The sequence below is a fragment of the Phaseolus vulgaris genome, chromosome 10, assembly GCF_051622355.1.
Source record: "Phaseolus vulgaris cultivar YP4 chromosome 10, ASM5162235v1, whole genome shotgun sequence".
NCBI classification, from domain to species: domain Eukaryota; kingdom Viridiplantae; phylum Streptophyta; class Magnoliopsida; order Fabales; family Fabaceae; genus Phaseolus; species Phaseolus vulgaris.
In genome coordinates, this window is record NC_143507.1 from 4,271,008 (window position 1) to 4,335,763 (window position 64,756).

A 64,756-nucleotide genomic window follows, 5' to 3' on the forward strand; every position below is an offset into this window, starting at 1 on the left:
GAAGACCAAAAGGTTAAGCTAGCCTCCTTAGAATTCATTGATTATGCCATGAAATGGTGGCATCGTGTTGTAATGGACACTATCTATAACAAGAGCCCTCACATGAACTCTTGGGACACTTTAAAGGAACGCATGCGCCTTAGGTTTGTGCCACCACGCTTTAGGAAAGACCTATTGTTGAAGCTCCAATGGTTTCAACAAGGCACGCTAAGTGTGGATGTTTATTTTAAGGAGTTAGAAATGCTTTTACTTAAAGTTAATTTGAAAGAAAGTGAGGAAGCTTTGATAGCTAGGTTTGTAAGTGGCCTAAGAAGGGATATTCAAGATGTTGTTGCACTTCAAGAGTATTCATCTTTAGGATCTTTGGTTCATCTTGCAATGAAGGTTGAAGCCCAAATTGCTAAGAGAAATGTTTTTAAAAACTCTCCCAATGATGGTTACTACAACAACTCTTGGAAAAATAAAAAGTCTTTTTCAAACCTTCCTTCTAAGGATTCTCCTTTCACACCTAAAGAGTCTAAGCCTTCTACTTCTACTCATATATCACCCATCAAATCGTCTAGTAAAAAATGTTTTAAATGTTTGGGATATGGTCACATAGCTTCTAATTGCCCTTCTAAAAGGAATATGTTTGTGCATAATGGGGTAGTAGTTAGTGAGCATGATTCCAATTCATCTAGGCATTCTTCACCTTCTAAGCCATCAAGTGAGATTGAGAGTGAAAGTCCTTGTGAAGGTGACTTATTGATGATAAGGCATATGTTGGGAACAATTCCAAAATCTTTGGATGATACTCAAAGAGAAAATATTTTTCACACCCGCTGCCTTATCAACAACAAGTTATGTTCCTTGATTATTGATGGGGGTAGTTGCACTAATGTGGCTAGTACAAGAGTTGTGGAGAAGTTAGCCTTACCCACTATCTCTCATACCAAGCCTTATAAAATGCAATGGTTAAGTACCAAAGGTGAAATAATGGTTAACAAACAAGTCTTCATTAACTTTGCAATAGGAAAGTATAAAGATGAAGTTTTATGTGATGTCGTACCCATGGAAGCAACTCATCTTCTTTTAGGAAGGCCTTGGCAATTTGATAGACATGTTTTACATGATGGCCTATCCAATACAATGTCTTTTTCCTTCCAAGGGCGCAAGGTTATCTTAAAACCTCTCTCTCCCAAAGAGGTTCATGAGGACCAAATCAAAATGAAAACTAAAAGAGAAAATGAGAAAGAAAAAGAAGTAAGTATTAAACCGAGTCACACCACTTTATCCACAAAATCTATCATGTTGACTTGTGCTATGCCTCACATGGAACCTCCAAGGTCTTCTTCTTCTTTATCTTTTTCATTACCCAAGGTTCCTATTTCAACACCAACTTGGTTAGGCGTGGTAAGTCTCAAACTGAGAGTGAACAAAACTGGTTTTCCGAAAACAAAACGTCCTGGCTTTTCTTCCCCGTATGTTCTTTTTATGATTTGTTTATGGACGTGCCTTCTCACCTGGGTGCAAACAACATATGAAAGTACTTGTGTGAATTTTTTCAGCACAATACGGACCCGGAATAAAATTGCAGAAAATGGGGAGAAAATTCACATGTTTTGGTAGAGGATAGCCTTGCTTTGCACAAAATTTATGAACAATTGTCCCGAAATAGTTTTTTCCTGAAAATCCACGTAAGAATCTCCACTGAATTTGGGACAAAACGCGACAGATTTTAGGTCAAACGGATGAGTATTTCACACGAAAAAAATCAAACGGTTTCGCACACAAACGAACCTTCCTTTCAGCCCTGGCAGTGATGAATAAAAAATTTATTGCCAATCTTGTGGGACGAATCTGGGGCTCAAATCTCAGCCAAAATTCAACAGACACTGTGACGAACGTCTTGTAAAAATTTCAGACTAAAATACCCAAGGAGTAAGGCGCGGTTAGTCCCAGACCGAGAGTGAACAAAACTGGTTGTCCGAAAAAATCGTCCTGGCTTTTCTTCCCCTTATTTTCTTTTTCTGATTTGTTTATGGGCGTGCCTCCTCACCTGAATGCAAACAACATATGAAAGTACTTGTGTGAATTTTTCCAGCGCAATACGGACCCAGAATAAAATTGCAGAAAGTAGGGCGAAATTTCACAAGTTTTGGCAGAGGATAGCCTTGGTTTGCACAACATTTCTGAAAAATTGCCCGAAATAGTTTTTTTCCTAAAATGCACGTAAGAATCTCCACTGAATTTGGGACAAAACGCAAAAAATTTCAGGTCAAAGGGATGAGTATTCACCCACGAAAAAAATTCAATTGTTTCCTAAACAAACGAACCTTCCTTTCAACCCTGGCAGTGATGAATAAAAAATTTATTTCCAATCTTGTGGGACGAATCTGGGCCTCAAATCTCAGCCAAAATTCAACAAACACAGTGACGAACGTCTTGTAAAAATTTAAGACAAAAATACCCAAAGAGTGAGGCGCGGTAAGTCCGAGACCGAGAGTGAACAAAACTGGTTTTCCGAAAAAAAATGTCCGAGCTTTTCTTACTCGTATCTTCCTCTTGGGATTTGTTTATGGACGTGCCTCCTCACCTGGGTGCAAACAACATATGAAAGTACTTGTGTGAATTTTTTCAGCACAATACGGACCCGGAATAAAATTGCAGAAAGTAGGGCGAAAATTCACAAGTTTTGATAGATGATATCCTTAGTTTGCACAACATTTCTGAAAAATTGTCCCGAAATAGTTTTTTTCCTGAAAATCCAAATAAGAATCTCCACTGAATTTGGGACAAAACGCGACAAATTTCAGGTCAAACGGATGAGTATTCACCCACGAAAAAAATCAAACAGTTTCGCACAAAAACGAACCTTCTTGTCAACCCTGGCAGTGATGAATAAAAAATTTATTGTCAATCTTGTGGGACGAATCTGGGGCTCAAATCTAAGCCAAAACTCCACAGACACAGTGACGAACGTCTGGTAAAATTTTCAGACCAAAATACTCAAGGAGTAAGGCGTGGTAAGTCCCAGACTGAGAGTGAACAAAACTGGTTTTCCGAAAACAAAACGTCCTGGCTTTTCTTCCCCGTATATTCTTTTTGTGATTTGCTTATGGACGTGCGTCCTCACCTAGGTGCAAACAACAAATGAAAGTACTTGTGTGAATTTTTTCAGCGCAATACGAACCCGAAATAAAATTGCAGAAAGTGGGGAGAAATTTCACATGTTTTGGTAAAGAACAGCCTTGCTTTGCACAAAATTTATGATCAATTTTCCCGAAATAGTTTTTTCCTGAAAATCCACGTAATAATCTCCATTGAATTTGGGACAAAACGCGACAGATTTTAGGTCAAACAGATGAGTATTTCCCACGAAACAAATCAAAAAGTTTCGCATAGAAAGGAACAGACACAGTGACGAACGTTTGGTAAAAATTTCAGACCAAAATACCCAACGAGACGGACGTGCCTCCTCTCCTGGGAGCAAACAACATATGAAAGTACTTGTGTGAATTTTTCCAGCGCAATACGGACCCGAAATAAAATTACAGAAAGTAAGGCAAAATTTCACAAGTTTTGGTAGAAGATAGCCTTGATTTGCACAACATTACTGAAAAATTGTCCTGAAAATAGTTTTTTCCTGAAAATCCACGTCAGAATGTCCACTGAATTTGGGAAAAAACGCGACAAATTTCAGGTCAAACGGATGAGTATTCACCCACGAAAAAAAATTAAACAAATTCGCACACAAACGAACCTTCCTTTCAGCCCTGGCAGTGATGAATAAAAAATTTATTGTCAATCTTGTAAGACGAATCCGGGGCTCAAATCTCAGCCAAAACTCAACAGACACAGTGACGAACATCTGGTAAAAATTTCAGACCAAAATACCCCAGGAGTAAGGCGCGGTAAGTCCCAGACCGAGATTGAACAAAACTGGTTTTCTGAAAACAAAACGTCCTTGCTTTTCCTCCCCGTATCTTCTTTGTGTGATTTGTTTATGGACGTCCTCCTCACCTGGGTGCAAAGAACATATGAAAGTACTTGTGTGAATTTTTCAGCGCAATACGGACCCGGAATAAAATTGCATAAAGTAGGGCGAAATTTCACAAGTTTTGGTAGAGGATGGTCTTGGTTTGCACAACATTTCTGAAAAATTGTCACGAAATAGATTTTTTCTTAAAATCCACGTAAGAATCTCCACTGAATTTGGGACAAAATGCGACAAATTTCAGGTCAAACAGATGAGTATTCACCCATGAGAAATATCAAAGAGATTCGCACACAAACGAACCTTCCTTTCAGCCCTGGCAGTGATGAATAAAAAATTTATTGCCAATCTTGTGGGACGAATCTGGGGCTCAAATCTCAGCCAAAACTCAACAGACACAGTGACGAACGTCTGGTGAAAATTTAAGACCAAAATACCCAATGAGTAAGACGCGGTAAGTCCCAGACCAAGAGTGAACAAAACTGGTTTTCCGAAAACTAAACGCCTTTGTTTTTCTTCCCGTATCTTCTCTTTGTTATTTTTTTATGGACGTGCCTCCTCACCTGGGTGCAAACAACATATGAAAGTACTTGTTTGAATTTTTTCAGCGCAATACGGACCCGGAATAATATTGCAGAAAGTAGGGCGAAATTTCTCAAGTTTTCGTACAAGATAGCCTTCGTTTGCACAAAATTTCTGAAAAATTGTCCTGAAATAGTTTTTTCCTTAAAATCCACGTAAGAATCTCCACTGAATTTGGAACAAAACGCAACAAATTTCAGGTCAAACGGATAAATATTCACCCACGAAAAAAATCAAACAGTTTCGCACACAAACGAACCTTCCTTTCAACCCTGGCAATGATGAATAAAAAATTTATTGCCAATCTTGTGGGATGAATCTAGGACTCAAATTTCAGCCAAAACTCAACAGACACAGTGACGAACGGCTGGTAAAAACTTCAGACCAAAATACGCAAGGAGTAAGGCGCGGTAAGTCCCAAACCGAGAGTGAGCAAAACTGGTTTTCCGAAAACAAAACGTCCTGAATTTTCATCCCCGTATCTTCTTTTTGTGATTTGTTTATGGACGTGCCTCCTCACCTGGGTGCAAACAACATATGAAAGTACTTGTGTGATTTTTTTTCAGCGTAATACGGACCCGAAATAAAATTACAGAAAGTAGGGCGAAATTTCACAAGTTTTGGTAGAGGATAGCCTTGGTTTGCACAAAATTTCTGGAAAATTGTCCAGAAATAGTTTTTCCTAAAAATCCACGTAAGAATCTACACTGAATTTGGGACAAAACGCGACAAATTTCAGGTCAAACGGATGAGTATTCACCCACGCAAAAAATCAAACAGTTTCTCGCACAAACGAACCTTCCTTTCAGCCCTGGCAGTGATGAATAAAAAATTTATTGCCAATCTTGTGAGACGAATCTAGGGCTCAAATCTCAGCCAAAACTCAGCAGACACAGTGACGAACAGTTGGTAAAATTTCAGACCAAAATACCGAAGGAGTAAGGTGTAGTAAGTTCCAGAACGAAAGTGAACTAAACTGGTTTTCCAAAAACAAAGCATCCTTGCTTTTATCCCCCGTATCTTCTTTTTGTGATTTGTTCATGGGCGTGCTTTCTTACCTGCGTTCAAACCAAATATGAAAGTAATTGTGTGAAATTTCAGATACTAGGGTGAAATTTCACAAGTTTTGGTAGAGGATAGCCTTGGTTTGCACAAAATATTTGAAAACTTATCCCGAAGTAGTTTCTTTTCCTGAAATTACACGTAAGAATCTCCACTTAATTTGGGATAAAACCCGACAAATTTCAGGTCAAACGGATAAGTATTCACTCACGAAAAAAATAAAACAGTTTCATACACAAACGAACCTTCCCCTCTGCCCTGGCAGGGATGAATAAAAAATTTATTGACAATCTCGTGGGACGAATCTGGGGCTCAAATCTCAGCCAAAACTCAGTAGACACAGTGACGAACGTTTGGTAAAAAATTCAGACCAAAACACCTAACGAGTAAGGCGTAGTAAGTCCCACACCGAGAGTGAACAAAACTGGTTTTCCGAAAACATAACGTCCTGGCTTTTCTCCCCCGTATCTTCTTTTTGTGATTTGTTTATGGACGTGCCTCCTTACCTTAATGCAAACAACATATGAAAGTACTTGTATGAATTTTTTTCAGCGCAATACGGACCTAGAATAAAATTTCAGATACTAGGCCGAAATTTCACAAGTTTTGGTAGAGGATAGCCTTGGTTTGCGCCAAAATTTTTGAAAAATTCGCCCAAAATATTTTTTTTCCTGAAATTCCACGTAAGTATCACCACTGAATTCGGGACAAAACGCAACAAATTTCAGGTCAAACAAATGAGTATACATCCACAAAAAATATCAAACAGTATCACACACAAACAGACCTTACTTTCAGTCGTGGCAGTAATCAATAAAAAGTTTATTGTTGGTCTTGTGAGAAGAATCTGGGGTTCAAATCTCAGAAAAAACACAATAGACATAGTGACAAACGTCTAGAAAAAATTTCAGCCAAAACACCCAAGGAGTTAGGCGTCGTAAGTCCCAAACAGAGAGTGAACAAAACTGGTTTTCCGAAAACAAAACGTCCTGGCTTTTCTTCGCCGTATCTTCTTTTTTTGATTCGTTTATGGACGTGCCTCTTTACCTAGGTGCAAATAACATATGAAAGTACTTGAGTAAATTTTCCGACGCAATACGAACGCAGACTTAAAATTTCATAAAAGTAAGGCAAAATTTCACAAGTTTTGATAGTGCTTGGTTTGCGCAAAAATTTCTGAAAAATTCTCCCGAAATAGTTTTTTCCTGAAATTCCACGTAAGAATCTCCACTAAATTCCGAACAAAACGCATCAAATTTCAGGTCAAACAGATGAGTATTCACCCACGAAAAAAATCAAACAGTTTCACCCAGAAACGAACTTTCCTTTCAGCCCTTGCAATGATCAATAAAAAGTTTATTGCCAGTCTTGTGGGACCAATATGGGGCTCAAATCTCAGCGAAAACTCAATAGACATAGTGACGAACGTCTGGTAAAAATGTCATACCAAAACACCCAAGGAGTAAGGCGTAGTAAGTCCCAGACCAAGAGTGAACAAAACTGGTTTTCCGAAAACAAAACGTCCTGACTTTTCTTCCTTGTATCTTCTTTTTGTGATTCGTTTATGGACGTGACTCCTTACCTTGGTGCAAACAACATATGAAAGTACTTGTGTGAATTTTTTTCAGCCCAATACAAACGCAAAATAAATATTGAATAAAGTAAAGCGAAATTTCACAAGTTTTGGTACAGGAAAGCCTTGGTGTCCGCGAAAATTTCTGAAAAATTCCCCCAAAATAGTTTTTTCCTTAAATTCCACGTAAGAATCTCCACTAATTTCGGGACAAAAAGCGACAAATTTCTGGTCAAACGGATGAGTATTCACCCACGAAAAAAATCAAAAAGTTTCATGCACAAACGAACCTTCCTTTTAGCCCTGCCAGTGATCAATAAAAAGTTTGTATCCAGTCTTGTGGGACGAATCTCGGGCTCAAATCTCAGCCAAAACTCAATAGACACAGTGACGAACGTCTGGTAAAAATTTCAGACCAAAACACCTAAGGAGTTAGGCGTAGTAAATCTCAGGCCGAGAGTGAACAAAACTAGTTTTCCGAAAACAAAATGTCTTGGCTTTTCTTCCCCGTATCTTCTTTTTGTGATTCTTTTATGGACGCGCCTATTTACCTGGGTGCAAACAACATATGAAAGTACTTGTGTGAATTTTTTCAGCGCAATACGAACGCAGAATAAAAATTGCAGAAAGTGGGGTGAAATTTCACAAATTTTGGTAGATGCCTTGGTTTGTGTGAAAATTTTAGAAAAATTCTCCCAAAATAGTTTTTTCCTGAAATTCCACACAAAAATCTCCACTGAATTTGGGACAAAATGCAACAAATTTCAGGTCCAACGGATGAGTCTTCACCCACGAAAAAAATCAAACAGTTTCAAACACAAACGAACCTTCCTTTCAGCCCTGGCAGTGATCAATAAAAAGTTTGTTTCCAGTCTGGTGGGACGAATTTGGGGCTCAAATCTCAGCCAAAACTCAAAAGACACAGTGACAAACTTCTAGTAAGAATTTTAGACCAAAACACCCAAGGAGTAAGACGTAGTAAGTCCTAGACCAGTGTGAACAAAACTGGTTTTCCGAAAACAAAACGTCCTGGCTTTTCTTCCTCGTATCTTCTTTTTGTGATTCTTTTATGGACGTGCCTCCTTACCTAGGTGCAAACAACATATGAAAGTACTTATGTGAATTTTTTCAGTGCAATACGAACGCAGAATAAAAATTGCAAAAAGTTGGGTGAAATTTCACAAATTTTGGTAGATGCCTTGGTTTGCGTGAAAATTTCTGAAAAATTCTCCGAAAATAGTTTCACACAAATTTCATGTCCAACGGATAAGTATTCACCCACGAAAAAAATCAAACAATTTCACCTTGAAACGAACCTTCCTTTCAGCCGTGGTAGTGATCAATAAAAAGTTTATTGCAAGTCTTGTGGCACGAATCGGGGGCTCAAATCTCAGCCAAAACTCAATAGACACAGTAACGAGCGTCTGGTAAAAATTTCAGACGAAAACACCGAAGGAGTAAGGCGTCGTAAGTCCCAGACCAAGAGTGCACAAAACTGGTTTTCCGAAAACAAAACGTCCTAGCTTTTCTTCCTCGTATCTTCTTTTTGTGATTCGTTTATGGACGTGCCTCCTTACCTTGGTGCAAACAACATCTGAAAGTACTTGTGTGAAATTTTTTCAGCACAATACGGACACTGAATAAAAATTGCTGAAAGTGGGTCGAAATTTCACATGTTTTGATAGAGGATAGCCTTGGTTTGCGCAAAAATTTCTGAAAAATTCTCTCAAAATAGTGTTTTCATGAGATTTCATGTAAGAATCTCGACAGAATTCGGGACAAAACAAGACAAATTTCAGGTCCAACAGATGAGTATTCCTCCACGAATAAAATCAAATAGTTTCACACAGAATCGAACCTTCCTTTCAACCCTGGCAATTATCAATAAAAAAATTGTTTCCAGTCTTGTGGGACGAATCTGGGGATCAAATCTCAGCCAAAACTTAATAAACACAGTGACGAACATCTGCTAAAAATATCAGACGAAAACACCAGGGGAGTAAGACGTAGTAAGTCCCAGACCAAGAGTGAACAACACTGGTTTTCCAAAAACAAAACGTCTTGACTTTACATCCCCGTATCTTCTTTTTTTTCATTCGTTTATGGTCGTGCCTCCTTACCTGGGTGCAAACAACATATGAAAGTAATTGTGTGAATTTTTTCAGCGCAATACGAACGCAAAATAAAAATTGCAGAAAGTATGACGAAATTTCACATGTTTTGGAAGAGGATAGCCTTGGTTTGCGCGAAAATTTCAGAAAATTCTCCTGAAATTGTTTTTACTGAAATTCTACGTAAGAATCTCCACTGAATTCGGGACAAAACGCGACAAATTTCAGGTCCAACTGATGAGTATTCACCCATGTAAAAATCAAACAAATTCACACACAAACTAACCTTTCTTTCAGCCCTGGCAGTGATCAATAAAAAAGTTATTGTCAGTCTTGTGGGACGAATCTGGGGCTCAAATCTCAGCCAAAACTCAATAAACACAGTGACGAACGTCTGGTAAGAATATCATACCAAAACACCCACGGAGTAAGGCGTAGTAACTCCCAGACCGAGAGTCAACAAAACTGATTTTTCGAAAACAAAACGTCCAGGCTTTTCTTCACCGTATCTTCCTTTTGTGATTCGTTTATGGACGTTCCTCCTTGCCTAGGTGCAAACACCATATGAAAGTACTAGTGTGAATTTTTTCAGCGCAATACGAACGCAGAATAAAAAATGCAGAAAGTAGGGAAAAATTTCACAAGTTTTGGTAGAGGATAGATAGCCTTGGTTTGCACAAAAATTTCTGAAAAAATACCCCAAAAGAGTTTTTTCCTGAAATTCCAAGTAAGAATCTCCACTGAATTCGGGACAAAACGCGACAAATTTCTGGTCAAACGGATGAGTATTCACCCACGAAAAAAATCAAACAGTTTCATACACAAACGAACCTTCCTTTTAGCCCTGCCAGTGATCAATAAAAAATTTGTTTCCAGTCTTGTGGAACGAATCTCGGGCTCAAATCTCAGCCAAAACTCAATAGACACAGTGACGAACGTCTGGTAAAAATTTCAGACCAAAACACCTAGGGAGTAAGGCGTAGTAAATCTCAGACCGAGAGTGAACAAAACTGGTTTTCCAAAAACAAAATGTCTTGGTTTTTCTTCCCCGTATCTTCTTTCTGTGATTCTTTTATGGACGTGCCTTCTTACCTAGATGCAAACAACATATGAAAGTACTTGTGTGAATTTTTTCAGCGCAATACGAACGCAGAATAAAAATTGCAGAAAGTGGGGTGAAATTTCAAAAAATTTTGTAGATGTCTTGGTTTGCGTGATAATTTCTGAAAAATTCTCCCGAAATAGTTTTTTCCTGAAATTCAATGCAAAAATCTCCACTGAATTCAGGACAAAACGCGACAAATTTCAGGTCCAACCGATGAGTATTCACCCACGAAAAAAATCAAACAGTTTCAAACACAAACGAGCCTTCCTTTCAGCCCTGACAGTGATCAATAAAAAGTTTGTTTCCAATCTGGTGGGACGAATCTGGGGCTCAAATCTCAGCCAAAACTCAAAAGACACAGTGACGAACTTCTGGTAAGAATTTTAGACCAAAACACCAAAGGAGTAAGGCGTAGTAAGTCTCAAACCGAGAGTGAACAAAATTGGTGTTCCGAAAACAAAACGTCTTGGCTTTTCTTCCCCGTATTTTCTTTTTGTGAATCGTCTATGGACGTGCCTCCTTACCTGGGTGCAAATAACATATCAAAGTACTTGTGTGAATTTTTTCAGCGTAATACGGACGCAGAATAAAAATTGCAGAAACAAGTTTTAGTAGAGGATAGCCTTGATTTGCGCAAAAATTTCTAAAAAATTCTCCCGAAATATTTTTTCCTGAAATTCCACGTAAGAATCTCCACTGAATTCGAGGAAAAACACGACAAATTTCAGGTCAAATGGATGAGTGTTCACCCATGTAAAAAATCAAACAGTTTCACACACAATCGAACCTTTCTTTCAGCCTTGGCAGTGATCAATAAAAAGTTTATTTCCAGTCTTATGGGACGAATATGGGGCTCAAAGTTGAGCCAAAACTCAATAAACACCGTGACGAATGCATGATAAAAATTTCAGAACAAAACACTCTAGGCGTAGTAAGTCCCAGACCAAGAGTGAACAAAACTGGTTTTCCAAAAACAAAACGTGCTTTTCTTCCCCGTGTCTTCTTTTTTTGATTCGTTTATGGATTTGCCTCCTTACCTGGGTGCAAAAAACATATGAAAGTACTTGTGTGAATTTTTTCAGCGCAATACGGACGCAAAATAAAAATTGCAAAAAGTAGGGCGAAATTTCACAAGTTTTGGAAAAGTGGTTTGCACAAAAATTTCTGAAAAATTCTCCCAAATAGTTTTTTCTGAAATTTCACTTAAGAATCTCCACTGAATTTGGGACAAAACGCGACAAATTTCAGGTCAAACGGATGAGTATTCACCCACGAAAAAAATAAAACAGTTTGACACACAAACGAACATCTCTTTCAGCCCTGGCAGTGATCAATAAAAAGTTTATTTCCAGTCTCTTGAAATCAGCTTATGATAATTTAGAAAAAGTGAATCCTTCAGTATGTTGTCTAGCTATGGAAACCTTATGGGAAATAAAAGCCCCGCCAAATTTTCTAACCTTATCTTGGAAAATCATTAAAGGGAAAACACCGACAAGGATGAATCTTTTAAGGGTTATTATTCTCACAACATATTTGTGTCCATTGGGTAATCAGGTTGAGGAATCGACTTTTCACCTTTTTGTGGAATGTGAGGTAGCTTACCAGGTGTGGTCAATGGTGTCTAAATGGGTGGTGATGCAAATTTTGTATCATAAGGACCTTAACCAACATTAGATGCAGTATAACCTGATACTGTCAGGAATAAAGTATGAAAAGATGCTTAGGTTGCGGTATTATGGAGTATCTAGAGTCAAAGGAATAATGTAGTGTTCAGGGAAGGGAAGGTGGATTCTGAATAAATCTTTAACTTAGCACAACTACAAGTTTGGTCTTGGATGAGGAGGAAAATTAAATCCTTTAGCTTTGCTTACTCTTAATGGTATTATACTCTCTAAATTGTTTACATTCCTTATGATATTAAGGTAGTGGTTTTAGCTTGGTTAGATGTGTCAAATCTTGAGAAATTGTTTTGAAAAGATGTTATACAAAGGTATCTACTTATGTGTGTAGGTTAGGAAGGCTTCAAAAACCTTTTGCCACTGTTTAATGGTGTAAACAGGGTGGTCGGGTCTGAAAGGTCCAAGCAAGGGGGAAGATGCAAAGAAGCAAAAAGGATGCAAAATCGAAAGAAGAAGGCACAAAGGAGTAGGTTGTTAACCAAGCACAGCAGCCCATTCAACACAAAGGGCTTCTTTTAGGAGGAATAATACATCACAGAAAGATAGTGGAGCAGTCTAAGGTAAGATAGGTAAGGTGAAACCTTGAAGATTTTACAATTCTAAAATGCAGATGTTGCAGTAATATTGCACAAATTTTACTAGGCTAAATGTAAAGAAGGGGGAAGGTTTTTTGGTTTGTGATGCAGGCAAAAGAAGGAAGAAGAAAGTTGAGAGGTAGGAATCACCAATGTAGATTGTGCAACAATGACTGCATTATTGTTGCACAGTGGCGGCAGTAGATCAATGTTTCTTTTTGGGAACCCTAATCTTAAGGACTTGTAAGTCAAGAATTTCAATACTAATGCTGCCAGAAAAGTTCAATACATTTCCCAAGTTGAATTTAGTTCAACTTGAATTGGCACATGAAGGAAGCAACAAGGCAGAAGGAGTGGTTGAAGGGAATACATTGGCTTTAAATGTTCTCTTTCTTTTTTCTATAGGCATAACGTCTTTTTACAAAAATCCTAATGCTTGGGGGGTTAATGTACTGCTAGGCCGAAAGGTCAACCGAAAGGTTTGACCGAAAAGTCAAACCGAAAGGTCGATCCGAAAGGTTAAATGTATAAAATATATATAAATAAATAAAGTCCATAACGATAAGTCCCAAATTAACACGTGTGTATTTTAAAAGATATTAGGTACAAAAAAAAAAGTCCAAATAGGTTATGGGCCTAGTAAGAAAACACTATAAATAGAACATCAATTTAAGAGGTATGTATAGTGACTTTTATCTATAACTATATCAAACTGATTCTAAGTTTTTCATCGGAGCGCCTTGCAGGTACACACACCCAACTGTGAGAGGAGATCAAGAGGAGAAGCCGAAAAGATCCAGTTGATCCAATGCAACTTAGGAAGTTTGTCAACCTTAGGTCCAACCTGAAGCCGGAGTTATCTGAGAGCCCAATTTGAGAGTCCAACCCGAAAAGTTAAGAAGATCCGAGAAGTCAACACATGTTGCTTAAAGAGGAATAGTTTCTAGGCCCTTTGTAAGAACAATAGCTAATTTATATACCAATTCAAAAACAATCTTATTAATTTTATTAATAATTTTTTAGTCTCTAAAATAGTATCTAATTTAGTAAATATAGTGACTAATTATTTTTTATCTCTAAATTTGATTACTATTTAATCATTTTCTTATAGTGTATGCTTGTAGCAAGATGATTATTGATGCAAAACAACTTTAACTTGTATACCAAGAGATCATGATGTTGACACGTATTTAGCAAATCATCTTGTGAAATTGAAGATGGAAAAAAATCCTACAACATATAATAAGTTAGAAAAATATTTTCATTAAGTACAACGTTAGCTTAAAATTGTTTGTTTAACATATGAACAAAGACTTCACTTATTAGACAAAGCAAAAACTACTATATATCTTACGTGTATCCAAATAAATACTTATGTCTTTGTTTATATAAAATACATCATCTTATAGATGATATGCTTATGCTTTTTATTTTGTGAAAAGTACTTAATCTATACTTTATTTTAAAAAATATGATTACTAGATAAGTTGGTAAAAAATATTAGGGTTTAGCAATTTCAATGTTAATTAAAGTGACTAACAATTTAATGAACAAGTCAAGAAAGAGTTTAAAGCAATTTTTTTTCTTATTATAGAAAAATACCATCACATTGCTAAAAGATTCGTCAAAATAATCATTACTCATCAGTGTGACATTAAACTCATGAGTAATAAACACTAGTTACTTTTATAATTCCATATTTATATACTTGCTTAATTATGTCGTCACTCTTGAGTCTGTCTTAGAATATATATTTTGTAAAACGTATTTTCACGTTATATAATTCCCCCTAAAGCTATATTCACATTGTTACTCGGAAATTTTTAATAAAAAAATATCAATTTGATTTTTATTTTCCATTTTTTCAAAATAATCACTAGAAAAGATATATGTGTGACATTAAACTCATGAGCAATAAACACCGACTTCAAGAAAAAAAGTGTTGTGATAAAAAAAAGACAAATATGTCTTGAAAGAGAATAAAACTTTATTTATTTTTCTTTATTTTATTTTCTCTTCTAACTATCTTTCTTCGTAATAGAAAGAAAAGAGAAAGCAAGAACATATATACACAGACAAAACCAATTGCTAAAATACTGTCGTGACAAACGCTATGATCCTTATTTTTTAATAAAATTTTAATTAAATATGTTTTTCATTCACGGAGTTCCTAATTCAAACTATAGATATTTTAGGTAGAAACCTATTGGACTGGATCCTTGTCAATTATTTTACATGACACCAAATTTTCACTATGGACTACGATGTTAAAACATTGCATACTGACTCATCGCTGATGTGGATGTTGTAACATTATAATACAGTTCACGCTTTGTTATGAAGATGAATCAATGTTTTGGGGTTGAAATATAGCGCTGATTTGGTATGAAAGAGTGTTTGTGAACCTTTTTTTGATTATTGCTATGTTATAATTGTCATGGTCGAGTCCCTTAAGAAGTATAGACAATATTAGGTAGTTATATAGGGGCTTGTACCTTGCACCTCTTGTCTGGTTTGATATTAGGTGGTTATATAGGGGCTTGTACCTTGCACCTCTTGTCTGATTTGAGTAATTTCGATACATGTGTATAGGCTAGCTAAATGGTCCTGAAGTATCCTCATTTTAATTTATTTTATTTTTTGCTAAAAAAAAACAGTTTGCACTTTGTGAGAAAAAAATTATGATAAAGAAAGATTCCAATAGTTTTTTTAATACAAATCTCGAAAAAATCTTAAATTTAGAATAAAGACAAAAACCAATTTCGCCTTACTAAAAAAAATTAACACATAAAATTATCTCCCCGCAATATGTGAAACCAAAATTGTTTGCCTAAATTCTATAGCCTATATACTTCCCTAGACCCGTTCCTCAACCAAGCGATTACAATTCCTAACTGCTATTATTATTGATTTGTATGACCAAAACGATCTAGGAAACATTTCGCAACACATGTCGGTAATCCAAAAGAACAATAAATAATTATGTGTGGTGGAAACTCTTAATCAAACAGATTAATTAAGCAATAATCTATTTGATTAAACAACCCTTAACGTTCCAATCCAAATCCACCAAGAGATCTGCGAACGAAAAGGTCGAATTCAATTCGTGTAACAACAACAAATTTTATTAATTTTTCCTTATTAATGTTTTCATGGGTTCATTAGTGACACTAGAGCCTCATAGTGTTGTTACCCTTAAATACTAAATTCAATATATATAGTGCTACCATTATTATTCAACCTGTTACCAATGAAGCAACTTTTTTACCTCTTCGTATAACCTTACACTTATTGGAAGGCACTAAGAACCTTTGGAAACAGTTATAATTGAAAGAAGTCGGGTATAAATACAAAATTGAAAGAAGTTAAGTAGAAAGGTTGTGTTGCAAAGTTGGTTGGTGAATTTAGGAATGGAAATGCTTCTAAAGTATGGGACTGACCTAACACAAATGGCTAAAGGGCTTGCTCAGGAAATTGTCAATGAAACTGTTCCACTGAAACTCCAAAGGAAAAAGGTCATGATCTACTCAAATCTTTTATACAGTTTAGATATGAAGTTTACAGTGACATTATATTGCAATTCTACTGACATAAATGTTAGGTACGATCATACCAACACTAATGCACTGGATTCCATCATAATTTCGCAGTATAATTTAGTGTGCTTGGACGAATGTAGTACTAGGATGAGTTATCTCCTTAGAATTAATCGTGTTACTCTATAAAAAAAAATTGTACCTAACATATATGACCGTTTAGGTGATTAGCCTAGAAAAGGGACGTCTTGTTGCTGGAACCAGAGATTCCAGGATGTTAATGTAAGGCTGGTAAAGGTGATTGAGGAAGTGAAAGAAAGGGATGGGGAAATAATTCTCTTCATTGATGAGCTTCACACTCTAATAGGAGCTGGTTCTTGTTCAACTGATGTTCGTATGGCTAATATATTGAAAACAGCTCTTTCAGGAGGAGAGATCAAGGTATGATCTGTATGCATCAAGTGCTTAATTTACTTTAGGGTTTTGCTAATCAATGTCTTTAAAGTTAAGGAATGAAAAAGGATTCTTTTACTAGTGTTTTGACTTGTTTTTCTTTGAACTTTATGTACTTGAAAACTTTTGACAATATGATATGAAGTGGTTATGATAATCCAAGCTCTGCAGTGCATTGGAGCTACAACTGTTCATGAGTACCAGAAGTACATTACGAAGGATCCAGCGCTGCAGAGACTTTTCCAACCGGTGGATGTGCTTGAACTAACTGTGGTTGACACCATTGAAATATTGAAAGGGTTGATAGAGAAATATGAAGAGTTCCATGGCATTAAGTACGAATATGAGGCCCTTGTTGCTGCATCTGTCTTATCAGAGAGATTCATCAGGTTCTTGCTTTCATGGAATTGATTTAAGTAAGCAATGAATTGCATTGTTTAGTTTGATGAGATTATGTTTGATGTGATGCAGTGATGGTGTTCTTCCTGATAAGGCAATTGATTTGATTGATGAAGCTGGTGCAAGAGCTCAACTAATGCAAATTCAGAATTCATTTAAGATAGTCACAGCTGCGGAGATACAGCACATATTTACAATAACAGGATTACCTATTGAGGATGTGATAGAATGTTATAAATACTAATTAGAATATCATGAAATAAAAATTAATTTTAGAAACAACATATAATTAGTTTAATTTTTTTTAGTTTCTATTATTGTTAAATAATTTCTAAATTGGTATCTAATTAGTTGCTAAAGTTTTAACTACCAATAATATAAATTCTAAATTTGGTAGAAAAAATCTTGGTTGCTAATTAAATATCAATTTAGAAATCATTTAACAACAATAGAAACTAATTTAGAAACCAAATTATTTTTTTGTCTTTAAAATGGTCTCTAATTTAGTTATTATACCAACTAATTATTTTGATTTCTAAATTTGAGTTCTATTTCATGATTTTCTTGTAGTGTACCTAGAAATATTTTGACCAAATTAAGTGAATTATTAAAAGATCGTTTTTCTTTTTTTTTCACTTTTCTGTTTTTGAGGGATATTGAGTGATACATTTGGCCAATTCTTTTGGAAATGAATTGAAAGAGTTGGCAAAAAAAATTACTTTCAATTAAAGTTAAAAGGATGGAGAGAGTATTTTAACAATTGGTTTTGTCTCTATATATAAGTGTTACACTAATACTTAAATCATTAATATAGGAATTTGTAAATCTGCGTTTACTTTTTTAAAAAAAATTAAAAATTAGTTAGTTCTATCCTGAATGTATTTTGAAAACTTCGTGTATTTATTATTTGCTAGTATTCCTTATAAAAAATGTAAAAGAATGTACTTGATTAAATTTCATATGCATTATTCGATAATATACTTAGCTTTTAGAAGATGTTAGCAAGCAACACTTCAAATGTATGGGATCAAAAACTTACAGCATAACAAATTGAAAATTAATAATAAGATCGAAATAGTAGTATTTTATGTATTTTTAAACAAATGTTTGTGCATATGCAGTAATTTTAGGTTAGTAGTATCCACGACAAAGTAATTCAGAAGTTATTGTAAAGCTTTGCTGACACATATTAAGCTTGTTCATTAAACACTTGAACAAAAGAGAGAGATTTCTTTTCCAAATAATTATCTATTAAATAAGGTGAAGAATTTTTTTTTGTATTCTTCTAACTTTAAGAGATTGTTGGTATTTAATTGAACAAATGGTGTTATTCATGTCTTTCTGCCAAATTAAATTAAAAAAAGTTGTTATCTCACTTTTGATGCAAGTGTCTCTTGCAAAAATTTATATTGTTCCACTTTTTCATATGTATATCATTGTAAACTTGTCGAAGTGAATTCACCTTTAATGATGTGATCGTATTTCTATAATAAGAAGAGCTTTTACTTTAAACTTATGGTGCTTCATCCCAATATTTTTTGTCATCTTTAACAATCTAATGATAATTGTTAAAATAAAGTTGTACATCCTTAGTTTCATAACATATTATAAAGTTGTAATCCTTTTAAATCAGACAAGTTCTTTGATCATAGTATCATTTTTATTATATTTATTGTTATTAATATAATTTATATATATTATTATTAATAATTATTATTATTATATTAATAATAATTATATTGATAATAATAATATAAATTATATTAATAATATAATAATATAAATTATATTCATATTATTAATATTATATTCATATTTTTAATATTATATTCATATTTTTAATATTATATTCATATTATTAATATTATATTCATATTATTAATATTTATTCATATTATTAATATTATTCAAATTATTAATATTATTAATATTATTCAAATTATTAATATTATTAATATTATATTCATATTATTAATATTATTAGTATTATTAATATTATTAGTATTATTAGTTATTATTATTATTAAAATTATTAGTTATTATTATTATTAATATTATTAGTATTATTATTATTATTATTATTATTATTATTATTATTATTATTAGTATTATTATTATTAATATTATTAGTATTATTATTATTAATATTATTAGTATTATTAATATTATTAGTATTGTTAATAATAATAAGTATAATAAAAATCATGATAATATTAAAAAATTTGTTTGTTGTAGTGGTTAAATTTTTTTTGTCAACGAAAGAACCTGGTTTCGAATTCCATTTGCATTCCTTATGATATTAAGGTAGTGGTTTTAGCTTGGTTAGATGTGTGAAAATTTGAGAAATTGTTTTGAAAAGATGTTATACAAAGGTATCTACTTATGTGTGTAGGTTAAAGGCATGGGAAGGCTTCGAAAACCTTCTGCCACTGTTTAATGGTGTAAACAGAGTGGTCAGGTCTGAAAGGTGCAGGCAAGGTGGAAGATGCAGAGAAGCAAAAAGGAGGCAGAATCGAAAGAAGAAGGCACAAAGGAGTAGGTTGTTAACCAAGCACAACAACCCATTCAACACAAAGGACTTCTTTTAGGAGGAATAATACACCATAGAAAGATAGTGGAGCAGTTTAAGGTAAGATAGGTAAGGTGAAACCTTGAAGATTTTACAATTCTGAAAATGCAGATGTTGCAGTAATATTGCACAAATTTTACTAGGCTAAATGTAAAGAAGGGGGAAGGTTTTTGTGGTTTGTGATGCAGGCAAAAGAAAGTTGAGAGGTAGGAATCACCAATGTAGATTGTGCAACAATGACTGCATTATTGTTGCATAGTGGCAGCAGTAGATTAATGTTTCTTTTTAGGAACCCTAATCTTAAGGACTTGTAAGTCAAGAATTTCAATAATACTAATGCTGCTAGAAAAGTTCAATACATTTCCCAAGTTGAATTTAGTTCAACTTGAATTGGCACATGAAGGAAGCAACAAGGCAAAAGGAGTGGTTGAAGGGAATACATTGGCTTTAAATGTTCTCTTTCGTTTTCCTATAGGCATAACGTCTTTTTACAAAAATCCTCATGCCTGGGTTAGTGTACTGCTAGGTCGAAAGGTCAACTAAAAGGTTTGATCGAAAAATCAAACCGAAAGGTCGACCCGAAATATTAAATGTAGAAAATATATATAAATAAATAAATAAAGTCCATAATGATAAGTTACTGTAGCGAAGCCCATAACGATAAGTCCCAAATTAACACGTGTGTATTTAAAAAGATATTAGGTAAAAAAGAAAAGTCCAAATAGGTTCTGGGTCCAGTAAGAAAACATTATAAATAGGACATCAATCTAAGAGGTATGTAGAGTGACTTTTATCTGATAACTATATCAAACTGATTCTGAGTTTGACATCGGAGCGCCTTACAGGTACACACACCCAACTGTGAGAGGAGATCGAGAGGAGAAGCCGAAAAGATCCAGTTGATCCAATGCAACTTAGGAAGTTTGTCAACCTTAGGTCCAACCTGAAGCCGGAGTTATCTGAGAGCCCAATTTGAGAGTCCAACCCAAAAAGTTAAGAAGATCCGAGAAGTCAACACATGTTGCTTAAAGAGGAATAGTTTCTAGGCCCTTTGTAAGAACAATAGCTAATTTATATACCAATTCAAAAACAATCTTATTAATTTTATTAATAATTTTTTAGTCTCTAAAATAGTATCTAATTTAGTAAATATAGTGACTAATTATTTTTTATCTCTAAATTTGATTACTATTTAATCATTTTCTTGTAGTGTATGCTTGTAGCAAGATGATTATTGATGCAAAACAACTTTAACTTGTATACCAAGAGATCATGATGTTGACACGTATTTAGCAAATCATCTTGTGAAATTGAAGATGGAAAAAAACCCTACAATATATAATAAGCTAGAAAAATATTTTCATTAAGTACATCATTAGCTTCAGATTGTTTGTTTATCATCTGAACAAATACTTCACTTATTAGACAAAACAAAAACTACTAGATATCGTAACGTCTATCAAAATAAATACTTGTGTCTTGTTTATATAAAATACATAATCTTATATATGAACCATATTCATATTGTGAAAAGTACTTAATCTATACTTCTACTTTTTTATGTTACACCATACAAGCTACGTCTTATTTCTAGAGATATTCACATTGTTACTCGGAAGTTTTTAATCAATAAAAAGATATCAATTTGATTCTTCTTTTCCATTATTTCAAAATAATCACTAGAAAAGATATCAGTGTGACATTAAACTCACGAGAATTACACACTGACTTCAAGAAAAAAAGTGTTTTGATAAAAAAAAAAGACAAATATGTCTTGAAAGAGAATAAAACTTTATTTATTTATCTTTATTTTATTTTCTCTAACTATATTTCTTCGTAATAGAAACAAAAGAGAAAGCAAGAACATATATACACAGACAAAACCAATTGTTAAAATACTTTCTTCAACCTTTCATAATTCAAAGCAAAACTTTGCTTCCAACTCTTTTAATTCACTTCCAAAAGAATTGGCCAAATATATCACTCAACATCCTTCAAAAACAGAAAAGTGAAAAGAAAAAAAAGTCTAAAACGATCAATTTATGAAACTTTCACATTAGAAGTTTATTTTTTGATCGACACTTTCTCAAGAGGTATTCCAGTTCTTGTAGAGATTATGTGGTGTATGTCTCTCTGTGTGACCGTCTTGCATTTATTGTTTTTTGAAGACGAAGGGACTTTCTTACAAAGCGTTAGTTGAGCTTTTGCACCAGCTTCATCAATCAAATCAATTGCCTTATCAGGAAGAACACCATCACTGCATCACATTAAACATAATCTCATAAAACTAAACATTCCAAGGATTTGTGGCTTTTGGATAAAGCAAAAAAATAAAGTACATAATCATATTGTACTTCTGCAGTGCTGGATCCTTTGTTATGTACTTCTGGTACTCATGAACAGTTGTTGCTCCAATGCACTGCACAGCTCAGATTACCATATATAAGAACTTCATATCATATTGTCAAATGTTTTCAAGTACATAAAGTTCAAAGAAAAACAAGACAAAAAACTAGTTAACTTTAAAAACCCTAATTAGCAAAACCCTAAAGTAAATTAAGCACTTGATGCATGCACATGATACCTTGATCTCTCATCTTGAAAGAACTGGTTTCAATATATTAGCAGCATCAAGAGGACTTGAGCTAGAACCAGCTCCTATTAGAGTGTGAAGCTCATCAATGAAGAGAATTATTTCCCCATCACTTTCTCTTTCACTTCTTCAATCACCTCTACCAGCCTCTGCTCAAAATCCCCGCGATGCTTGGTTCCAGCAACAAGACGTCCCATTTCTAGAGTAATCACCTAAACGATCATATATATATGTTAGGTACAATTGCAATACAATGTCACTGCAAACTTCATATCTAAACTTTATAAAAGATTTGAGTGGATGATGACCTTTTTCCCTTGGAGTTTCAGTGGAACAGTTTCATCCACAATGCCCTGAGCAAGCCCTTCAGCAATTGCAGTCTTCCCTACACCAGGATCACCTACAAGACAAGGGCTATTTTTCCTCATTTGGCATAGTATTTGTTGAACCCTCTCTATTTCTTTACTCCTTCCTATAACTGGATCTAACTTTCCCTGCATAAACCCAAGGAGTATGTTTCAGCATTAACATAAAACACTGCTTACCAAATTCCAAAACATTGCTTTTCGTAACTATGCACAATTGCAAAGCTTCAATTTCTAGAAAATAGTTACATCTTTAGCCATTTGTGTTAGGTCAGTCCCATAATTTAAAAGCCTTTCCATTCCAAAATTCACCAACCAACTTTGTAACACAGCCTTTCTACTTAACTTGTTTCAATTTTGTATGGAGTAGACTCTCCGGGTATATTATTTATACCAATTATATATAATTGTTTCCAAAGGTTTTTAGTGCCTTCCAATAAGTGTAAGGTTATACGAAGAGGTAAAAAACTTCCTTCATTGATAACAGGTTGAGTAATAACGGTAGCACTATATATATTGAATTTAGTATTTAAGGGTAACAACACTATGAGGCTCTAGTGTCACTAATGAACCCATGAAAACATTAATAAGCACTACAAGAAAAACGCGAATTACATACAGATTATTACATACGGATCAAAATCCGTATGTAAAATCAACATTACATACGAATTAAATTTCGTATGTAAACAGGTATTACATACGGATTTTTTTCGTATGTAATTACATACGGATATAATCCGTATGTAATTTTTGGCGCCATGGAGCGGGAATCAAAATCCGTATGTAAATATTAGCAGCATAAAATAAAATTAGCAGTGAATTTCGAAGCCAGGTTCCTTCAGCAATCCTTCAGCAATCAGGTAAAATTTAACCACTACACTAAGCAAATTCTTTAGTTTTATTATGGTTTTTATTATACTTATTATTATTAATAATACTAATAATATTAATAATATTAATAATATTAATAATATTAATAATACTAACAATATTAACAATACTAACAATATTAATAATACTAACAATCAGCGCCAATTGCAGTTAGAAGACAGAGACGAGATATTCAGAAGCCTGCTCGTTTCATGGATATGGTTGCCTATGCACTTCCAGTTGTTGATGACATTCCATCCACTTACCCAAAAGCCATTCTGAGTTCAGAGAGTGGTAATTGGGCGGGTGCGATGGAAGAGGAGATGCAGTCTTTGAAGAAGAACAAGACGTGGAAGTTGGCACAATTACCAAAAGGTAAGAAGGCAATTGGGTGCAAATGGGTATTTGCAAAGAAAGAAGAATTTTCTAATAAAGAAGATGTTCGCTACAAGGCAAGGTGGTTACAAGGGCCAAGTTTGAATATTGTTTAGACTTGGTTAATATTTTGCACATTTGAAGTTGGCGCCCAGAGGCGCAAATTTGAAGCACTGTAAAGTTTGTTTTTTGTTATGTTGTGAGAAGATTTGTTTTAGGTGGGACTTGAAATTAAGCCAAGGTGGAGATTTGTTGATTTTGGCTTAATCCCAAGTCCCACATCGGTGGGTTCATTGTTTGGGAATGAGGTTTGAGGGTTATAAATTAAACTCTTCTCCTTCACTGTTATATATCCCAATTTGTAATATCTTCTCTCATAATAATAAAAGGGAGTTGTTTTTGTTGTGCTCGGAGATTAGGCTAAACAGGCCGAACTCCGTTAACCATTTTCGGGTGTGTTTTTTCCTCTTTATCTCTTTTATTATTCCGCTTTATTTATTCAATATTATTTGTCGGGTAACTCTGTTAGGGTTTTGTTTTAGTGGGAAAATTACCCGTTTTTCCCAACATGGTGTTCTTCCTGATAAGGCAATTGATTTGATTGATGAAGCTGGTGCAAAAGCTCAACTAACCCGAATTCAGAATTCATTTAAGATAGTAACAGATAAAGACATACAACACATAATCACTTCAAGAACAGGAATACCTTTTTGAGGGAAAGAATGGCTATTGAAATACGTAGATATATTTGGCCAAATGTTTTTGAGGGATATTGTGTGATGCATTTGTCCAATTCTTTTTTAAGTGAATTAATAGAGTTGGAAGAAAATTTTTCTTTCAATTAAAGTAAAAATGATGAAGAAAGCCCTTTAACAATTTGCTTTGTCTCTATGTAACCTTGTGGTCGTGTATAATAATTAGTATCTTTATTAATTTCATTTATTTATTCTTTGGTGATAAAAAAAATTAACATAGCAATTTGTAAATCTCAGTTGTTTTTTAAAAATTAGATAGTTATAATCTTAATTTATTTTAAAAACTTCGCGTATTTGCTAACATTTTCCTTATAAAAAATGTAAAAGAATGTGCTTGATTAAATTTCATATGTATTATTCGATAATATACTTAGATTTTAGAAGATGTTATAGCAAGAATTCAAATGTATGGGATCAAAACCTTACAGCATATCAAATTGCAAATTCTTAATAATATCGAAATACTAGTATTTTATGTATTTTTAAACAAAAGTTGTGGATGAAAACTTTGGTTTGATATGCAACTTCATGTCACTCTTTATAGTTGCTATTTTCTTATCTTCTTTTTCGACTTGTTGATGGTATTTATATAAGGGTTGGAATAATCCTGAAGTATCTCCTTAATTTACTTAATTCTTTTAGGTTAGTAGTATCCACGGCAAAGTACTTCAGAAGTCATTGTAAAGTTTTGCTGACACATATTAAGCTTGTTCATTAAACACTTGAACAAAAGAGAAGATATTCCTTTTCTGAATAATTATCTATTAAGTAAGGTGAAGAAATTTTGTTTGTATTCTTCTAACTTTAAGAGACTGTTGGTATTTAATTGAACAATTGGTGTTATTCATGTCTTTCTGCCAAATTAATTTCAAAATGTTGTTATCCCACTTTTGATGCATGTGTCTCTTGCATAAATTCATATTGTTCCACTTTTTCATATCTATATCATTGTAAACTTTTCAAAGTGATTGACTTTTAATTATGTGATCGTATTTCTATAATAAGAAGAAGAGCTTTTACTTTAAAACTTATGGTGAGTCACTTTAACATTGAAATTGCCTCATCCTAATATGTTTGATCATCTTTAAAATAAGGGACTAAGATAAGGGGAGCCAATGACCCCTTTCTTTTCTTATATTGTGTAAAGGTTGGCCGGTTTGGTAAGACAAGCAATGAGACAAAATAGACTACATGGGATGAAAATTGGAATTGACCAGATCGAGGTATCAATGCTTCAATTCACATATGACACTTTGTTTGTATGTCAAGCTACAAATTAAAATGTTTTAATTGTAAAGATTTTATTAAAATGTTTTGAACTAGCATATGATTTAAGAGTAAACTTCCATAAGACGAGGATTGGTGTTGTTGGGGTTCATAGCCAATGGCTACAACTTTTTGCTGATATGTTGAACTATACACAAATGTCTATCTCATTCAAATACTTAAGCTTACAAGTCGAAGGAAACCCTAGGAAAAAGATCTATTGGAAAGGGGTTGTAGAAAAAGTGAGCGAGAAACTATGTAAATAAGAAGAAAAGCATCTATCTCTTGTAGAAAGAGTTTTCCTAATTAAATTTTGCTCACAACAATACCGTTATATTACATGTCCCTGTTTAAATCCCCGTCATTTGTGTGTAGAGAAATGATGAGCTTGTAGAGGAAATTTTTGTGGGCATGGGGAAGTGAAAGAAGGAAAATTGCTTGGATAAAAATGAGACTCCATATGGAAGCCAAAGAACAAGGTGGGCTAGATATAAAGGACATAGGAAGGTTCAATAGTAGCGAAATGGATATGGAAAATCAAGGTGGAAATGTTGGGAGTCTGGAGAGATGTGATCATTTCTAAATGTCAAAAGGACTAACAATGGGAGAACATTGAGGAGTAATGCACAATCATGGTGGTGGAGGGATCTATGTATTTCGTGTGAAGAAAGAAGTACAAAAAGTTGGTTTATAATCAAATGATATGGAAAGTGTGGAAGGGAAATGCTACTCTTTTTTTTGGGAAAGATAAATGGTTAGGTAATACTCCCTTATACCAGAAGTACCCAAGAATATATTCAATCTCAAATAATAAGAGGAGATCTATACAATAGGTGGGTAGAAGAATTGACTCACCTAGAACTTATTGTGGAGAAGGAACCTTTTTGAGTGGGAAAGTGAACAACTTACACAACTATATCTAGACCTAGAAGAGGTTATAATACAACAGGAGATCCAGGATAAATTTGTTTGGCTAGATGGAGTGGGAGGAATTTACTCTGTGAAATTAGCTTATGATATTTTACAAAAAGTGAATTCTTTAATATGTTGTCTAGCTATATGGGCAATAAAAGCCCCACCAAATACCCTATCCTTATCTTGGAAAATCATTAAAGGAAAAGCATTGACAAGTCATTATTATCCAAAAAATATCACCACCTTCTGAATTTGACGTCCAAGAATTAGAGCCACCCCCCAAGATGGTCGACGACCTCAGTCATATACAGTTAGATTAAATGATTGGTGGTGTGATTGTGGCAAGCTCTTCGACTTTCCTGTCATCACGTTATTTTTGTTTGTTCATCTTGTCATTTACAAATCCCTGTAATATTAAATGATAATCTCATTTTCAAGCAAAATTTTGATAGCTAACATTACTTATCAACCTTTAGATCAGATAGTTTTGTACTCAAACCTATGTAAAAGTAAAGATCATACATGAAATATGCCTTGACCAGAGTTCACATATCACTACAAGAAAATCATTAAATAAAAATTAATTTTAAATATCAAAATAATTAGTTACTATTTGACTAAATTAGACACCATTTTATAAACTACAAAAATTATTAGTATATAAAGTAGTTTCTAGTACTAATAAAAGTTTATAAAATAATTTTGAAATTGGTACATAACCATTACCTACCAAGGTTTTAACTACTTATTGTTTTATATTCTAAATTAGTCTATATTAGTCTTTTATAAACTTTTAGAAACTAAAATAATAGTAACTAAAACCTCATTTAGATATCAATTTAAAAACAATTTTATTAATTTTTATTAATAATTTGTTAGTCTCTAAAATAATATCTAATTTAGTAAATATAGTGACTAATTATTTTTTATCTCTAAATTTGATTACTATTTAATCATTTTCTTGTAATGTAGCAAGATGATGATTATCGATGCAAAACAACTTTAGCTTGTATACCAAGAGATCATGATGTTGACACATATTTTAGCAAATCATCTTGTGAAATTGAAGATTGAAAAAAGCCCTACAACATATAATAAGCTAGAAAATATTTTCATTAAGTGCAACATTAACTTAAGATTGTGTGTTTATCATCCAAACAAAGACTTCACTTATTAGACAAAACAAAATCTACTAGATGTCATAACGTATATCAAAATAAATACTTGTGTCTTGTTTATGTAAAATATATCATCTTAGAGATGAAGCATATTCATGCTTATCCTTTTTACTTTGTTAAGATGAAGCATTCATGCTTATCTTTTTACTTTGTTGTGAAAAGTACTTAATCTATACATTATTTTAAAAAATATGATTACTAGATAAATAAAGTTGATAAAAAATATTAGGGTTTAGCAATTTCAATGTTAAAGTGACTAACAATTCAATGGACAAGTCAATAAAGAGTTTAAAGTAATTTGTTTTTCTTATTATAGAAATACCATCACATTGCTCAAAGATTCGTCAAAATAATCATTACTCATGAGTGTGATATTAAACTCATGAGTAATAAACACTAGTTACTTTTATAATTTCATATTTATATACTTTCTTAATTATGCCGCCACTCTTGAGTCTGTCTTAGAATATATATTTTGTAATAAGTATTTTCACGTTATATAATTCCTCCTAAAGCAATATTCACATTATTACTCGGAAATTTTTAATAAAAAAATATCAATTTGATTTTTCTTTTCCATTTTTTCAAAATAATCACTAGAAAAGATATCAGTGTGACATTAAATCGTGAATAATAAACACTGACTTAGAAAAAAAGTGTTTTGATCAAATAAGTGTAAGGTTATACGAAGAGGTAAAAAACTTCCTTAATTGGTAACAGGTTGAAAGTAATGGTAGCACTATATATATTGAATTTAGTATTTAAAGGTAACAACACTATGAGGCTCTAGTGTCACTAATGAACCCATGAAAACATTAATAAGCAACAATTAATAAAACTTGTTGGTGTTACACGAATTGAATACGACTTTCTCGTTCGCAGATCTCGGTGGATTCCGCTATGATCTCCTTAGTTATGGGATGAGGGATAATAACTATAAAACTCTCACTATCAAGTCACTTAGTTAAATATTTATATAGTAATAATTGTTTCTTGTTAATTCAGATTTTATTAAAGTTTGAATTAGTCTTTGAATTGTTTACGGTAGTGTGGTTTAGTGGTATTGAAAGTGTTTACAGGATTGTTAGTATTGTGTTAGTGGTTAGTTATTGCTCCTATTATATAGCTTCTCATAGTTATAATTATATATATATATATGGTTGAAGTAAATCAAATAAAATGTATCAGTTCAGCAGTTATGTTATTTTTTTACCGCTTTAGTTTTGCTATTTCGTGTTCAATTAGTTTCTACCACTATTATTTATTCAATCAATTTCTTCAATATTGGATTTTTACCTACATGTTGATTAATAATCGCTACAAATTAATAATAATACTTTTGATAACGCGGTTAGGAATTTTAATCGCTTATTTTGGTTGAGGAGCGGTCTATGGAAAAATCTAGTTTATGAAATTTAGGCAAACAAGTTGGTTTCACATATTAGGATTTATGGGTTAAATATGTTTTTGTCGATGCGAAATTGTTTTTTTTTTTTTAGTTCAAGCTTTACTTTTTTTTATATTTGTAGAAAAAAATTATTGAAATGAGTCCTGACTAAAGTTTTGTTTAGTAACAAACAAAATTTTAGTGTATATTATATTGTTATAACATTCATGTCAGCGATGAGTATGAAATGTTCTAACATCATAATACACACTAGAAATTTTGTTTGTCACGTAAAAAAGGTAACAAAGACCCATTTCAGTAGGTCTAAAGTTTGGACTAGCAGTCAAAACCAATTTAATGTAAAAGTGTAAGGATGAAAAAAATATGTAACCTTTTATTATTAGTAGAATTGAAGAATTGGAAAATCACAATCATAGTGTTTGTCAAGAAAGAGTGTTTGGTAGTAGATGGTTGAATTAATGAGAATAGCTACCATAAAAAAAAAATTAATCCATTAGGAAAAATTGGATCTTATTTGCATTCAAGAAACTAAGTATGATAAATCTTGTCCGGAAATTTATTTTGCTTTGTGTGATAAATCTTGTCCGGAAATTTATTTTGCTTTGTGGGGGTCGAATAAAATTGAATGGGTGGAAACTATGGGCATGAACCATGTTGGTGGAATTTTAATTATTTGGCATAAAGATAAGTTTAAAATGAGTAATCTTGTGTTTAGCGTTTAGGTAACTATTCTGTGCATGATTTGGAACACTAAAATAGGATAATCTTTAAGCAAGGAAAAATATATGGTCGAGAAGTTTTTTGTATGGCACAACTGGATGCATGAGTTTGGATATCAAATAAAATTTCTAGAGCTAAATTTTCATATTCAGATTGGGTATTGTGTCCAAAGAATGCCTAAGAACCCTGCGAGTAAGTGGAATTAAGACAATGAACAAGATAAAGAAAAACAATGTAAAGACCGAAATTAAAGAGTATAGAAAGACTTAAAATGGAGGCGTAAATAAGAATGAAATAAGATGAAGGGATGAAAAAAGCTTATGGAAAAATGCAATGAATCACGTCACTTGGAATGGTAGAAGACTCCAAGATAAGTGGTGAAGAGCCGCCACATAAAGAGCACAAACATTTAAGATAAGACCCAAAAATGAGCACTCAAGTCTCACTAAACACTCTTGCATAGTTTCTTTTCTGTTTCAAAATTCAATGCATAATACATGAGGCAAGACACTCTAATTATGAGAGACAGTGTCTTGGAGAGCAAGATAGAGGGGTAGGGGTATCATTTGTGAGAAACATTCTAGAAGGTAGGTCAAAGAAACCCTAAACCTAGGTGCACATGTTATGAAAGGTGGATTTGACACAAGTCCAAATTATTAAGCACACCCTACTCAAATTACTAAACACGCCCTACTCAAGTTACTAAGCACGCCCTACTCTAGCTTATTTTTCTATTTAGACCCCCGAATTGAGTCCAATTTATTTATATAAACTTGTCTTTTAAAAAGACCAGAAGAAAAAACATTTGATGCTCTGGTCTATGTTCAGTTCTTCTTCTGCTGAGGTCCTTCTGAAGTTGGTAGGATTTTGTCTTGGATGCTGGGATGACTGACTTAATTATGAAGTTGTCCTTAATCATCTATTTGTCGAGATGATCTGTATCAAAATGTCTGTAAAAGGTTTGGAACGAATTTTTTTTTGTTATTCAACTTTCCATATGTAGTTACCATTTTCTTTTGGAAAATTTTGAAAAACAATTATTACTTAGTTGTTCATTTCTTTATAACATCAAATAGGTAAATTTTGTGTATCTTTATTTAATCTTGATTGTATAAAAAATATATGTTTTAGTTCTTTGAAAAATAATTAAACAAGTTTTAAGACTCTCTTTCTTTAAACAATAAGATACCATTTTTTAGTTTATTTATCTTTCTTTTTCTGAATTATATGTGTCTTTCTTATAAGTTTTCTTTCTTAGAGTCATAATTGTCTTGATGTGTACGATAGTTATTTGTTTAACTTTTATGTTTTATATTTATGTATTTGAGTTTCTATAATCAAAACTAAAAATATTGTATTCTCACTTGCATTATTTGGAAAGATTAAACTTGAGAATAAGAAATTTCAAAAAATATCGTAGTCAATGAGAAAGATAACAAATAAATATCTTATTATTAAAAACATGTAAAATCAAAATAAATTATAAGAACTAATTAATTCTACATTATTGTTCTCGTTTGTATGAAACATTTTTTTCTTAAGTTTTACATATTAGTTCCATTTTATAAAGTTTAATTTATATGTATTATTAACTTAAATTATTTTCACACAAATATCTAATACGAAATTCTTAAAATTCTAACATATTCTAACACTTCAATTCTTCTACCTCTTTCTTTAACAATTAAAAGAATAAAAATAAAAATTCATTTCACGAATTTATTAATAATGATAAACTATTATTGTACAGATATCTTAAAGGAATTTCCCGCCACTCCAATACTTCACCTTTTCTTTTAGTAATCTAAAAATAAAAATTCATTTGATAAATTTATTAACAATTTTTAACTTTTAAATAGAGAATAGAAATAGTTAACAAATATTTTTTATTAATTGTTTGCCTTCTTATTAGTTGTTTTCCATAGAACATTGGGTAATTAGATTTTCAACTTCATCGTAAATGAGCCTAGATCATGTTAGAAATCATATTATCACAATGTTATGATTAAAGAATCATATAATAGAAAAATAATATATATATATATATATTTTATTATTGATTGAAATTAAGTATAATAATAATAATAATCCAAAAATTGATTATAAAAAATAATAACCCATATTAATTGTAGAAAGCAATCACCTAGACTTAAAATTCAATCAACAAGTAATCATTTAAATTTGTATGATTCTAAAGAGTAGATAATTCTTCTTTAGTCTTTAAAAATCTCAATTAAATACCATCAGATTTGGTAGTACTCTCTACCTTTATAAATCTTGCTTCAATACCACAAGATTTCTTTATAAAAAAAAGTCTTTTAAAATCACAATAGATTACCACCTTTAAAGTCAAATGAAACTTTTGCTCTTAAAGTGGCAATAAAACCAAATATTTTATTTTTAGTATCACTATAATTATATGCATATTACCTAGGTATTGTATGGTTTTACTATTTTCATAAGAAAAAAAGAAAATTCAAATTTCAAACCCTAAAGCTCATCATAAAATAATTCACAGGACAAATGACACAGCATACATAATCAAATGCACATTTGATCATCATTCTAATCACGGAAATGTTGAATTTTACAACCTACCTTGTGCTGGTTTACTCCCTCAAAAGAATAACTGTACAAATAAATAATTTGTTGTGTGGATGGGACAGAGAAATAACCATTGCTAAAATTTGTCCTTAAGGATACCTTGACTGTCATCACATTTCAGCAGTGCCATTCGCTGGGACCTTGAATAACCTTGTCTGTTATTAAGAATATCAATGTAATTTCGAAGTCTGTAACGATCTGAGTTTGTCAGTGAAAACGGAGGATTAAGAATAAGGGATGGTCCTTCCACTAGAAGGAAAACTAACAGACGAACAGCTTTTGAATACAATGCAGCTGCACTTTCCATGTCACCCATGAGTTCTTCTACCTGCCAAAGAAATAACAGAACACAACCTCAGCTTGGATCACCAATTCAATCTTCATGTTTGCTTAATTTTAGCATACCCTTGAAAATGTGTAAGATAACCTTAATTTTCTATTGTCAATGATGTGATTTCTTTCTCTTTTCATTTACATGTTTAAAATCGTATTTTCAAGATGGATTTGATGACTCGGGACAAAATGGATGAAATGAGAAGCAGGAAGAAATACTCACACCCCCATGCCTTCCAAAAGCAAGGGCAGATTGAAATATTGTCTCCATTGCATCTGGCATCTCAGTGTTTCCTGCAATCAAGACAGAAAGAGTCTCCATTGGTATATATTTCATAAACTATGTAATGAAACTACAAGAATCTGTCTCACTCTCTTTCACACACACCCAGAAAGGAGACACGTGCATATATTATAATTATTCCTTTACATTTCATGCATATATTATAAAGAGTGCATAAAGTTTATAGTTCAGCTTATGAAACCAAGAAGTTTAAACATAAGAAAACTCTTTTACATGTTCAGGTGCAGAAGTAGCTTAATTTTTAAAAAAAAGGGGAAGTTAACTAGCTATTTAGCTCAAAAATTAAAATATCAGATGCCATACCAGGCTCAATGGTCTTGGCGAGTTCTTCAGCGTGCTCATATTCCCTCAAAAAATCACTTTCAATTTTAGATAATATATCCTTTGGCTCTAGGATGTTTCCATCAAGGCATTCTTCCGAATCAGGGCTGCCATGCTTCCTGCTGGCACCCTTTCTATATCTTGAAGTTTCTTGGTTTGGACTTCCTTCCATGGCTGAGGCAGCTTGTGTATGGCATATGTGCAGCGCTTGCTTCCAGATTGCAAGAATTACAAGCTGAATAGAAAATGCCTCTAGATGCTTTCCTGCCTCCATCTTTACCATTTTTTTAAGAGTCAGACATGGAGTGGCCCAAAGGGCGAGTATCATCAAAGGGAAAGATCCTCATAATGCATAAAGAATGAACAACTAAATTGCTATATTATTACTATTATTACTACTATAATAATAACTACTGGAAACACAAGTCTGACAAATGCCCGTGCGTCTACATTTTTGTTACTAAATGAAAATAAAGATTATCCCAGTTAGGTAGTAGTTATTATAAAAAACAGTTATAAAAATGTTATTAGAATAAGGGTAAAATAGTAAGAAAATGTGTACACCAAAAACAATTATGAAAATTGGTATCTCCTTTATATGTTGGTACAGATAATACAACTAATAACAATGACAGCATGTTTCTAGACATCAACAGCTTTTCACAAAGTAATTGAATAGGCCATAACATGTTGATTCACTAAATTATACGTAAAAGCCAAATAAAAAGACCAGCTAACCTATTGTCTAAATAGAATGAATGTATCCACAATACGAAATATATTTAATCACAATACTTCACACAATGTCCTGATTAGTTTAAAAGATGATTTACTAAGCTCCACTAGAGACAAGGAGTTAAAAACTAGATCATGATTATTGAATACCCGCACATTCCTCAACTTAAGTTTAGAGTAAACACTCCTTGTCATCCCTGAACTATAAGTATTTGAAATCATATTTAGAACCCCAACTACAAAAAATCCTTCAATATGATCCCTAAACTTTGAGAAAATAGAATAGAGGGAATAAAAGTAGCATATTCAATACATAAGAGATTACTAAAACAAATTTCTTACTTTACGGATCATTTAGGAGATAGAAAGAGAGTAATAGTTTGGGGACAAAATTAGTGGTTTATAAGAAAATTTAGAGCCAAATTACAAATAAGAGCACAGTTGCGAGCAAACTTTTAGCAACATTTACCTTTTCATTAACTAACTCAGTGATGGCAGATGCACACTGTTGCAATGATTTCACCCTAGTCATGCAATGAGCTGATGGCTGTTCATCACCTATATCCATTGATCCAAGCGAAGTCCCAGGAGCAGAGTCCTGACTTCCTGAACTTCCAACTTGGTACGTGCTATTTGTATGTACACCAACTATTGGCATTGGAGCACTAGGTCTGGTGATTGAACTAGAAGACTCTTGTGGTAAACTACCAGACCTATATGGAGTATGGCTGGGCCGTAAAGCACCCACTGAAGATGACGAAACATCAGGGAGCCCTGGCACCAGAACATATTCTTGATCAATATTCTCCAGGGAATCCGTAACTGTCATGTATTACACAAATATGAGAAGCATTATACATAATTCAGAAAAGAAAAAAAAATGTCCTAAATCCAACCATGGAAACAAAATTTAGCTTGTATTACCTTTTGGATAAGGATTTGCGAACATCTGTTCTGGAGATTCTAGAGGATCAGTGAGATTTCTTGAAATGTTATGGTTGTCCAATCTTCTATTAGTGTTATCAGATCTTTGTGTCACACTAACAAACCCAGAATTAGAATTTATGTTATTATACATAGGAGATGTTGAATCTGCTTTATCTAGTTTAGAATTTAGATCAAATCCATAGGTGGACTTTATTGAGGGTTTTTTTCTTGAAAAGGATGGACTCCCCTCAGGGCCACCACCAGAGTCGTCATCTAGGATGAAAGGCAAACAATCTTCTTGATAATTTTCGTCAGTTCTTCTCAAAGGGTCAGACACAGTAGAATAAAACCCACCAACCAGCCTTGAAGAACTTCTACTCCTGCAAACTACAAATTATTTATATTTGCAAACTGAAAAACCATAATAACCATAAAGTATAAGAGACTGTGTTTTTACCTCAAAGGCTCGTCATCCTGTTCTCTTTGCTTCTGAGAAAGAAATGGGTGGTTAAAAAATTCTTCAAAAGTTAGACGTTCCACTGAAGTTAAAATAAAAAAGATACAGAAGAGAGAATAATATATTAGAATAAGAACAGATATGGAATGTACTGAAAATAATGACAAAAACCTTATATCTTATATCATCCCTTTTTCCTTATTTCTTTCACACAACACTGTTGAAAAAGTAGAGTATGAAAGACTTTCGGTTGGAACACAAGGAGTAAATTTCCCTCAATTTATATTTTATATTAATATTAAAAACTAGGGATTATTATTACAAGCATATTTTATCATTTAATCATCAGATCACCAAGTCAAGCTCCAACTATTATCAATCCCCAGATGAAACTCTTCCTTAATTCATAAGACTTCCAAAGTTACATTGCCTGTACTCCTAACAATGAGTAATAACTTACCCTGTATCAGGTTGTTATGTTTCTAAATCTTGCCCCAAAATTCAGAAATAAGTATTCAACTATGAAGAGGTCTGATCTTCACTAGCAAAAATAACAAAAATCAAAATACACCATGATTCTAGTTGATGTGGTATTGGTTAGCAGGAGAATAAGTTATATAAAAGCCTGACAAGAAAAAACAAATTTGTTGGCTCAATTTTGTGAAGGAGTGGTCATACTGATGCGAACTAAAGCAATCTAATTTTACATAGGCAGGTTTGAAACACACATGCATTCGCCCTATTTACTGCAGCTAGTTTCCCAGGTAAAAGTCAATAAGGGAAACCAAGGAAATATCGACCCATATTAGAAAAGTATCAATACTATAAACAATGATTAAATAAACTGGCCCACAAATTCAACCTTAATTTATGCCTAAGGTTTTAATATTCAATAAAATGAAAACATACCTGGATTCCGACGTAGCAATTTCTGACACAAATCTTTGCATTCAAAACTCAGACTTGGGCAATCAGATGGAAACTGCAATTCTGTCGATTTCAAAATATTCTGTAGTAACTGCAGAGTCCATGATTATAAGTTACATTAAGTTACCTAAGGCAGCAAAAATGTACCGATATGGAGGATAACACTTCTGATATAGCACCAAATTATATACATTATTGATTAGAAAGAACAACTTTGTTTGCATTGAGAGAAAATTCAAAAGACTACGAAAACAGGCATTTTATCAATTCAATACCTGTATTTGATTGTTTCCGGTAAAAGGTGTTCTTCCTGTAACCAGCTGAAATAAGATTGCACCAACACTCCAGAGATCTGCCTGCATGTTTAATTAGATATAAATGAAAGGAAACTAATCATTAATGCTTGGTGTTCCAAAGATATTAAAATTGAAATCACCTTAGCATCATACTTCTGTAGTTGCATGATTTCTGGAGCCATGTACAGTGGTGAACCACACAAGGTTTCAGCAAGGCCCCTAGGTTGCAGAGATCTGCCCGAGAAGAAAAATGTGGTTAATGACTACATTACAGAAAGGAGTATAGAGAAGAACCTTTTCAGAAAGAATACCCGGACATTTTTTTGAAAGTCAGAGAGATACACACAGGCAAAACAGAACAGAAGAAAGTTAAAGCAAGCAAGGTGGTATAATTTGTCATATCAAATATGTAAAGACTTTTCTTAGGGGTTTAAAACACTTATTTGTATTATTATGATCAACACATTGACCACATTTAAAAACACACTTTCCCTAATTATCTCAAGTCAAATATTGAGCCACATACATAAAGAATAACGCTGGGCTTTCATCATGTCTTAATCATTTTTTTTTGGGGGTCTTCAAGAGAGATGAATGAAGTTGAAATAATTAGGCTACCTTGCAAATCCAAAGTCAGCAATCTTCAGCACTGACTTCTCATCATTTTGGGAGAGAAGAAGGTTCTGTTTCAAGGATGATAATGATTACCATACTTAGATAAAATGACAACACAACCTTCATACAAAGTTTAAATTTAATATATAAGGAGATCAACTAGGATTCTGAAATGATGAGAGATAAACCAATAAATAGGCATTTATGTTTTATGCATTAGAATAAAAATAAAAACCTGTGGTTTCAGGTCTCGATGAATAAGGTTATTATCTCGAAGAACTAGTAGACCAGCAGCTGAAACACAGAGTAGTCATTTATTACTAGAACATTTAAAGAGAACATAACTGCATACAGTTGAAACATACCCAGCTGCTGCATAAAATGCTTTGCAGTTGCCTCTGGTACCCTTCCATGGCGTTGAATGTACAAGGAAAGATCTCCCCCTTTACAGTATTCTAACACAAGATGTATCTTCCCAGGAACCTACATAAAATGAATGACACTTCTAAAGAGAGACTTTCGTGATGCACCAAAAATGCATATTTCATTGCACATCACACCACAAATAATAAATTCACCCAGATCAATCTATTCATAGAATATTGCTATGTACAGTACTTATTCAAACCTCAGAATTTTGGTTTTGAATAAAATGAGCCAAAACTAATACTTAAAAACAATCCACACCCTACAAACAACATATTTCATCTGTCATCAGCACAAAATAAATCCATCCTAGATTTTAAACAACCATTGTCATTTTTACAATCAAATGGTCATTCATCAATAGTTGTCACTCCTTCGATTTCCATACTGTTCTGGTGCACCCAATAGTCTCACCCACATCACTTAAGAGTCAAGGTCAAGGACAATTTAAATACACCTTACTCCCTTAACCCTTTGAGGCGCCTTTTAAGGACAAAACCTTGACGCAGATTCAAGTTTCTACGCTGATAATACATCAAATGCAGTGATTGATCCTAACGATGTTATCTTAACAGACTTGACATTGGAACCAATGTTGTGAAAATGGCGAGTATACACGATTAAATGAGTTTGGAGAAGAAAGCAAGGTGACTCCCATGACAAATTGTGAACCATGCGAATCAAGAGTACGTGTTCTGCTCACTGGATTGGAGAATCGTTCGACGATCTTGATTCGTTTACTCGTGAAGGGCCATTTTTGGTTAAGAAAAAAACCTACCTTATGCAATTCTAAAGCCCTACGTCCACACATCAATGTCGGTCGCGCACTCCACCGCTCGCGCTCGTCGTCGGTCACTCTCTCTGCCACTCATGTTCGCCACCACTTGCGCTTGTCACTGCTCGTGCTTGCGTTTGCCACCACAAAAAGTCGTGCTCACCGTCACTCATTTGTCGCCCGCTGCTCATGCCCGCTCCTACTTGCGTATAAAGTCGTTGTTCTTCTCAGTTTTATTTTTTGATTTGTTGTGCTAGTTGTTGTTGATATTTATAATGGCATCATGTGGAAGGAAGGATTGATGATTATCCTGCTTTTAATATTAAGAAATATCTTGGATGGTTTGCTTGTATTAAACATTTATGAATTTATTAGTTGTTTTATGCATTAACATTTTATGAATTATAAATCTATTTTTAATAGTGTTATGCATTGAATATAATGTTTCATATACTAGTAACTCTTACGAGTCCAGTTACGATTTTTAATCTCTTTTCCAATCCTCTCATGATCCTCGAGTTTCACAACATTGGTTGGAACATTGGCATCAAATGTGGAATGGAACATTGGTTCCAAAGATGAACCCCCGTTCTCTCCGCCCTCAACTTGGGAGCTTGTTCCAATATACTCAATAGTTCTACATCGCTTAGAAGTTGAGGTCAGTGGCAATTTAAATACACCTTCCTCCATTAACCCTTCGAGGTGTCTTTTATGGACAAAATCGTGATGGAGCTCTGAGTTCTATAACGTACAATACTTGTGATGCGGTGATTGACCTTAATGATGTTATTCCAACAGACTTGAGGTCGGAACACATACTATTAAACTTTGGTTTTGGACCTAACTTAACTCTAAAACTAGCTTGTAAAGCGAAGGTTGTCCCCCATTAACATATTGAACCGCCACCCTTGATGTGCAATTAAGGCAACCCCAAAGAGACCACGACTAAGGTGAGCTAGGAGTGAGTGTAGCTAAGGTGGCTTTTCAACACTCCTCATGCCTAGGACTTCCTGCCTGCAGCTTGGCAATTGCAACTTGCAAGTGGGCCCAAAAATGGATATGGGATAGAAGTTATGATACAATCTTAAACTGTACTTTTTTACCTAACTTTGGTCATATCTCTAGTAAATATGGTTCTAAACCACCAACCTTGAGGTTGCAATCAACACAACCCCCAAATAGACCACAATTAAGGTGAGCAAGGGATGACTACAATCAAGTCAGTTTTCCAACACAACAAAAGGTATTTTTTCCTACACTAAACCAAGCTTCATGATCACAACTTCCCCCAATTCAATTTAAACAGAAGAATACTGTATCTTGTTAACTTAATAGAGAGCGCTTGCATACTGCTTTTTCTCAAAAATAGAAAGGGAACCTAGGTACCAGTAGGATGTAGCTACACCCCAGAGCAAAAAGGTTTCATCCTATAAATAATAACATACTAGCATACACAACCGCATAGTTTTAATGCAGAAACCCCAAAGGTAAAATCTGTTTCCTCTTTAAATCCCACAGTACAGCACCCACATAGCAGCAACCATGGTTATCATGCCCCTACACACTTTTTCAAAGGTTTTGTATATTCCCCTAGTCAAACGGCAGATTGCCAACATTCTTTCTCACCACTAAAAAACATTTCTAGTTCTAACCCCAGATAAAAGCAAAATCACCAATATCAAAATCGCCAAAATCATCAATCACCACACATTTCCAAGCTCTAAAAATATCATCACCACTTCACTGTAAAAAATTTATATGAGCAACAGTAATCGCACACCCTAAAACCCAAAACCAAAAGCACTTTACTTAAAGCAAAACAAACTATAAAAACACTACTAAACAATTATAAAAACACCCAAAATAAGAGAATCCTCACAGTAACAACATTTCCCGAAATTCCAAATCACAAAATATCTTCGACAGTCCCCACCAGCCCAAAGAGTTTGACTCAACTGGCAATACACCCTAAGATTCTGAGGGATTTAATACCAACATATTACATCTTTGGAAAGGTGTTATATTCTAAAGTTTTAGGATTTAATTAGTAGTTTCTATTATTTATCATTTATCTTTAGTTGGGATTTAATTAGTTAGGATTTAAATCTTTAGTTGGGATTTAATTAGTTAGGATTTTATCATTTATCTTTCTAGCATTTATCTTTATCATTTGTAATCTTTAGTACTCTATAAATAGAGTATTGAACTATTATTTGAGATATCAATAATATATGCAGTTTGTTTCCTTTTCTCAATTCTCTATCATTGTTCTTGTTCTTGGTATAATCGGAAGCCACCTAAAGGTTCCCTTTGTCCAAAGCCTAATCGTTCTTCGAAATCTCTTACGAGATGACCTAGACGCTTCTACACACGATCGTTCATATCAATTGGTATCAGCTAGGACCTTCCAGTACTTCAATGGCAGAATCAACACGCTCCGCTCAAGCTACTAGGGAGATGGAAGATCGACTCTCCCAAAGGATGGATAATCGGTTTATGGAACTCGCGACTACGTTGAAGGAAACTTTGACTCTTTCTATGAAAGACACCATCCAGGATTTACTTACTCAATCTCAAGGTGAACGCTCCCCTCGGCCCTCACCTGAGACAATGTCGCGCGGACCTCGAACGGGGTCTTCTTATGTTTGTGGCACGCGGTTGGCACGCATCGACTTTCCCTGATTCAATGGCGAAAATGTTAATCAGTGGATTTATCAATGCGAAAATTATTTTCTCATTGACAAGACTCCAGAGGAATTCAAGGTACAGCTGGCACTTGTGCATCTAGAAGGAAAGGCCTTGCAATGGCATACCGCACTTCAGAACTCTGATTTAGATATGGCTGCACCTTCATGGTCGGGATTCACCAAAAGTCTAAAAGATCGGTTTGGTGCAATTGGCGATGATCCCATGGTTGCGCTAATGCGTCTGCGACAAAAGACGTCCGTTGATGCCTATCATGAAGAGTTTGATTCCATCATTACAAGATTAAAGTTAGCCAATGATCATGTTCTCAGTTGCTTCCTTGGTGGCTTAAAGCAAGACATCCAGATGATGGTACGCATGTTCCAACCTACATCTCTACAACATGCATTTACTTTGGCCAGGACGTATGAAGCAGCCAATTCTAGCAAGTCGACAACCAAATTCCACAGGGGAGTCTTAGGTCCAGCTCCAGTGCCTCTATCATCGTCATCTCCAATCACTGCGGTTCCCAAACCTAAACCCACATGCCACCTAACGCCAGAATTCATAGCAGAACGTAGAGCCCAAGGCCTTTGTTATTTTTGTGATGAACCCTACTCAATGGAGCACAGTAGAGTACACAAGAAATTACAGCTTCACGTCATGGAGATGGAGGAAGAAGATGACGCACAGGATAGTCCTCCCAGTGACGATACTGACTTATTGCAATGGAAGGAACCACAAATCTCAGTCAACGCATTAACAGGAGTGGTTGGGTTCAGGACTATGAGAATCACTGGATATCATCAAAAACGACCTTTACATATTCTCATTGATAGTGGCAGCACTCATAATTTCTTAGATACCCAAATGGCTCAAAAATATGGGTGCGTAATTGAGACAATTGCCCCTTTGAATGTCGTGGTAGCAGATGGGTCAAAGATCAAGATATCTTCCGTGGTCAAAAATTTTAGTTGGACAATTCAACACACAACTTTTACTGCTGATATGCTACTCCTTCCTTTGGGGTGTTGCGATTTAGTGTTGGGAATTGAGTGGCTCATAACATTGGGCGATATTTTATGGAATTTCGACAAACTCACTATGGAATTCAAGGTACAAGGAAGGCGACATGTTCTACGTGGCTCTATGGCCCCCAAGCTTAAACCTGCACACAAGAAACAGTTGAGCAAAGCTTTTATTGACGGTGTACATTTGTCTATGATACACGTGGGTGCAGGGGAGGACATGTTGTTGCAGTCCTTGACTACACATGCTGCAGAACAGGAGATTCCAACTGAGATCGCGAATCTCTTACAAGAATTTGCAGATATCTTTCAAGAACCACAACAATTACCACCCTTTCGACCAGGCCATGATCATCATATTCCATTGATTCAGGGAGTTAATCCAGTCAACAAACGGCCTTACAGGTATGCCACAACCCAAAAAGATATTATTGACCAACTTATACATGAATATTTGCAATCCGGAATTATACAGGAAAGCTGCAGCCCTTACGCCAGCCCCGTGGTTCTTGTAAGCAAAAAAGATGGTTCATGGAGACTTTGTGTTGATTATAGGGATCTGAATAAGGGCACAGTCAAGAACAAATTTCCTATTCCTTTAGTTGACGATCTACTGGATGAATTAGCAGGATCTACTGTTTTTTCGAAAATTGATTTACGTGCAGGCTATAATCAAGTTCGAATGAATCCCGACGATGTGTGGAAGACAGCTTTTCGAACACACTTGGGACATTATGAGTACCTGGTGATGCCATTTGGACTCACCAACGCTTCGGCTACATTCCAAGGATTAATGAACTCCATTTTTCAGAGGTTTTTAAGGAAATTCTTGTTGGTGTTTTTTGATGATATTCTAGTCTACAGCAAAAACATAACGGAGCACATACAACATCTCAAAGAAGTATTGCAGACTCTCCGTATCCATTCTCTTTTTGCCAAGAGATCTAAATGCTATTTTGCTGTTTCCGAAGTGGAGTACTTAGGCCATATTATTAATGCACATGGCGTTTCCGCGGACTCCAACAAAGTTGTTGCTATGGTAAGCTGGCCTCTACCACGAACCCTAAAGCAATTACGAGGGTTTTTGGGCTTAGCTGGGTATTATAGAAGATTTGTCCGCGGCTATGGCATCATTGCTAAACCCTTAACTGATATGCTTAAGAAGGACAATTTCCTTTGGTGTGAGAGGGCTGAACAAGCTTTTCACGACCTTAAGCAGATGATGAGCAGTACTCCCGTTTTAGCACTACCTGATTTCACAAAAGTCTTTGTTGTGGAGGTAGATGCTTCTGGGCAAGGCGTGGGAGCAGTTTTGATGCAAGACCACCATCCCATAGCTTTTATTAGTAGAATTTTTAATCTTCAACAACAAGCTTATTCAACATACGAAAAGGAATTAGTGGGAGTAGTCTTTGCTGTGCAAAAATGGCGACATTACCTGTTGAATCGTCATTTTACTATCAAGACGGATCATTACAGCCTTAAATACATCTTAGATCAAAGATGGTCCACCGAGTTTCAACAAAAATGGCTAGTCAAGCTGATGGAATTTGATTTCACCATAGAATATCGCCAAGGAAAAGAAAATGTTGTCGCTGATGCATTATCTAGAAGGGACATAGTGGAATGCAAAGGTTTAATTACCTTACAACTACAGTCTGAGTTACTACAGGATATACAACAATCATGGATTACAGATATTCACTTACAGAAACTCATAACAGAGTTAAAGGCGAATACAAGTTCCCATAAACATTATACATGGGAAAACAATGAACTTAGAAGAAAAGGCAGGCTGGTTGTAGGGATAGATGGGTTATTGAGAAAGAAGATTTTGCAGTGGCTACATGCCTCAGCGGAGGGCGGTCATTCGGGTATGAATGCAACAGTGAAAAGGGTCTAGGCAGTGGTTTATTGGAAAAGCTTAAATAAAGATATCAAACATTTTATCCAACGGTGTTCTGTGTGTCAGCAAAATAAATATGACACCGCTGCTACTCCAGGCCTTCTACAACCTCTACCCATTCCGCAGACCATTTGGCAGCACATCACCATGGATTTCATTGAAGGGTTACCACATTCAGAAGGTAAACAAGTCATTTTTGTGGTAGTCGACAGGTTGAGCAAAGCTGCCCATTTTATGGCCCTAACTCATCCCTATACGGCGAGAAGTGTTGCTCAAGCATTTTTGGACAACGTGTTCAAGTTACATGGATGTCCAGAAACCATTACCAATGATAGAGATCCGATTTTTGTGAGCCAATTTTGGAAAGAGTTTATGGCAGTACAAGGAGTGCAAGTTCAACTGTCCACAAGTTATCATCCCCAAACAGATGGCCAGACGAAGGTGGTGAATAGATGCTTAGAAACTTATTTGAGATGTATGTGTGTTGACTCACCACACAAATGGGTGCAATGGCTTCCTCTTGCAGAATGATGGTATAATACCACATTCCATACAACCATCAAAGCCACCCCTTATGAAATTGTGTATGGTCAACCACCTCCTATCCATTTACCATATTTACCAGGAGAATCCAGCATTGAATTGGTAGATAGAAGCCTTCTCAAGAGAGAACAAATGTTGAAAGTGATAAAATTTCATTTAAAACGAGCACAAGAGAGAATGAAGCAACTAGCAGATAGACACAGATCCGAGAGGGGTTTTGAGATTGGTGACTTAGTTTACGTTAAGTTGCAAGCTTACAGGCAGGTATCCGTAAGCTTCAAACCAAATGCTAAGTTGAGCCCAAAGTATTTCGGGCCCTACAAGGTTTTGGATAAGGTGGGGGAGGTAGCTTATAAGCTAGAACTTCCAATGCATTCTAAGATTCACAATGTCTTCCATGTATCACAACTAAGGAAACATGTGGGAGACATGGTGGTTTCCACTACGCTGCCTTATCAATCTGAAGACCCACTACAACTGAAAGAGCCTGAAGCTATCATTGACCGCATGACAGTTAAGCGAAGAGGAAGGGCAGTCACAAAGGTTTTAGTGAAATGGAAGCACCAACTTCCTGGGGATGCAACTTGGGAGTTCTACTTTGATTTGAAGAAGAAGTACCCATTGTTCCATTCTTGAGGGCAAGAATGTTGTTATGGGGAGGGCATTGTTATATTCTAAAGTTTTAGGATTTAATTAGTAGTTTCTATTATTTATCATTTATCTTTAGTTGGGATTTAATTAGTTAGGATTTAAATCTTTAGTTGGGATTTAATTAGTTAGGATTTTATCATTTATCTTTCTAGCATTTATCTTTATCATTTGTAATCTTTAGTACTCTATAAATAGAGTATTGAACTATTATTTGAGATATCAATAATATATGCAGTTTGTTTCCTTTTCTCAATTCTCTATCATTGTTCTTGTTCTTGGTATAATCGGAAGCCACCTAAAGGTTCCCTTTGTCCAAAGCCTAATCGTTCTTCGACGAAATCTCTTACGAGATGACCTAGACGCTTCTACACACGATCGTTCATATCAAAAGGAGTGATAAGTTTTTAAATTTAACTAAGTCCCAGACCAAGAATTAATCTCTCAAAAACCCCAAACTTATCAGGGTCCCACCAAACAGTATAAGGCGTTAATCAAGGTGGTTACAACAAAAACATTCCACACCAAAAACCAAAAAAAAATCAACACCTAACCTGAATGATATCGTGCAAACAGATTATGTTAGGGTGGTTAATCCGCTTCAAGATGTAAATCTCGGACATGAGGCTCTCCTGCAACTTTTTATTGAGGCGAAGTGTGGCGATCTCCTTTATTGCAACCTCGGTTCCGTGAACCTTATGCCTTCCGTGCCACACCACCGAGAACGACCCCGAGCCGATTTGCCTCCCCACCACGTATTCTCCGACCACCCTGCTCCGCCCCACTGCCTGTGCCATCGCCACCGTTGAATCCGAAACCCTAGACTCCGAAACCCGATTACCGAAAACGGATCCTCCTAACTACTTTCTCGGGTTTTGATTTTTTGCAGAACACGACCACGGATTGGGTCAGAAAAGTTTTGAAGTTTTTTTTTTTTGTTTTTTACACAAATGCGAGGTTGCTTTTGAACAGACACTTTACTTTGAGTTCAGAAAATTTATTAGTGTTATCGTTATCGAAGAAGAGAAGACCATTATAACTATTATTATTAGTCATCATTCACAAAATTCTTATTCATTTTTTAATTTATTAAACTTAATTTCATATATTTTATTTTACAATAATAACTTTTATTTTATTATGCATTGTCATCCTATATTATTTATTTCTAGAGAAAAGAGATATATAAAAAAGAAAAAGTAATATATAATAGTATTTAAAAAAATAAAAATGTTTCGGTCGGTACTAAAGGAGTTCGTCATTGGATCTCGGTGATATGTCAACATACATTTAAGGCACTAAATAAATGACAATTATGACAGTTATGGGAATTCTCTACTAATCATGATCATGTCTCACCTAATTCGAGTGTCAACTCCGATAAATCAAACATTGGTTTAGTGAAAGATATTGAAGATATTCTTCAAATATAAAATATACATATATACCAATATATCTCACAATATTATATTTAAATATCACCTCATTACATAAGAGTTTAAACAAACTCTCAATCTTAAAGGGTAGAATTAATCACTCATGTTGGCCATTACAAACATGGAGAGCAAGGAGAAGATCCAGGATGTTTCTCCATGATGGTTGCCTCCTCTAGGGTTTCTAACACCTTATATTCTTTCAATTCATGTCTAGGGTTATGCCTCATGCCTCATATTTAACCTAGTTGGGCTTGAGCTAAGTGACTTCTCGTCTAGGTGTGATTGGGTTCACTTGAGCGAGTTCGACGAAAACAGACCCAACGTCACCGGAGTGATCTCGCCTAGGCGAGATTGGGCTCACTTGGGCGAGATCCTCTGAGAGTTATGGCTTGGGCGAGATCCTTTAGGAGTTATGGCTTGGGCGAGTGTTTTGAACGTTCTAGCTTTCTCTTTTTATCTTATATATTCTTTTTTTGCCCTTTCATCTCTATTCTTGCTAGAATCTTGAAATTAACACAAATTGGCAAATAAATCATTTTTATTTCATATTATAACATAAAATATGTTTAAATGTTTAAATTCATAAATTAGGGATTATATTATAGTTATTTTATCAATTAATATTCATAAGTGTTTGTATTTTAATATGAAATATTATTGAAATATGGTACTTATCAACCCCCAACTTAGAATATTGTTTGACCTCAAGCAAAGTAAATGAATATAACTAAATCATATTTGAATTTAAATATCAAAACACCTTAATTCACTAAACAACAAATTAAAATATAAATTATGTTCCTTCCAAATTCAAATATAGCAAAATAAAAATACAATCAACTTTTGAATTTCTTCTCATATGCTCACAGATAAGTGTTTATCTCTATTTTCACTTAATCATAAAAAATCACAATTGTTTTTCATTTGATCTTCATATCACACTCTTATTAATTATATTTAAAGTTAAATATTTTTTTATCAAATTACACTATTCATTTACACAATTTAATTATATAATTTATCATAAATTATTCATATTGTTATTTTGTTAAAAAGATAATGGGTTAGTAAACTTTTTAGTTTATATTAAAGTCCAAAATCAACTTTATTTTTTAGATTTTAAAAAATTTCAACTTTAAAAAAAAATATCGATTTCATCCAATTTTTTAAAAAATCAATCTTTTTTTTTTAAGTAATCTTAACTTTTTTAAAACAATTTGGGGCGTTTGTGTGTCCACTTTTTTTTTTATTATTATTATTATGTGTATATTTATTTAAATAAAATATAAATTTATGTGTATTCGTATGCATGAGAAAAACAAAGAGTATAAGAGACACAAAGAGCATGAGAGAGACGGAGAGACCATGAGGGTCATGTTATTGGGTTTCAAGAGATTTGAGGGAAGAATATAGATTGTGGATTATGACTCACATTTCCGTTTTCTTGTCATAATTGGGAGGTTAATTGCCACAATCAATTGCAATCAATGAAAGTTTCTTACTACAATTAATTGTCATCAAATGGAGTTTAATTACCATTAATTGTATTTATTATTGTTATATCCTATAACCACTATATATATAGTGACCTTCCAACGATGTAACACACAACAAACAGCAACACACATTTGCTTTCTCTCTCTCTCCTATACTATCTATTTCTTCTCTTAGGTATAAAAGAGAATTTGTTTGGGGTTATTTATCTGTTAGCCTGAGAGGAATTCATTGTACTCGAATTCATTGTACTCCTAGTACCATTATAGTGGAAGTTTTGGCTTTCTTGCCGGTGGTTTTTTACCTCTATTTAAAGGGTTTTCCACCTAAAAATTCTGGTATCATTTTCACTTTACTTGTTACTTTAATTTCTCATAATCTTTGGTTGAAATTATTACGCTTCCGCGCACACGATATCCCTACGAGATAAAAATGAGAAAGAGAGAAGAAAGGAAAAAACAGTGATAAAATCCCAAAAATTCAAAAATGTAAATTCAAAAGCAACAATAAAAATTGAAGAAATAGATATATATTTCAGAAAATCAAATTAAAAAAAAGTCTACATTCAAAATTGTTTCTGTTAACTATTTTAATATATTCTAAAAAAAAATAGGAAATAACCAATGTCCATAATTCAATAATAAAATTAAAATATTGATATAAGGATAAAATAGAAAAAAAAATAAGAGCCATTAAAGAGGTGAATCTTCTTTTATGTATACTAGCATGAACACAAACGCCCTCGCGGCGACTGTGTATCCGCATTTTTTCTTTATTATTTTTATATATCTATGTTTAATATTAAAATTAAAATAAACAATGTCATTATTCGCACACTGATATTAAGATTATAAATTTATAGTTCATTTAAAAAAATACGAATACATATGAAAAGACATATCAATTATCTAAGTACATTGTGAAGGAAACATACTCAACATAGTAGTTATATATAATAAATTTACAAATATCATGCAAAATTATAACATTTACATGTCATGGTTTTGCACTAATAAATTTCAAGATATCAAATAAAGATATTCAAGATGTCTTTCATTTTTCCTATCATTAAAAAAATTTGCATCTTTTAGTATTTGACAATGTTTGTATATTTTCATTTTTTAATATTTGTAGCGTGTATTCGCATTTTTAAATATTTGACCGACGTTTGTATATCCCATTTTTTAATTTTATCATGAACCTATGTTTATTTGCTACGTAATATATATTTAAAAAATATAAATATATATGCACTGTCCAATATTAAAAATTAAAATACACAAACATGTCAAATATTAAAATATGCATATAAATTTATGGTAAAATTAGAAAATGCCAAACATATGTGTTTCCGTTAATAATAATAATGAGTTAATTATTGAAATTTGAGGTTACAAAAATAATAAATAACATAATTATTTACTATTTGAGACTTGATTTTTTTACGATACAGTATTTTGATGTTCATTTGTGAGAGGGAAATAAATAAAAGATTTATTTTAAAAACAAATTTTATTTTTAAATTAATTAATTATAAATATATAAATTTTAAGACAATTATACAAATAATTATATTACTATCTATACTTATAACGAGGATTCCTCTTTTTATTTATTACAAAGAGTTGTCAAACGTGAGTAGTTTTGAAAAAAAATTGAAATTTAACAAATTTTTAAAACTTCTAGAGCTAAATTTGATTTTCTGGATTTCGTTTTTCTCTTAATTGAAAAAATTGTTAGATGATAGTTTATTTCAATCCTACAAATGTTGAAGAACCAACTTCGTGCATTCAGACAAATCTCCCTCGGTTTCATGGAGGCTTAAATCGTTGGATTTGCGGCCGCTCCTTCGTCCTCCTCCTCCGTGAGCCTACAACACTCACGACGCCAACGACATCAACGTCAACAACATCCATGGTCACACCATCAGCTACATTGAACCCCCATCACCGCCATCCTCTCCCCTCTCATAGATGACAACATCGTCATCGTCGAAGTCATCGTACCCAACACCTAACAAAGCCGACGAGTGTTATGCCAAATCCACTTCTTCGCCCGCCTCGGTGATGAGTTTGCAGGAAGAACGAGAGATGGGGTCTTTGACAACGTCAAAGGCGTGGAGGCGGGCGAAGAAGTGGATTTGGCAGAGCATTCGCCGACTTTGCTAGGTGTTGGGTACGATGACTTCGACGATGATGATGTTGTCATCGATGAGAGGGGAGAGGATGGCGGTGATGGGGGTTCAATGTAGTCGATGGTGTGATCGTGGATGTTGTTGATGTTGATATTGTTGGCGTCGTGAGTGTTGTAGGTTCACGGAGGAGGAGGACGAAGGAAAGGTCGTACATCCAACGATTTAAGCCTCCATGAAACCAAGCAGGAATTTGGAAATGCATGGTGTTGGTGCTTTAAAATTTGTAGGATTGAAGTAAACTGTTATCTCACAAATATTTACATTAAGAAAAAAAAAGAGAGAAACAAATCCAGAAAATCAAATTTGGAAGTAACCGCTCAAGTTTTAAAAATTTGTTAAATTTCAGAAATTTTCAAAACTACAACTTTTTGTAATAAATAAATAAAAAAACAAAATAATCAACCAAAAATAATAAAATAAAATATTATAATATATAAAGATAGAATGAGAAAATAAATATGTATATCTAAAGCAGTTACAAAAAGAGGAACCCCTTTATAGGTACTTGGGGAAACAAAGACGTTCTTGCGCTTGTGCATCCGAATTTTTTATTTTTATTATTATGTGTATACATATCTTTTAAATATCAAATATCACTAAGTAAAATTAAGATAGAAATATATTTTCTCTTCATTTATGAGTTTCGACCTACTATGTTAATAATTAAGTTACAATAAAAAATATATTAAACAAATTCAATTTTTTAACACAATAAACATAACCAAGATTTGTTGTTACTAACATAAAACTAAAAAAAAGATAAATATAACAATGAAAAGGAAAAAAAGAGGAAGAATAAGATGAGAAACTTCGTAACAAACCTTAAGAAAAATATTTATTTTCTAATCACTTTCCTCTTATCCACAAGAATGAAAGAAATAAAAATGAGTAAAATTAACAATTAAACAACAAAGAAAAGAAAATCCACTTCTTCTGGGTTTTATCTTGGAGAATGAATCTTTTTATCTAATGGAAGTAAGATGAGCAGTGGAGATAAAGTGAAGAGGAGGGAAGAGAGAAAAACGGTAATAAAAAACTCAAAAATTCAAACTGTTTCAAAAACTTCATTCTAGTAACTGTTTTAATATTTACAAAATTACAAAACAACTAAAAATAAAATTAATTTTTTTTATATATATCAAAAACAGTTATGGAAGAGAATCTCCATTATATCCACTGGCAGGAACACATGCATGTGTATCCACATTTCTTGTTTTTTCATTTATATATTAAATAATGTTATTATTCGCACACTTATATTAACAATAGAAATTTACAATACATTATGAATAAAAAAAATGTCATTATTATCACTATTATGCAAAATCATTATATCTTGGTGTGAATTTGCTTAACCAATGCGAGTGATTAATCATCCTTCTAAGTTTTTCATTCTTTACAAATTTTGTTTCCTACGAAAGAATGTCAATTATGAATAAATTGCAAAATACACACATATATTGATAATTACTTGTTTGTGTAGATAAATGTGTGAATACTTTGGGTTGATATCTTCATTCAACTCTAAGGGCTCCTTGTATATTATGTTACCTTTAATATATAATAACAAATAGTGTAAATAGAATATTCACATACACTTATCTTTATGTGTCACACATAAATAAAATGAACAATACCTAATTTTTGAGATAACAAAATATATTTATGAACAATATTTTTGGTAAAATTTCCGTCTTCTCCTTCAAGGTGTCCTTCTTTAATAAGATTTTTTGTTGAAACTTAAGAAACAACTCTTGATAATGCAACATATAATTGACCATGAGGGGTACATAAAACTCAGTAAAAGTTCAAAGAGAATGAAAAAGAATAGATAAAAAATAAAAACTTACACAAAATATTCAGATGTGTACTGGCATAATATTGACAAGAAAACTAACTTAGGAAGAGTGAAAAAGAGAGGAAAAAAAGTGCACAAAGATACGAAAGAACAAATTTGCAAAAAAAAAGAGAACAAATTTGCAGAGAAAAAAAAAAGAGAAATAAGAGACGAATAAATATAATTATAAATAATATATAATCATAAAAAGTGTAACAAAGAAGTTGAGTAAAGTGAGGAAGAAAATGTGCATACATAAGAAGAAAGAAAGAGTTATTTTTGTTGAAAGCATGAAACTTTCTTCTTCTTTTTTTACTGCATCATTACACACCGTTACACTTTTGGGAAAATGGGTTCACTTCTTAGATCCATCGTTGATTGAGAAACATACATGTTTAACGACGTTGCGGAGAGAGGTTATTGGATGGAGTAAATGATTTTTCTTAACCATTGAAGAAGAAAGAGAGGAGAATGAGGTTTGAAAGAAAATGTTTGATTAAATAAGTGAAAATAGGAGTGACTCAAACTATTTTGAATTATGTTTACAATTACTCCATAATTTAAAATTTAAAATTTAAAATTTAGTTATTAAAAATAAAGAAGTCACTTATACATAGGGATTTCCCTCCTAACTTTCATTTTATTTTATTTTATTTTAATTTTATCCTTATATTTTATTTTATTATTTTAAAAATATACGAAATGAGATATTTATCATTTTGTGACTTTTTTATTTTTAAAAACTAAATTTGAAATTTTAAAATTTGAAATTTGAATTTGAAATTTTGAATTATATATATAATTCAATATACTCACCAAACATATGAGAGCTACAAGAAACACATTCAATTGTTTAAAATTAAAAAATTAAAAATCATGAAACTTTTTAAAATGCTAAAAATTGAACTGACTTTTGATTTTACATATAAGAACTCAAAATGTAATTAAGATAAAAATATAAAATTACATTTTGTCTCTCTGGACTAATAAATAAAGTAGCATTTGAAGATGAAAATTGAAGATGAAAAGTGAAGATGAGATACCTCCCTAGCATTGCATCCATATCCGACCAACAGTTAATCTAGAAAGAGAACATCATAGTATCTTCCCCATAGGTCACAACTACATGGCTTCTTCCCGCGTTATCTTCAACCTCACTCTCCCTTTTCCCTCCGATGCGCCACCAATTCCGTCCACATGTCACTCTCTTTCTCTCTCACACTCCCCTCTCTTCACCACCCCAAAGGCAATCATCATAAATTCAATATTTCATTTCTCTTTTATTTCTTCACATTCATTATTTTTTCATTTATTAATTAATTAATTGTTATTATTTTTATATTCCTTTTGTGGGTATGTTTGCTCCCCGTGGATTCGATCCTTGATTCCCAAATGTGCACCCTTTTTAACCCTTCTGTCGCTGTTGTTGCCCACTATCTGTCTCCGCTCAGATTGTTTGCTCCAGTGTTCGGCGGCGCACGTGTGGTGCTGTGTACTCTCACATGACTATGGAGGAGAAGCCCCTTTCCGAGAACAGAATGCTCGTTAGTGTTCTTCTCTTTTTTTATGTGTGATTTTGCTTAATGTGATGGTTTTGGGTCGGGGAAGACGAAATGGGGGTGAATAATGGCAAAAGTTTTGTTTTTTTGTTATTTGTCGGTGGTGGGTAGTTTATCTGTTTGTTGGGTTTTAGCTTGTGGGTTTTGGTCATTTTTTTTAATTGCTCTTTTGGTTTTGGCTTCTGGGTTTATGGGGTTTTGGTTTGTATGAAAGAAAAATGGAGGGAGTGGAATCGAAAGTTCTCGTGTTTTGTTTAGAACTTTAGCTATGATGGCTTTACTGGTTGGATGATCTGTTGTAATTTTTTTTTTTTAATTGTTATTGTTCCTCTTATGTTTTTGGCTTTTGTTGGATTTGTTAATTTATTTTTTGGTTTTCGCTTATGGGGTTTTGACATCTGAGAAAGGAAAATATAGGGAAGGGAGGCACAGATATTTTTTTAATCCTTTGGAGATTGATCTATTGTAATTTTTTTTTATGGTTTTGATTTCTGGGTTAATGAACTTGTGGTGTGTTTTTGTTGATGGGAAAGAAGTGGAAAAAAGGAGCCAATTTTTCTTCTATGATGATTTATCCTTGACTGCTTAATTGGTTAATTTATCTTTGTATTGGATTATTGAATTCCATTGGTGGTTTTGGCTTCCGGTTTTTCTCTGGTTGGTTGCGGAGGGAAAAAAAATGGAAGGTGTTGGTGTGTGTTGGTACTTTTTGAGGTGGCTTCTTTGACTGATTACTCTGTTTGTTGGGTTTCTGAAGGTGTATGTGCCTCCTCATCCGTTGATCAAGCACTGGGTTTCAGTTTTGAGGAATGAGCAAACCCCTTGCCCCATCTTCAGTGAGTAGCAAAGTTTCATTTTTGAGCAATATTCTGTAATTTTTGAGTTCATGGTATCTGCTCATTACAACTGACGTAATGGTGAATGAACAGTATCATCACTTTAGTTAACTTAATTGCTACTTTCCCATTTAATGCTTAATGGTATTATAGCTTCTTGACAAAAACGTGCTGCTGGAATTTGATAAGGTTTCGAGTTTTGGCAAACTGTTGATTCAGAAAACAATATGGCATTTTGGAGAAAACATATGAACTAAAAATGAAAACAGAAAACAAGCCAAATTCACAATAAGCTATTCTCGTTCATTCTGCTTGTTTTGTCTATTTTCTAATCTTAATATTTTACTAAACTTTAAGGCAACTTGGTTAAAATTTCTGGATTAATTATACAAATGATTCACTGACACTTCATGTTTCTAATGTTGTAGGAAATGCAATGGCAGAGTTGGGAAGGCTACTAATGTATGAAGCTTCAAGGGATTGGTTGGTTAGTTGCTATTTCATAGTTCATATCTTGCTAATTCTCATGGTTTTAACTTGGATTTGTCTTGTTCCTACTATATGATTTGATGTCGTTGCTATCTTTGTTTATATAACCATTACATTTTACAAATTTGGAGCTATTGTTTTATCTTTATGTGGTCAATCCTAAAGGGAATACCTTATAAACTGGATGCTGTGTTCCAACCATAGTTGTTATTCATGTGCTATTGTAATTTGTACTGCCTTTCATAGCTAGGCCTGAAAGCAGGTCTTAAGGCCGCACTAGCGTTTGGGCAGTTGGATGTAAAAATACCCCTGAAACTGGGTTGTATCAGGGAGGGTTTTTGGGGTGTGACAACTTGTAAAATAATGTCTATTAAGTCCAAGCCTCTTTGTTTGTCAACAAATTATCATATCCACCGATGAAGTTCCCTATATATTGCAGTTTGAAACCATTGGGCTATTGAGAGCGTTTCCTGCAGATTAGAAAACCGAAGATAGAGTTGACAATTATTAAATCAAGTTCTTGATCGTATTTAAATAAGTGAAAGCAAATGAGACCCTCATCATCTAGACTATTCAAATTTCCGAATAATAAAGAGCTAAGGAATTCTAAGGTCATCAACCTCATTTACAGGACATATCATTTGATCGAAATCTTTCCAACCAATAATGGTAAACATATAATCAACATCAACTTCAAAGCCAAGAGTTTGCACAATTCTCCCCGTCCCAATAAACAGTAGGGCATGTTTGTTTAGTTTTGAGAGAATGATACCTTTCCTCTAGGCTTTCAAATCCAAATGCTATTAGGAGCTCCCAAGATTAGGAGCTTCGATTCCATCTTATAAAGTGTACTTTAAACCTAACTCAACCCTACAAAACCAATATGTAAGGTGAAATTTGTACTTATATACTATAATTTGGTTATATCTCCAGTTAATGAGGAATCTCCAACACATTCTCTTACACTGAGGATTGGACATCTCAAGCATGAGACTAGATATTTGTAGGTAGTTTGATAACAAGTGATATTGATAGGCACAATAAACTTAACTAGGATAGGTTCTGATACCAACTTGAATAATGTAACGAAATAAATAATTAATTTACTGGTAACAATCACATCAATTATATTCTCATTATCTCTATTTGAAAAATATTTTTTTTAAAAAAAGGAAATAAAAATAATTGCTGATGAAGAGATTGTTGCAGGTTTCATCAACTGTCCATAGGAAAGGCTACAAGTCATAATTGAATTGTGGCGCTTAAGCTGTTATGTTCTTAAATAAATAAAAAATTGTGCCTCGACTATGAGTTATAGCTTTTGGCATAGTGGTAAACACTTGATCCAACAAGAACAATTGGTTGGTTAATTAAGCAAAATGGAACCAATTGTGTGATATCCCCGATTTGAGATAATTTTATTAATTGAATTTTCAATCATTTTAGTAAGTTGTTCTTCCAATTTAAATCCTAAACTTTTATTTCTTCATCATCACTATATTAAAGCATCTTATTTCAATTCCATTTAATTAGCAACAATTACTTACCAAAAACATGGTCCTTGTAGCTTCAAACTGGAAGTTGTCACTTATAGACAGTTGAATGATTTGATGTTATTTTTTATTCCTTTCTAATAATTTTGTTGTTCCTCTCTATTAATTTTTTCACCTATGGACAGTTGAATAATTTGATGATATTTTTTATTCCTTTCTAATAATTTTCTTATTCCTGTCTATTAATTTTTTAACCTCCCTTTGTGACCTTGGTTTTACATTTTCTCTCTTCTGCTTTGCTTTCAATGCTTTTAGCCCACTGTTTCTGGAGAGATTCAATCACCAATGGCTGTAGCCTCTGTGGAATTCATTGACCCAAGGGAGCCTGTGGCTGTAAGTAGCATATTACTTTCATTATCTTTAACTAGAATTAAATATTTGCTGAGTTATTGTGGCCTGATGATTAAATATTACAGGAATTTCTGTTTACATGTACTTAATTATGAAGCAGTTTAGGGGTGTAATGTCTTTGGCTAAAGCATGCTCATGCTTTTGGTGTTCCTTTCATGTCGTTGACATTGGTCATTATTGATCAAACCCAAGTCATTTTGGCTTTTGTGGTGTTATTGCCATGGTTTTGCGTTGTCTTTCTGCAAGCTATTGCCTAAATCATTTACTATTTTTTCAGGTAATTCCAATCTTGAGGGCAGGCCTTGCTCTTGCTGAACATGCTTCATCAATCTTGCCTGCAACAAAAACATATCATCTAGGTAATAATACATGTAGTTAATGGAAAGAAGGGGATATGCAGATGCTTTAATGTTTATTCTGTAATTTGAGAGTCTAGATGCTAGAATTGAGGCACACCCTACCAAAGCTTTACTGTACTTGCACACAATTCATACATAAAAAGTCTGGTATACATATTTGAATATAAACTGTGATAGTTCATGTCAAAATGATAATTGTTTAAAGATCATAAATTGTGGGGATGCACTAATAGGGGTTTGGGTATTATGCTGTGCCTATTATGCACCTTTTAAAATTAGGGCACATTTCTTGTCTGTTCCTTAAACTGAATAGTTTTACTTTTATACTTCTATGGAAAAGGAATAAGAAGAGACGAGGAAACTCTTCAGCCAACTATATATTTGAACAAGTAAGAAATTTATATTTGCAAGAAAAATATGCTTTTTCATCTCCTAATTCTAGCATGGCTTAGATAAAGCACCCCATTGTTCTACTAAGTGCTGGGGCACATTTTGACACATTCTTTATGTATTTTATTTGCAGGTTACCTGAGAAATTTCCTGAAGGTTCTAAAGTTTTTGTGGTTGATCCTATGCTAGCAACAGGTATGCATAGTCTCATGTTTAGCCTTTATTCTCATCTCATGCACGTCATCCACATCAACAATGCTGCTTTTTATCTCTCTTTGTATAGTCTGAATTTCTTTGAAGGTCGTTCTCTCAAGGTTCTTAATAAGATTGTTTATGAACCTTCACATGGGATCGAACCTATAATAGCCTTGTCAATTATTGAAGCAGAGTATACAACACTATCAGAAGTAGTTGGGGTTATTTGGTCGAAGAGTCTGATGGGTTAGACCATCCTGACCTGTAGACCGTCTAGCTGGGTAGACAGTCCAATGGGCAATCTGTTTTTGTTCTGTTAATTAGTTAGATTTCTGTTCTGACTAACTTGGTATCCTTCCGTTGTTACTTATATATGGGTGACTTGTATTTAGTAAGAGGGTGATGGTGACATAATCATCATATATCTTCTATCACCAAAATTCATTGTATCTTGTGTATAAGAGACTTGCATCGACTCCAAGTTGAGTGTTTCTTTCTTTCTCTTTGTTTATAGTTTTTGATCTTCTGCACATCCCAAACTTTACCTGCAGTGTCTATGAATAAAATTCTTGAGTCACAATTTGAGATCAGTCAAATATAAGAAAATGACACCTGTTCTTCAATGATGTATTTCATCTTGTTATTTTGTATGAATCTCAGGTGGTACTATAGTGGCTGCTCTGAGCCTTTTAAAGGATCGAGGAGTTGGCAACAAGCATATTAAAGTGGTAAGCCAGCATGTTTTTAACTAGTCAAGTGAAGCAATGACTTTGTTCACAAACCAAATTGGTCAATGTTCCAATGAACATACCAATTGAACAGTTCATTATTGTAGTGGTAGAACATTGAAGAATGGAATGTATAAACTTTGAATGGATTTATGACATTGCAGATATCAGCTGTCTCAGCTCCTCCGGCTCTTCAAAAGCTGAGTGAACAGTTTCCTGGGTAAATCCAAACACAACTTCAAATCAAATCTCTTTCTCTCAAGCAATAGCTTCTAATCATGATATTTTGCAGGCTTCATGTGTACACTGGAATAATTGACCCTGAAGTTAATGAAAAAGGGTTGGTGCCCCCACAATATTATAATTTATTACCAAAATTCATATGGTTGTAGCATTGCTAATAAATGTATTTTATCTCTGTGCTTAGGTTCATAATTCCTGGCCTTGGAGATGCAGGGGACCGGAGCTATGGTACAGATACATGAATAATATGTGACTAATTTTTGTTATGGATAATGTCTTGGATCAATCAGTCACATAGGTGTTTCTCATTCTTCTTATTCTCATTCTTATTTAAATTAAATAACAACCTTCCAAGGTTAATCCTTTTTTCCTCTCACCACAATCTAAGCACTGTCAATTAAACAACCAACACAACACAATAACCCTGAAACCATAATCCATGTAAACTAAAAGAGAAGAAATGGAAAATCTCACCAATGATAGCCTACTATGAAGAAAGGAAGTGAATGAATGAAGGAATGATTCACCCATTATGAATAAAATGGAGAAAGAGTAGGAGATTTTATATATTTATCAGAATAAAAAAAATTGTGCATGAGGTTAACTAAAGGTTTGTTTGGAAAAATTTCTTTACAAGTAATTTTAAGAAAAAGATGTTTGAAAATTAAAATTGGCTTGTGTAAGTCAAATTTAAGAATTTGGAGAAATTATTTAAAGCTTTCTACAAAATAGTTTATACATAAAAAATAATGCCCATTGATAAAAGATGTAAGCTACCATTATGGAATTTTACATTTTTTTATGTTCTAGATAAAATATTTTCATAAATGAAGTGACAAACTATCTCCATATTAGTGAAATATTGAAGATTCTAGATATATTCTAGATAACATATAATATGTTTTTTTGGTATTATTGAAAACTATTTAAGGATAGAAACTAATTATCCTAAAGGAAAATGAATGTGATACAAACCATGAAAAAGTAGCTTAAATATTCTTATCCACGGAAATTTGGAACTAATTCTATTAACGAAAAATAAATCTTAAAAAAAATGGATAAGGACTAACTATTTTTTCTTCTAAATACATGAATTTAAATTTACTTTCTATTTTATATTTATTCACTAATTTTTATAAATCTTATTCTTATAAAACATGTAATTTAATATATACATATATAATTAAAAAGAGTATATATGGTGACAATCATATCTAATAATTGTAGTGGTCCAGCAAATTTGATGTTGAGGTTGATGATACTTGTACCTCTCATAGCTATCCATTTCTATATATAACTTTTGTCATTTATTAACCAGAATATTCTTAATAATTTTTTTTTTCTGAGAGTGTTTTAAAATAAACATTTTATCATATTAATTACAATAAATTTAGTTTTAACTTGAATTTTAATATTTTGAAAGAACTATCAGTAATTGATAAATGTCATTATATAACAATATAAATTATTTATCATAAATATTAAATATAATTTATATGTTGAAGAATATTTAGTTTTTATAAAACTTGATTTTATTATAATATATATAATTAAAATTACTTAATATTATGAATTGAATTATATTTGTATTATTATTTAGGAATGATAACTGTTAGTCACCATTGCTACTGGTGTCAATTTCAGCCTCATCTTTTTCTTATATCTTAGCATCAGTGCACTCAACACTCAACACTTATTTGGATGTTAATTGACTTCACCACACACACTAATAAAAAATGTACACATCTTTATCTAAGATAATGCACCATGTAATATTTTTTAATAAATTTTAGAAAAATTTATTTAATATATATATATATATATATATTTGAAATTTTTTCAGTAATACCGTTCTTTATTTGAAATTTAAAGAATATTATTCAGTAATACCATTCTTTTAAATGATGATTATTATTAATTATGTTGTTTAAATTGTTTAGGGTACTTGAGACGCTTCAAAGAATTCAAAGTTATAGTTTCAACAAAAAATAAAGAAGCTATAGTAGGAGATTTCTATAGACAATTAGAAAAGCAAAATGAAGTTTAAATGATTAAAGATTTAGAGTGAGGAAACCATAAATAACACTTTAAACTCCATATGAAACTTTATTTTACCAGATTTAGAGGCCTTTTTAGGAGTTTTTGTTGCGTTCTTGGGAGGCTCTAATAAAATTTTCACGTTTCGTTATGCTAATCATTCCCAATATATTCAATTTCTTTAATAAACAAACTTTGGGTTGGAGAGTTCTAACTTAATAAGAACAAGATTTCCTTTATTGCTATTCACAACCATAAGTTCCATGTCAAAAGTGTGATATTCACTATGTAGCATATACACACGAATATATGTATAATCTCTAAAATCTAAGATACATAGACATAAAATTATATATTATATAATTATGAATTATATAAATTGATAATGAAGATTTATGTGCACTGTTTTTTTTAACAGTAATTTTTTTTCATGACTGGTTCAAAAGGATTTGTTCCTTATTTTTATAATCATAATAAAATTTTATACAAAAAGTTTGAGATTGTAGAAAATTAATGTATTTCTCCTTTTTAAAATTGTGTTAGATCCGTGGTAAAATTGTCAGAAATCTAATAAAACTTTTTTTGTATAGAAAACTTCATCAATATGTGTCCTACGAGTGTCATACAAGTGTCATTGTCCGATACGTGTGTATGATACGGACACGCCATTTAAGAAGAGTGTCCGAGCTTCATAGGATATTCATAAGGAGACATGAAAAACATTTGTTCAAAGTCAAATGAACTCTTCATGGTATTTTTCTTAGGTTATTCAATAACTTTATTTATGTATGCCATTTACAAAATATTCAATTCTAATTTATATTATTTATTCAGGAGAAAAATGCTCAAGAAATCTAACAAAAAGAATACCATCCTCACATATTGTCTCAAGAGGGTATAAGGATGACTATATTTTACACACACTTTTAACAGTCCATTCCATCATGATTATCATGCTTTTAATGTTAAATTGTTCATATAAGATTAATTTTGGTAAATAAGACATGAAAATAACCTAATCATAAAAAGCTTAATTCTATATTTTAGTAACTCTGATTTAATATTCATGTTAGAGGTGGATCAGAGTAGTTAAAACTAAATATGAGTAAAAATTGAAAAAAAAAGAGCATTTCACTTAGTCAATTGAATTTCAATTCATCACACTGAAGTAAGAAAAAAAAAAATCCAAGTACACAGTAAAAAGATTTTTCACTCAATAAATTTCCAAGATTTAAAATAATTAAATTAGTAAATATTTCGCTTAGTGGAATTACTCAACATATTTAGAATATAAAGCAAGTTGGAGTTAGAGTGAGTTTTCTTCTATAACCCTTAGATGGATCTTGTGTGTTGTGTTTGTTAGATTCTTGAACTATAAATAATAAAACCTTTTTAATTTCTTAGAGACAACTCTTTTACACAATTTTACATTTACCCAATTTAGATTTCAGCACTCACTTTACTTTTGTTAAATCTTGGGCTACAAATGATTAGTTTTCGTAGTAAATAAATAACTCTAAAACTATTAAAGTCTTAAACAAAAACTTCAAAGAAAGAAAAACAATTATCATTTTTCTATATTTATAAAAATAAAAATTAATTAATTAAATTAAATATGATTTTAGAAATTAAATTTTTTTTTTATTGATAAATAGTTTTTAAATTGATATTAAGTTAGTTTGTTAAGTTTTAATTTTAAAAGTAATATTTAATTTAATTAATATAGTAAGTAATTATTTTTTATTTAATGAATGTTTAACATTATGTATCCAGAAGTTTGTTTGTAGGAATTATTTTTGGTTTCTATCATACTATATTTTCAAAATAGTTTCGGTTTGAACTTGAATTTAGAAAATACGTCTAAGTCCCCCAAATTATTTTAAAACAAATTAATTATATTTAGAGATATTCCTTGAAGCATCTAATTAGTAATGAAAAACTTCGTAAATGATATTTGAGTAACTAAATTCTACGTTAAGTTAATCAAATCACTATAAATCTAGATACATTTTTATATATTTCATTGTGATTAAATTGCTTGCTTTTCGTTTTTTTTTTTTTATGTACGTTTAGATTCAATTTATCCTTCTTTATTTATGACAGTTTTTAAGACTAAATTCACTTCCTTTCTATATTTTAAGTAGTTTAGAATGTGTGATTTACGCCTACTTATATATTATGATGACCTTATTTTTAGTCAATGTGGAATCTATAATTTTAGAGTCTTTACAATCATATTCTTAGTAAGTTTAACTTATCTAAAGAGTTTAACCTCCATACCTTTCGATACACCTCCATATTAATTGTGAAAAGTTGATTTTAATCTTTTTAAATTTTTTAAATAACCCGAAATATAATCTCAAATGCACCCTGCACCTTATACCTCTCTTCCAGCTGCATACTTCCCTCCTAGCCACAACACTTTCATTCTTCTTCAGCCGTAACTTTTGAGAGAATAGTTTCATCATTTAAGCATATGTGAGAGAGTATGCAAGAAGATTCGTTGTATTTGACGTTTCCTAGTGTGAAAATATTTTTTTTTTGTATTTTGTACCTCAATTTTACACCTCACTAGTTTTGTTTTCTAAGTTTTGTGGTTTCCAATAAAATAAAAATAAACAAACGTAAACATAATCACCACTAGTAAGCAAACAAAACTTATCTCAACTACCAATGTTCACCACCAACCACCACAACCAACCATCATCACTTGAAAATGAAGAAGAAGAAGACATCACACTTTTCACCATACTTAGAAGGATGTTGTTAAAATTTAAAAAAATATAGAAGTGTAGGAGAAAGGTATAGAGATACAAGAGAAAAGTATCGAGATACAAATATAATTTATCATAATATATCATATTTATTTTCAAAACCTGAACTCCTCAAAATCAACCATAAATTGAACTAACTTAACAACTTAGCTTTAATCATACTTACACTTATGTTTAGGTGATGCTAATGTAGCATCATCTTATTTATTTTTCTCTTATATTCAAATTAGTTTTCAATATTTTACCAACACTTGCTATCATAAATAATATATATATATATATATATGTATGGGGTAGTTATAGAGAAGCATATGCACATGTTTTGGTGCCATATATAGTACTTTACAAACATAATATGGTTCTAGATAAGCATGTTCAATTGGTCCAAATTCAGCCATGGAATGAGAAGCTGCAAACTCTACAAGAAACCAAGAAAAATGATTATTTGTTGTATTACATGTGATGAATGTCTTATTCCATGTCTATTTCAAGTTTTTATTTATCATATAATGATTAGATGCGTTACAACATTAATTTCTCTAAACAATTAATTATTAAATTATTTCCCAACTTTAATTTTCATTAATTTTTTATTTAAGATATTAAATAATCTTATACGATTCCTAATCAAATTTGAAATTCTAATTAAGTACTTTATATTATAAATAATCTTTTTAAATGTA

The 64,756-nt window shown here is 32.9% G+C and overlaps 3 protein-coding genes and 1 long non-coding RNA gene across 14 annotated transcripts; 2 read left to right on the top strand and 2 right to left on the bottom strand.

Moving 5' to 3' along the window:
• Positions 1-21,600: 21,600 nt before the first annotated feature.
• On the bottom strand, positions 21,601-22,839 carry LOC137819097 (ATP-dependent Clp protease ATP-binding subunit ClpA homolog CD4B, chloroplastic-like). Its single transcript, XM_090296566.1, has 6 exons — positions 22,828-22,839; positions 22,522-22,707; positions 22,351-22,425; positions 21,960-22,039; positions 21,763-21,877; positions 21,601-21,612 (listed from the first exon to the last, which is right to left on the bottom strand). The coding sequence occupies exons 1-6, from the start codon at positions 22,837-22,839 to the stop codon at positions 21,601-21,603; spliced, it is 480 nt and encodes a 159-aa protein (XP_090152692.1).
• Positions 22,840-32,606: 9,767 nt separating this feature from the next.
• On the bottom strand, positions 32,607-46,617 carry LOC137818393 (serine/threonine-protein kinase ATG1c). Of its 11 annotated transcripts, none has more exons than XM_068621797.1 (13): positions 46,153-46,617; positions 37,953-38,070; positions 37,823-37,881; positions 37,591-37,655; positions 37,113-37,206; positions 36,952-37,032; positions 36,659-36,767; positions 35,750-35,831; positions 35,290-35,672; positions 34,835-35,187; positions 33,613-33,904; positions 33,229-33,299; positions 32,607-33,000 (listed from the first exon to the last, which is right to left on the bottom strand). In XM_068621797.1, the coding sequence occupies exons 1-13, from the start codon at positions 46,393-46,395 to the stop codon at positions 32,749-32,751; spliced, it is 2,202 nt and encodes a 733-aa protein (XP_068477898.1). In that variant the 5' UTR covers positions 46,396-46,617; the 3' UTR covers positions 32,607-32,748. The 11 variants fall into 11 exon arrangements, with proteins under 11 accessions (XP_068477898.1, XP_068477899.1, XP_068477900.1 ...); XM_068621798.1 differs by having other exon boundaries at positions 35,290-35,666; positions 46,153-46,615; XM_068621799.1 differs by having other exon boundaries at positions 34,835-35,139; positions 46,153-46,612.
• Positions 40,688-46,203, top strand: LOC150024161 (uncharacterized). The gene is made up of 2 exons (XR_016516291.1): positions 40,688-40,803; positions 45,993-46,203. It is a non-coding gene; the product is annotated as an uncharacterized LOC150024161 (long non-coding RNA).
• A 6,958-nt stretch (positions 46,618-53,575) lies between the features above and the next one.
• UPP (uracil phosphoribosyltransferase) lies at positions 53,576-59,622 on the top strand. The gene is made up of 12 exons (XM_068622626.2): positions 53,576-53,805; positions 54,011-54,103; positions 54,876-54,954; positions 55,383-55,441; positions 57,252-57,329; positions 57,625-57,706; positions 58,047-58,095; positions 58,230-58,291; positions 58,952-59,019; positions 59,184-59,239; positions 59,312-59,359; positions 59,447-59,622. Exons 1-12 carry the CDS (start codon positions 53,686-53,688, stop codon positions 59,502-59,504), a joined length of 852 nt encoding a protein of 283 aa, XP_068478727.1. The 5' UTR covers positions 53,576-53,685; the 3' UTR covers positions 59,505-59,622.
• Positions 59,623-64,756: the final 5,134 nt, after the last annotated feature.

Excerpts from the sequence above, each read along its gene's own strand:
- LOC137819097 (XM_090296566.1), bottom strand. Across the intron at positions 22,426-22,521 it reads TGAAACTCCAAGGGAAAAAG|GTGATTACTCTAGAAATGGG; the intron begins GTCATCATCCAC and ends ATGATCGTTTAG. Across the intron at positions 22,040-22,350 it reads TTGAGCAGAGGCTGGTAGAG|TGCATTGGAGCAACAACTGT; the intron begins GTGATTGAAGAA and ends TGAGCTGTGCAG.
- LOC137818393 (XM_068621797.1), bottom strand. The coding sequence starts at position 46,395 with ATGGCACAGGCAGTGGGGCGGAGCAGGGTGGTCGGAGAATACGTGGTG. Across the intron at positions 35,673-35,749 it reads CAGGATGACGAGCCTTTGAG|GAGTAGAAGTTCTTCAAGGC; the intron begins GTAAAAACACAG and ends TGTAGTTTGCAG. Across the intron at positions 33,300-33,612 it reads CGCCAAGACCATTGAGCCTG|GAAACACTGAGATGCCAGAT; the intron begins GTATGGCATCTG and ends TCTTGATTGCAG.
- UPP (XM_068622626.2), top strand. The coding sequence starts at position 53,686 with ATGGCTTCTTCCCGCGTTATCTTCAACCTCACTCTCCCTTTTCCCTCC. Across the intron at positions 55,442-57,251 it reads AAGCTTCAAGGGATTGGTTG|CCCACTGTTTCTGGAGAGAT; the intron begins GTTAGTTGCTAT and ends CAATGCTTTTAG. Across the intron at positions 59,360-59,446 it reads CCTGAAGTTAATGAAAAAGG|GTTCATAATTCCTGGCCTTG; the intron begins GTTGGTGCCCCC and ends CTCTGTGCTTAG.